The sequence below is a fragment of the Arvicola amphibius genome, chromosome 4 (assembly GCF_903992535.2).
Source record: "Arvicola amphibius chromosome 4, mArvAmp1.2, whole genome shotgun sequence".
NCBI lineage: Eukaryota > Metazoa > Chordata > Mammalia > Rodentia > Cricetidae > Arvicola > Arvicola amphibius.
The window spans coordinates 16,890,793-16,959,672 of NC_052050.1; the positions used below are offsets into that span (position 1 = coordinate 16,890,793).

The window sequence follows — 68,880 nt, forward strand, 5'->3', positions numbered from 1 at the left end:
AATAGATAAGCGCACTCTGATATACCTATATATCACTCTTCTCTTGGCATTTCCTGCAAGAACTATAACTTTCAGAATAAACAATGAAAATCCACAAGCTGACATGAACGACACATGGAGTAGGGGCTGGAGAGATGGACCAGTGGTTAAGAGCACTTGCTCTTGTGGATGACCTAAGACCAATTCCCAGGACCCAAGAAGGATCACAGCCACTTGTAATTCCAGTTCTAGGGGATCCAATGCCCTCTTCAGACACCAGCTGTGCATGTAGGGCACACACAGACATGTAAGCAAGCAGTCATACACATAAAATAAAAATAAATATCTTTAAAAGATGCCTAGAGGATGTTATGAAGTGACAACGATCCCACCATGGGAGGTCCTGTTTGAGAAATAACAATAATTGTACAGAGGACGTATATATGGGGGAACTCTAGGATAACTGTCAACAGTGGTATCTCAACTGAACCTACAAGTAACCTGTATTGTCTGCATTATTGCATTTCTGCGCTGTTCATTTATTTCATTTCGTGCAGCTGCACACACCATGTATGTGGAAGCACAGATGTCAGGTGTCCTGTTCTGTCACTCTCCACCTTTTACAGGGACTCTGGAGATTCAAACTCAGATCTTTGTGCTGTCAAGTAAATGGTCTTACCCACTGGGCCATCTCCGGTCCCTGAACTGCCTATTTTCACAAGCTGAATCGCTTTTATTATCTAAAGGCAAAGTAGGGCTAATTTTCAATGTCCTTAGTTCTGCCTCCTTTTCCATGTTTGTATTCATTAATGTAGGTTCCCCAGAGCCTGGTGGGCTTCTACAAACTACATCTTCCACATCCCAAAGCCAGTCATGGACACAACAATAAGCTTTGTCAGATACAATGAGAAGGAGAATGCTGGCCCAGATTACAAAATGGAAGAAAGATCAAGAGATCTATATACAACACGGTGACTACAGTTACCAATTATATATCTTCTACTTGAAAATTTCTTTCTTAATAAAGCAGTTTAGCTGGGTTAGTGTTGCATACCTTGAACCCCAGCACTGGGGAAGCAGAGGCAGGCAGATCTCAGTGAGTTCGAGGCCAGCCTGGTCTACAGAGGGAGTTCCAGGACAGTCAGAGCTACACAGAGAAACCCTGTCTCAAAAAGTAAAAGAAAGTAAAGTAAGTAGACACGCAGAAAAAAGTGAGCTAACACATGTGCTATGCAGGTTGGTTTAGCCATTTCCCAATGTGTGCATTTTAAAATATGTTATACATCATATATAGAAGTATTTGTTGATTAGAAGAGAATGAGGAAAAGTGATCTTTGACCAGTCTCTCTCCATGGGCTTCTGGAGCTGCTCAGGGCAGTGTGCTCCATTCTCAAGAGTGGAGTGCCTATGAGTGAGAGTCAGCCCTCTCTGGTCTCAGACAAGACGCTCAAACACAGTCCTCACAAACAGTTCCAGCAAGGGCTTATTCTTGGAGAGTTATCTATGACACCAAGGTTTGGAACCATCTGAGAGCTCACAGATCAGATTCCCTTCCTCTAAGAATTTTAGCCACAAAGAGCATAGACTACAGGGACCTATAAAGTGGCTACTGAGCGTGCCTTTTGTCAACATTCTGGAACTCTCTTCGAGAGCCATATTTCAAGCCTGATTCTAACCTCGGGACTTGTTGCTTCCCAAAGAATCTTCCCGTGGAGATCCCAAATCTCTAAGGAGGAACGTCTCCAGTAAGAAATGAGAGAGCGAGACCAGAACAAAAGAAAATCTGTCTGCCTCTTCACCCACTCCACAGCTTCTGAGATACCAGGACGAAGCCCCACAGATAAGACAACCTGTTCAGCCATCCAAACGGACATAAAAGCCTACAGAGCTGTAACATGATGTAATTCCTAACTGCGGGTTCACTGCTCTTTCTTAGGAATTTTTTTTCTACAGAAATGTAGTGGCATGTAGCACACATGTAAGTACAGGGAAGCTCATCTGCACACAGGCGATAATTTCATACATGCAGGAAATGTCTGAACAGAATAGACCACCTGCCTGCCTATGGATGCTGAAGAGGGGTCAAACTGGGACACCAGCAACTGCAACATCAGGCTTTCTATAACGACTAACGTGAAGCTTACCTCACTCTTCCTCCCTGACCTGCCGGGAAAAGGAACAGCAGGGATGACAGCAGTCTTCTGTAGAAATGTGACCTCTCAGGAGTTGCTGGGTTTGCTTTTCAAAGCTGTTACCAAACACATGCTCAGTAGAATGGCTCCAAGTGTATTAACCAGCCCTTTGGCCTGAAGAACTGTGACATAGGGGCACAGTGGGTTATAAAAAAGGAGAGAGAGAGAGAGAGAGAGAGAGAGAGAGAGAGAGGAGAGAGAGACAGAGAGAGACAGAGAGAGAGAGAGGGGAGGAGGAGGAGGAGGAGGAGGAGGAGGAGGAGGAGGAGGAGTTAGATGGGGTGATGGACCTGGGAGGAGTTGGAGAAAGGAATGAGAGGGAAAGGATCATAACACATTGTGTGAAAATATTTATAAAAACTAATAAAAATATATGTGAAAATATCTGCTGCTTTTAGTCCCAAGCAAAATAAAAGTAAAAATGGGAGACTGATGTGAAATCCTCAGGTCTTTATCTGGCCTTTGAAACCGCCGGTGACTGAAGCACGGTGGTGTATGTCTCTCCGTTTGAACACTGACGGTACCTCCATGGTTTAGCGGTGATAGCCTCGCCGCTCTCAAGGTAATATCTCACTGCAGGAGGATGGGATGGCCCCAGGGAGCTCTTGGAATTCCTGATACAAGCAACACATTGAGTGAACTATAGTACATTGCAAGTAGAAGAAGCCAGACTTAAAAGTCTACACACCATGGTTTTAGCTCACTGAAATTCTGTAAAACAGATCTATGGGGACAGGAGACAGATTAGTGGTTGCCAGGGACCGGAAGTGGGAAGAGAAGATTCACGAAGAAGCTGGAGGGAACTTCTCTGAAAATACTCTCCATCTTCATGATGGTAGTGATTATTTGACTGTATGGCTTCACCAAGAGTACACAGAATTGCACAGTGAGGATGCTGAACTCCATGGCACAGTAAGTTATACTTCAGTGATACTCATTTTTAAAGACTTCTTTATTTTCATCTCCCCCCCTCTCTGTGTGTGTGTGTGTGTGTGTGTGTGTGTGTGTGTGTGTGTGTACCTACACGAGTTTATGTGCAGCACATCCATGCAAGGGCTGGAGTTACAGGTGGTTGGAAGCTGTCTCATGTGGGTGTTGAAAACTGAACCCAGGTCCTCTGGAGGAGTATTACATGCTCTTAACCACTGAGCCATCTCTCTAGCCCAATCCTCCTTTTTTAAGATGTATATATTTTTATTTTATGTGTATGAGTACTGTACCTGCATGTATGTATGTGCACCATGTGTTCAGTGCCCAGGGAGATCAGAAGAGAATGTCAGGTCCCCTGAAATTGAAGTTATAGGCAGTTGTGAGCCACCTACATAGGTTCTTAGAACTAAATTCAGGTCCTCTGCTAGATCGGCAAGCACTCTTAATCACCCCGAACTCTAGCCCTTTAAAGGGGTGGAAGTTCTCTGGGGACACCGTGTGCCTGGAGAGAAAGGTAAGAGTTTATCATTTTGCGGTAGAGTCTCAAGTTCCAATAAATTCTGTCAATTCCCAAAGAGAAGAAGCCTTGAGCAGCATAATTTCCAGCTCCTAGGTTCATATCCACTGGTGACCTGAGTAGCAGTAGGAACAGGACTCTTCCACTTGGGGAGAAGGCAGAGGAGGGGATGGTGAGTTCTAGCAGGCCAGCCTGTGGGCAGCAAGGAGGTTAGGGGTAAACCATGCAGTTTGTCCCCGAAGCTGCTCAGTCACACACATACCCCTTGCCCGGTTAATTATCTGTCTGCTGATTCATGACTTGCGGTTCCTATGGGCATACTTCCTGGATGTTCCTGCCAACAAGGGCAGGATTCTTGCAGCTGGGAGGAGATGATAAACAGAGACTCGGGGAGTGCAGGGAGTTGCAAAGGGAGAATTGCTATCAGGAAATCCTAGAGTCACATTTGGTTCCCTTCCTCACACCACTGCCTCCTCGTCCTATCTTATGCTATTCCCAGGAAACACATGTCACCTTCGCCATCACGCTCGTGAACCAGAGGGGAAGAACAGAAAAGATTGTTCTAGTGACTCCTCCAAAAGACAGGACAAAGGGGAGACACTTCAGAGGATCCCTGTATTTTCATCCTTCTCTGGTCGGAAGATGGCAAAAGCCCCAGACAGCCAAAGGGCTGGGGGTGTGGTTTAGCAGTAGAGCACATTCAGCAAGCACAAAACCCTGGGTTCCATTCTCAGCAACACACACACACCTGAGTATTCAGGTAAGAACACTTGAGGTTATAAATGTATAAATATTGGATTTCTTCAAATTAAGAGACATTGCCTCTAGATGTCTTTTGTTTGTTTTGTTTTATTTTCTTGTTGTTTTTGAGACAGGGTTTTTTTTTGTGTGTGTAGTCCTGGCTGTCCTGGAACTCACTCTGTAGACCAGACTGGCCTCAAACACACAGAGATCCGCCTGCTTCTGCCTCCTAAGTACTGGAATTAAAAGCATGCACCACCACCTCCCGGCTTAGATATCTTTTTATACCATTCCCTACATAGTTCTTTTGTTGCCTGTGTGCCAAGCACCGGGCACAGTGTTGAACAAAACAGACACTGCTCTCTTTGTGGAGGCTGAAGTCCTACGTTTTGGGTTTTACCACCTTCATCTTACAAAGTTGAGATTCATAGGGGGAAAAGTGAATGTGTGGGCCTCTCTCCTCCTGGGCCTTCTCTGTAGATTCTTACAGGACCAGAGGGGCTGAAATGTCCCAAGCCACCAAAGAGAAATGGGCAGAATTAAGAGAATGTGAGAAATGAATTCTCAATTGGGAGCCTGGATTGCATTGATGCGTGAAGTAGCAACAGATACGGCTTACAGTCCATAGTACAGACCAGTGATTGATAGGAAAAGTAACAACAACAGGAACCACCATTTATAGAACACTCAATTTGTGCCTTTGTCTCATTTAGTCTGTGCAGTAAAGGCACTGCTTTCCCCCACTTTACAGGTGAGGAAACACAACTAAAACAGCAAGATCACATGATCAATCAGGTGCAAAGTCAAGCATCAAACCTACATCCTGATGGTTTAAACCCCATCAGTCCCTTTCCCCTTTACCTTGTCTCTCCAAGCCCTGAGGATTCTGAAAGAGGGCTTCCGTTGGAGAAATTCCAGAATATAAACTCTAGAAGAAATACAAGCACTCCATCTCTGACCTGCTTAGGCTAGACTAAGCACTAAATAGGAGGAAGCCACACAACCCAGTATTCAGATGAAAATAAATGATTATCTTTGTAGATAAAAACCGAAACTCACAACAACTCTTGTCGCCTCACAGCAGACTCTCCTACTCCGGACAGCCTCTCTGTGCCACCTCACTCCCACGCTGGTCCTTCTGTGTCCCTTCAACACTGCGTGTCCCCAAACAGCTGTCCTGTCATCCCAGGACACCTGCTTCCCTGGGGACCTAATGATACTTGCAGTTCTGCCACAAGTATGACAAACACTTCTTTCACAGGGTGCTCTGGAGTCCTCTGATCCTCGACAGGACTCCACCTGCTCCTCAGAGGGAGTCTGAGGCTAGCTCAGCACAAGCTGTCACATCTCTGGGGTATTTCCATCACAGCATATCTGTGAACAGATAGCCTAGCGGTATTGTGGCTTTCGTCTGTTTGTTTTGGTGCGTGTGTGCACCTATCCATGCATGTTCATTTACAATCACTCCTGGGCAGAGACCAGAAGACAACCTTGGGTATCATCGCTTGGAAACACCACCTTTTTTTGGAGACAGGATCTCTTTCTATCCTGGAGCTCCCCAAGAAGGCCAGACTGGTTCGCCAGTGAGCCCCAGGGAGCTGTCTGCCTCTGTCTCCTCCCCAGTACTGGAATTACAAGTACACCACTACACCAAGTTTTTTAAATAGGTTCTGGGGACAGAATCCAGGTCCCCCTACTTTCTCAGTCTAATCTTCCCACCTTCCCTGTCCCCTTTAAAGGATCTTTAGACCCAGACTTAGCTATACCCGAGCAGTGGGATCCTGTATGGATCATTGCAACTGTGTGAACCAAACCAACAAGTAATACGTGGGTTCAGGAAAGGTGCGAGAGAGTGAGGGACCAAAGTAGCAGATATACTTCATCCTCACTAGAGCTGAATCAAGCACCCTGCTATCTAGGCACCATCTGTGAACTCAGGACTCCCTTCTCAAATTACAGATGATGATAACGGCAATGATGATGATGACACCCAGAAATTAATTTGAAAGCTATCGCTAGAAACAAACCACAAAGTGTTTGAAATACATCTCAAAAAAATAGCGGAGAAGAGCTGGAAGTTATCAGACACAACAAAGAACACTAGATCCTTGGTTTGCTCATTGCACAGGGTACTTGTATATGCATTTCCACACTTTACATAGGCACACCCTGTCATCATATGTCAATTGAAAATTCAGAAGTGGTGAATGTTTTTAAGGCTTTACGTTCAAAGAAGTTAACCTGTCTATCAGTAAGAAACATCATGTTTTCTGGTAAGTTTCCCCATTCCCAGTCAATGGCAAGAAGCAGCTACCAGAGGCTCAAACATCTCCAGGGCACAATGCTGGAGATCCTGCTTTCTTTCTGTGGTCACAAGGCTCGTCCAATGTAGGGTAAAGATCACAGTTTTCATCTGTCCTTGGGAAGCTTCAGCAACAATAGGCAACCGAAAGTTTTCCTGAAATATCCTTCCCGGCACATGGCGGTTTATCTGTATCATCACAGAAGGGTCTTGAAGGTGACCACTAAATTTTTTTTGAACACTTAGCCTCAAAATCAACTTAATAAAATTTTACCCTAAAAAAATTTAGCCCATCTGGGTCTGGAGATATAGTTCAATTAATAAAGTGCACTTGGTATGAGGAGACCCTGGCTTCAACTCCCAGCAGTGCATAAACCCTGGGCAGTGGTGCCCATCTGTAATCCTAGCACTCATTAGTGAAGGCACACGAGGGTCTGAAGTTCAAGGTTACCCTCGACTACACAGTGTGAAGCATCCTGAAATACGTGAGACCCTATCACACACACACACACACACACACACACACACACACACACACACACAAACATCTGCAGGGTTTAACTTGCTCCAGCTGACCCAGAACCTGTTTCTCCACCTCCAGCAACATCACCTCCAGCTCCCCTCCAGCTCTGCTGACTGGACCACTCCCCATCCGGCACCACCAATGAGACCAAAAGCTGACTGCCCAGGCAGTTGATGGTGTGAGCTGGACACAGAAGAGACAAAGCCAGCCCCAAGGATGTCCGTGCTGACTCCCAGCACAGAGTTCAGGGCGTGTTGGTTGCGAGATCTGTCCCAGAAGGACTCGAGCTCAAATGCTCCTCCTTAAAGAGTGGAGCAGCCAGATGAACAAACTCGAGGGGAGAGACGTGCCTTACTCGGAGAAAGGGGCAACCCCGCGTGTATGCTCTCACCCAAGCAGGTGAGCCGCATCCCTCTGCCGGGGCACTGGGGCCGCCCCGCGGAGCCCCACCTTGCCTCTGCCACCCGCGACGCGCCCTCGAGGCCAGCGGAGGAAGGACCCGCCCACCAGCTCCTCAGTTTCCCAGCCCGAGCTCCGGGATCCCACGGTCCCATGGCAATTGGCACACTCGCCTCCCTCACCTCCAACGACAACGCCCGCCAGTGTCCCCAGCGCCAGCAGTGCTGCCCAGAGCCACCCCGGCCGCCGCGCTCGCATCCTGTCCGCTGCCCTTCACACACCGCGTGCCACGGCGAGCCTGGCGCCCACGGCTGCTTTTCCCGCGGCGGGAGGGGAGGGAAGAGGAGGGGACGCAGTGGGTGGGACGCGCGGGGCGGGCCAAGGGCGTGCGCTCCCTCCCCTCGGGCGCCGCTCTGGACCCTGCCTGAGGCTGCGAGCGCGCTCTGGGGAAATTGGTGCGCCTCTCTTTAGAACCCTCCCCGGCCCTTCCTTCTCCACGAGGATCCACCTGAGAACGCACTAGTGGGAACCGAGCTCCACAGGGTCGTGTGCGCGTCTGGGTCCTAGGGGTTCGCGCCTGGGTGCTTGGTTTAAAAAAAAAAAAAAAAAAAAAAAAAAAAAAAAAAAAAAAAAAAAAAAAAAAAAAAAAGAAGGAAGAAAAGAAAGTAGCTATAGGGCCACTTCCTGGACTCTTCTAGTCCCACCTCCGCAGAGACATCAACACACTGATACTTCACTTCGCCTGGCTCACTTTGATTTCTTCCAGTCTCATTCATTCTCTCTGTCACTCGTCTACAGGCAGCTGTCAAATGCTTTCCCTGCAGCCTCTTGGCAATTTCCACGTCTCCAACTTGTGTTAGAGAAGATGGATCTGTGAAGAGCCTCTGTCTAGGAATGTTTGCTCGCACTTAGCACGTGTCTTGTGACCGTGTCAGGGCAGTCACTGTACTGCCTCCAAACTCAACTTCGCTATTTTTGTTAGTTCCCCCCCCCCCCCCCCCCCGCCGCAGAGATCACTTGCCTGCTATTCCTATCCCCTACGCTAGTTTCCTTGGGTCTTCCCTTAGATAGGAAACCTCTAGAAGCTCAAAAGTTGCAAAATACTGAAGCTGAGGCCACAGGAAGCGGCTGGGGCTGTGTATCCTGGTGCGAGAACGGTAATGGTGTGGAAACGAGAGTAGGGCTGGCTATGCAGCGTAATTGGTAGGGCCCTTACTTGCTTGCACTGGGTTCCATTCCCAGCACTACAAAAGCGAGGATGTGATGGTGTATGCCTGTAATTCCAGCGCTAAGGAGGCAGGAGGACCAGAAGTTCCAGGTAGTTCTTGAGTACATAGGGCAATATAAGCCAGCCTGAGCTACAGGAAACCTTGGGGGAGGGGCGTGGCAAGAAGAGACCTGACATGAGGCCATGACCAATCCATCACTTGCTCTTCCCCCAGGAGATTCTTGTCATTCCGAAATGTCCCATGCCTTTCCATCTGACTGACCTCCCTTCCTCTTTCCATTTGGAAAATTCCACTTATTTTTTCAAAGCATCTCAAAAGTCATCTCTTCCATGCCATCTTGTCTGACGCTCCTCATCCTCCGGCTTCATCCTAGGCAGAGATGAGAACTTCTCCCTCAGACCTCTCCAATACCAGGATGTTATAGCATTTTGTGTAACAGGTAAGGACTTTTTAACTGTACAAATTAGTTCACACAATTGCATTTATTTATTTATTATTATTATTCTCCTCCTCCTCCTCCTTCGTTTTTTAAGACAGTGTTTCTTTATATAGCCCTGGCTGTCCTAGAACTCACTTTGTAGACCAGGTTGACCTAAGACTCACTGAGATCCTCCTGCCTCTGCTTCCTAAGTGCTGGGATTAAAGGTGTGCGCCACCACTGCCCCACCACAATTGCATTTTTTATGCTATTACAACCTAGAGTCTTATTACTATACATAGTGAGTGAGCCACAGCAGAGCATGGCTATACACGTCTCAGTCCCAGCACTTGAGGGTAAGGCAGGAGGATGGCCATTCGAGCACAGCCTAGGCTGCATAGCAAAACCCCATCTCAAGCAAAATAATAATACTAGTGAGGCTGGGAGATGTCTGAGTGGGTAAGAGTGCTTGCTGGACCAACATGAGAACCTGGGTTCAAATCCCCAGCACCCGTATCCAAGCACAGACATACGCTGGCCTGTGAGCCCAGTGCCTTGGGAAGGAGCGCAGAGACGGAAGCTAGCCTAGCTCCAGGTCCAGTGAGAAACTTCAGCTTAAAACAATAAGGCAGAATGTAACAGAGCAGAACCCCCCCATGCTCTGAGCGCCCCATCCACGCATGGGTACCTGCGACTACACACGTGTGTACCTGTCCCACACACACTCATATACACATACAAAAAAACAGTAATTTTTACAATGTCATTTTTAATTTTAAACAGTTATTTAATCCCTTAAATAAGGAGACCAGATTCATCCACATAATTGCTGTTTCTGTTACTCTTCACACCATTGTATAGTTCTGAGTTTCTATCTAGAAACACTTCCCTTCATCCTGGAAAGCATCTGAAGTTTAGCAACTCCTTGGGCTGGAGAGATGGCTCAGTGGTTAAGAGCACTGGCTGCTCTTCCAGAGGACCTGGGTTCGGTTCCCAGCACCCACATGGCAACAACTCAGAATAGTCTGTAACTGTGGTGATCCAACAACCTTACTCAGACATACATGAAGGCTAAACACCAATGCACATAAAATAAAGATAAGTTAATTATTTTTTAACTAGCAACACTTACAACTCTCCTTAAACAAATATGCCTAATCTCCAGTTACTTCACTCTGGTTTTAATGATATTTCTTAGAAATAGCTTTATAGCTTGTCAGAGGTCCCCCCCCATCTTATTACATCCTCAAGTTAATTGCACTGTGTGTGTATGTGTGTATCTATGTGTGTGTATGGGTGTGTGTCTGTGTGTGTGTGTGTGTGTGTGTGTGTGTGTGAGTATGTGGTGTATGCAGGTACATGCATGCCATTGTACATGTTGAGGTCAGAGGACAACATGGAATCCAGGGACGGAAACTTGGGTCAGTCATCCGGTTTGCTCAACCAGCACTTCCACCCAGTGTGCCATCTCTCTGGCCCTCCCCTTAGTACTCCCAGTATTATATTACTTTTCTCAACATACCTGACAGACACAATTTAAAGGAAGGAATCTTCATTTTGGCTTCAAGTTTGAGGAACTCTCAGTCCATCGTGGCAGGGAAGACCGGGTAACAGGAGTCGCTTAGTCCCTGATGAAAGGGATCTGAGTCTGCTGGTCACCCTATGACAGCAGACCTGGAAGCAGGGAGGCTTAGATGAAACCCAGAACTGAGCTATTGCCTTCAAAGGTTCCCTTCTACCAGTCAGGACTTACCTTTTAAACAGTCCACAAAACTCAAATCTGCATCACCAACTGGGGACCTCAAAATGAGCCTGTGAGGGCCATTTTATATTCAAGCCGTAACAAAGAGGTCCCACCGTGTGTTGACCCCACTGTCTCCGCTGAAGTTTATCTTTTCTATTCTCTTCCCTATCTTCTTGTTCTAGCTGGTCCCCCACACCCTAACTTTTCATTTTGAAATTAGTATGTTTATCTTGTCGTAACAAAGCACTAAGGAAAGTCCCCTTCTGTCCTTCACCCAGCTTCCCCTAACGTCCACATCATAATTACCAAACAAAGACAAAGCTTGTTAATTCAGAGTTGTGAACTAATCCTGTAACACAATTTGAGCTGTTCTGCTCTTCCCGCTGTCCTGTTCTGACCCAGGGTCGCAATTGTATTACTCGTTGTATCTCCCAACTCTCCTTCAGTCTTTGACATTTGCATAGTCTTTCTTTCTTAAACACCATCCCTGACTGGAAAACTAAAAGGATGGTTTCTAACAGGTTAACTGCTCCCGAGAAGATGAGTACATGGCACAGTTGGCAGAGATGCAGGCATTGCCTGGGTCGATGGCCTACCCTCTTTCTCTAACTGCTTCCTCGCCCCACCCTCTAAAGCCTAAGGGAACAAGGCAGTTCCTGGTGACCATATTTCAGCCGGTGGCATGCTTTGTGGATACAGATGAATAGACTTGCTCAAACAGACTCAAGGTGGAGAATAACCATTGGGATTTAAGGCCAGGAAGAATGTCCAGGAAGGTGCAGAGTGCCACTTTTTCTTTCTTTCTCATCACTTAGATGTTTCTGAAAAGTCATCAATTTTGTTTGTAGTTTGTCCCTCGGGTTGAGTTTGTCTTCTGTTTTCTCATGATTGCCTCATTTTGGACAAGAATGCCACAAAAATGACCAGCATGATTGTCTTTGAAGATAACATCAGGAGCACGTAATGTTAGTATGTCTTACCACTGAGAAGGTTGACTTTGATGACAGAGTTATGATAGTATCTTCCCAGGTTTGCTCGCTATAAAGCCACCATTTTCCTCTTCGTTACTGATGCGTATTTCATTAATTAATTAATGCATATTTCACAAGAAAGTTACTTTATTTCTGTGTCTGAAGACCTGAGTCTCATCCCTAAACCCCACATGGAAGAGAGAACTGACTCCAACAAGATCGCTTCTGAATGCCACCCAAGCCACTGTGGACGGAGGGCTGGGGGCAGAAGGGCGGGGATGAGACACACACACACATACACACACACACACACACACACACACACACACACACGTAAGTAAACGAAATGTAATTTTAAAAATGAAAGAAGCCGGGCGGTGGTGGCGCACGCCTTTAATCCCAGCACTCGGGAGGCAGAGGCAGGCGGATCTCTGTGAGTTCGAGGCCAGCCTGGTCTACAAGACCTAGGTCCAGGACAGGCTCTAAAAAAGCTGCAGAGAAACCCTGTCTTGAAAAACCAAAAAAAAAAAAAAAATGAAAGAACAAGTGATAAAGGCTGGATGGCAAAATTAGTGGGTTGCCGGGCCTGCCAGCGAGTGCTTCTCATTGAAGTGTCTCCCTTATTTTTTAATTTCCCATCAATGTTTCATATCTGCAACATTTGCCGCTACGTGTTTAACATGGCTTTCCTACTTCCTTCGAGGGCTATTAATTAGTGTTCTACACAAGGAAGAGCTGTCCTGCTTCCGTTTCTAAAATTAATGGGCTCATAGCACTAGAGCCCATGGATACCTATTCCATGTGTTATTATCATCTAATGCTATCATTATGTTGTTGTTGAGTTTGTCCCAGTTTTTCTCCTGACTCTACCTTTACATTTTTTCTTTGTCTTTGATTTTTTTAAAGCCACTTCACTCTATGGTAACTTTGTATTATCTGTTTGGGTTCTGGGAGAGAAACTTTGTGTGTGTGTGTGTGTGTGTGTGTGTGTGTGTGTGTGTGTGTGTTGTCTTCACTGTATATATTAGAAACCTTTAGCCATTATTTCTTCAAATATTTTCTCTCTTTACATGTTTTAGACTAAATGCTGCCTTGCACACTGCTGAGGCTTAGGTTTGGTTCTGTTGGGATGGGCTCTAAGATCTCACAAATCCTAGATGCCTGGTCTGTCACCGAGCACACCCTGGATGTTGTTTATCAATCCATCTATTGCTGATTGCTTGTCGTGTGCAACAATCTACTGAGCTCTTTTCATAATCTCCAATCCTTTCTTCTGCCTCTCCTAATTCTGCTGAGCTTATTGGGAAAGGATTGTTACTTCAGACATTGCTTTTTCAAAAAAAAAAAAATCTGCTTTTCAAACTGCAGTGTTTTCTTTTGGTTTCCTTTTTGCTTTCAATTTCTCTGTTGAGATTCCTCATCTCTTCAACTGTCAGTCAGGTCCCTGTTCTTCTTTAAGTTTTTTAAGTCTGTTTACAATAGTTGTTTAAAATTCTAGCGGATGGCCGGGCGGTGGTGGCGCACGCCTTTAATCCCAGCACTCGGGAGGCAGAGGCAGGTGGATCTCTGTGAGTTTGAGGCCAGCCTGGTCTACAGAGTGAGTTCAGGGACACCATGAAACCCTGTCTCAAAAAACAAACAAAATTCTAGTCAGCTGGCCCTGGGGAGATGGCTCAGTAAGTAAAGCTTCTGCCCCAAAGCACAGAGACCTGCGCTAGACCCCTAACACCCACAGTTTATAAATAAAAAAGAGAAAGGAGAGAGAGAAAAAGGTGTGGCAGTCAAGATGAGAAGCTCTCTAAGGTTCACTAGCCAGCTATTCTTCCCAAAAGGTGAACTCTAGGTCAGCTAGAGACCCTATGACAACAAAGAAACAAAAGACATCTAATGTCAACCTCTAGACCCAACATACGTGTGCTCATACACAGCCGCGCACAAAATTCTTATTAGCTAATTCTGTTTCACCTAAGGGTCTGTTCCTCTTGGGTTTTGTTGGGATGTTATATAAGTACTAATTTATGGATTGTAAAAAGTATATAATTATAATATAATTATTAATTATATAATATTGACTCAATTCCCAGTGTCTCCAAATTCAATCTTTTTATTAGTGTTTCATTTTATTTATTATTGTTGAGGAAGGGACATGTGTGTGCCACTGCACACATGTGGAGGTCAAGAAAACGCTCGGGGGTCGGTTTTCTCCCTCCAGGGATCTAAGGAGCAAACTCATATGTCTCTAAGCTTCCTCAGACATCTGGATAGTCTTTTGTTCTATGTTTGGTTTGGTTTGGTTTCTGTTGCAGCGTCTCTCTATACCATGCAGGCTGACCCTAGACTCGTAGTCCTCCTGCCACAGCCTCCTTGTACTGAGGTTATGAGAATACACTACCCACCTTCCTTGTTTGCTAGTGCCTTTTCCTTCATATGCATAGTGTAACCATCCATGTGCAGGTATTGATAGTGGATAGAAGTGTTCTGGATTGGGGCCATAGCAACCTGTCATCCAACCCTACTTGTTTTGATTTGCATCTCCAGGATTGTGATTCATGTGAAGCATCTCTTCCTGCGCATGTTTGCCATCAGTAGCCCTTCGGGAGCTGATTGTTCACTCTAGAGCATGGTCCTTATTCCTGGGGCATGAGCTTTCTGGGGAGTCACTTAAGTGAGAATTCATCACTCTGGTTGGACTGACTGCCCCACCCCCAACATCTCCAAGAGGTGGCAGCAGCCTGTAAGCAGAGACTGCTCTTTTGTTTCCTGGCTGCTCAGACCCAAATAGTCACACAGAAACTATATTAATTACAATACTGTTTGGCCAATGACTCAGGTATTTCTGGTTAGCTTTTATATCTTGAATTAACCCATTTCTATTATTCTGTGTATCACCACAAGGCTGTACACAGAACTGGGTAAAGTTCTGGCATCTGTCTCCTTCGGCTACTACAAGGCATCTCTCTGACTCTGCTTATTTTCTCTTGCTCAGTCTCTGTCCTGATTTCCTACTCTGCTAAGCCATTGGCCAAAACAGCTTCTTTATTATCCAATGGTAATAAAACATATTCACAGCCTACAGAGGAGAATCCCATATCAGCAGCCCCCAGTGTCCAGCTCTCTGTTGAACTACTGCAAAGGCCATAGTGAGCCTCCTGCACGTGCGAGTGTGCATCCCGCCACCCAACCCCGAGTCATGTTGTTGATCTTCTGTTTTCCACACTTTTCCCCTAGTGTCTACCGATCTCCCCACACACCTGACCCCAAGTCACACTCCAGGCTACTCAGTTCTGTGAGAGCAGAATTAGGAAAACCCCTAACTGGTACACTGCAGAGAATTGTGTTCTCGGTGCCATTATTTGTGGAAAGACTGCAGAGCTCTTGGTGAAAATCCACTCCTCTGGTTAAGAAGACAAAGTGTGATGTAGCTTCTTGGCTCAAAGGCTTCTCCTCCTGCATGCTTGGCAGAGGATCTCCTTCTGTCCATTGAAATGACCCAGCTGGTCCTTGGCTCACAGAAGAATGAGCTTTACTGAGTTCACACTGATTTAAAAAAAAATAAAAAGTTTCACTGTTTCTGGAAGCTGTCTTAGAAAGTACCCTTGGAAGGGATCAAGGAAACTGGGAGGAATGAACTCGGCCCTATCAGTCACTCGCCCACATTGGGAAAAGTTTGTCATGTGCCTGACGGCTCCCAGGAAGCTAAAGATGCAATGACCAAGGGCCCTGGGAAATCTACTCCAGGCTCAGAGGGAAACTGTGTCTTCATGGAGCCAGCCCTGCCTCTGCTGAGAAAAAAGTGAGAGCCCTTCAACTTCCCATCCCAGCTCCACATATATGTGACAGTCTCATCATATGGACTGAAACACTGTGCCCACAAGGACATCACATGACAACCATGCCATGTCCTCAAAGCAATTCATAAACCTTCCCCAGCTAATCCTCGAGACAAAAGACGCCTCCTTCTGATATGGGCTACTTCTTGGCTTCAAATTTGCCCTGGCCACAAATTCTTGTTCTGGTGCCTAAGTCCCTAGTCCCCCAGCCCAACCCCAAGGGTTCAGCTCTAGTAAGAACAGATCTGCTACCCAGCTCCCAATATGCATTTTAGATGTCTCAGTGTCCTTATTCACCTGCCTAAGAGACAACTTGGTTAAATGGCTCTGTAAATGACCTTGGGACTAAACCTGACCACGTTAGATCCCTGAGGCTTACATGGAGGATTTGACCTTTACACCTAAGCAGCCACACATGCACACAACCACATGCACATACAAGTAAATAAAGTAATTTTTAATTTAAAAAGGAGAATGTTGAAAATAGCCAGAATTTTTTTAATTGATTTTTATTGAGCTCTATATTTTTCTCTGCTCCCCTCCCTGCCTCTCCCTTCTCCTTCAACCCTCTCCCAAGGTCCCCATGCTCCCAATTTACTCAGGAGATCTTGTCTTTTTCTACTTCCCATGTAGATTAGATCCATATATGTCTCTCTTAGAGTCCTCATTGTTGTCTAGGTTCTCTGGGATTGTAATTTGTAGGCTGGTTTTCTTTGCTTTATGTTTAAAAACCACCTATGAGTGAGTACATGTGATAATTGTCTTTCTGGTCCTGGGTTACCCCACTCAATATGATGTTTCCTAGCTCCATCCATTTGCCTGCAAAATTCAAGAAGTCATTATTTTTTTCTGCTGTGTAGTACTCCATTGTGTAAATATACCACATTTTCCTTATCCATTCTTTGGTCGAGGGGCATTTAGGTTGTTTCCAGGTTCTGGCTGAAAATAGCCAGAATTTTCATCTCAGCTTCACAGTTTACCTTGGGAAGTCATTTAACTGTCCGAAACTTCTGTCCCCTGCCCTGTGAAATGGACTGCAGTGACATTCATTTAGCTTGTTAGCTGGAGTGTAATAATGGCTCAGGAATGTGAGCCTGCAGCTCCCTTTAGGACCAGTCCTCTTGTGCTTACTGTTTAGATGTGGTCTGACTCTATCCCACCAAAGGTTTCTGTTCACTGGGAGGCAGAGCGAGCCTTGAGATGGAGCCTAACGGGAGGTCTAAGCCACTGGAGGCATGAGATGGCCAACTCAGCAGGTCCCTAAGACCCTTTGGCGTTTCTTCCTAAGAATGCTATTATAAAAAGAACAGGTTAGGTGCTTCTTCCAGTCGAAGATGTACTGCTCCCCCAACACACACTTCCCCTTTGCCCTCTGCCACTTGCCATAGGGTCCCCTAGAACTAAGCTAACTCAGGCACCTTGCCTTTGAACCTCTATAGCTATGAGACTACAGAGATGAAGTGACAGCAGATATGGGTCTGGGTTCTCAGTCTAGTCCCAACCTCTGCCTACAAGTCAGGAAACCAATGGCTTTGCTGCTGCTGGCTGTCAGGAGCTGTCCCCTCTCACCAGTGCTGGCTTGTAGAAGGAACGGCAGGGCTGTGTCCCGCCACGCGGCTAGCTTTACCCAAAATAATTACACGGAAACTGTATTCTTTTAAACACTGCCGGCCCATTAGTTTCAGCCTCTTATTGGTTAATTCTCACATCTTCCTTTAACCCATATTTAGTAATCCGTGTAGCACCTCGAGGGGTGGCTTACCAGGAGAGATCTTAACCTGCGTCCATCTCGGAGAGGAGAAGCATAGCGACTGCATATGGCAACTGCCTGAAGCATCTCCCCCTCTTTCCCAGAATTCTGTTCTGTCTACTCCGCCTACCTAATTTTCTGTCTCTTAAAGGGCCAAAGCAGTTTCTTTATTAATAATGAAAGTAACACATAGACACTCCTCCATCATTTCCCCTTTTTCTGTTTAAACAAAAAAGAAAGGCTTTAACTTTAACATAGTAAAATTACATGTAACAAAACAGTTATCAAGCAAGAATTACAATTACAATATTTAGATCTATTTTATCTTTTATCATAACTAAGGAAAGCTATAACTATCTATTTATTCTTCAACTCCATCAAAGACTCCAGAAGGATATAATACTACCTAAGTAAACAAGAAATATGCAGCTTTCAAACTCTAGAAATGACAGAGACAACTCGCTGCCTGGACAGTCACCCAAAGTTCCTCTGTATTGTTGGGGCATCCATCTTCGGCCTCCAGGGCTTATAGTATCCAGCAGACATTTCCATGAAGCAGGAAATTCCAAAGACAGTTCAGTCACTTTCTGCTGTGTCCTGTAGAATGTCTCTTAGACTCTTTCATGAATCAGGAACCCTGAAAGACCATCTCACCTTTAGGCAAGTTCAGCAGTCCTCTCTCTGCAGGTTCTTTGTGTCCAGTTTATGCAACAGTCCAGGCAAGTGCAGTTTCTTGCCCAAATGGCTATCAAAGTCCATAAGGAGCCTCTTCGATGCCCATCCTCCTCTTGAAGTATATTGGTGCTGCCAGGAGCAGACGTGTCTCATTGTCATGAAAAACCCTAAGTTATTAAAACATTAAATGCTATATTCTGCAGTCTTTGAAAGATATGAAGAATGTCTATCTAACTGAAATATATCTCTATATATAATTTAGAAAATCTAACTAACATGACTACAAGCTTGACTATATTGATGATTATCCATTAACCTATATTTCCTAATTATACATTACATTTTTAAAAATGAACTACACAATCACAATAGCTTAATCAAGATCAGAAATACATATACATATAACAAAATTGACCTTAAAATCCATACCAATAAAGATTGTTCATACCTATATCATATCCCCCTTTAAATGTAAAAGAACATTTATAAACAATATTTGGGAATATGGGCGCAGTTATTTTCTCTCCAAACTGCTTCCTGCTGAGTGGGGGCGCTGTTAATCAGATCTTTCATGGTGTAACCTGTGTGCCAGGTTCATCTCAGTCAGCAGTTGAGTGAAGTAATTTTTTGAGGGTGTTCACAGCAACCTTCAGGAGGGCGTGGTTTATCATACCATATTGGGATAGAAGCAATCTACAGAGTCTCATCCTCTGTGAAAACAAAAGAAGAAACTCTTTTCCAAAGCATGATATCCTTAGATCCAAATTCTGAAGTCATACCGTTAAGATGTCCATTCTGGTCTAGCCTGGCAGCCCATATAATGAAATGTCTCTCTGTACTTAGCTCCTTTACAGTCAAAAAAATCAAAGAAAACACAACGAAATACATAATCCAGACTCTCTGTGAATTTTCCATTTTCACGTGGCTTATTTTTACTCTATCACTTTACTTCTTTTAATCTATAACTATCTGTACTCTGGCTCTTTAAAGACTTTACCCTTTTTTAAGGCATTAACTTTATTTTTTTATATTTTTTCTTCTCTCTCTCTCAAGCCTACGTACATTCATATGTCTGAATCTGTCCTATTGTGAATCTGTAATTTTTTTACTATCCAGGAGCACTTTTGTTTTGTGCTTTTAAATCGCTATGCACTTAAGAATCTAAGCTGTGACATTCCTAGGTCAAAAACAGGTACTGTGAGCTTGCCACGCCCAGTCCAACATGGCGGAGCCGCTTGTGACTGAATCAGTTGCAACCCTGCGGCAAGAGGGTACGGTAAGTTAAGGCACTGTCGGTGCTGAAGATCCGGTCTGGTCTTCTGCCCCTGTGTTTCACCTTGGGAGGAGCCAGTGGCTATTCCCTAGCTCTTAAGCAGTGCTGCTAAGACAAGCCCCCTCCTCCCAAGCACTGGTGAACTTGCTTCTTCTGCTGCCAGGGAGATGTTCTTCACCAAAGAGTTTTGGGAGCTTTGTGGACCCTCTCTAGTAGGCAGACGCTTGTGTGCTGTCTCTATTTCCAAGAAGGAAAACAGATTTTACCTTTCACCAGCTTCTAAATGGGTCTGCAACCTCAAGGGTTAAGAACAGAGGGGGAATCCTGGAGTCTAGAGCCCTAGGGTACTGGAAGGCCTCACGCTAGCCACAGTCCACAGCTTAACCACTATTTCTGCCACCCTGCCAGCCTCTCTGTAGAAGCAGGACCTAGTCAGTGGCTCCCAGTCCCCTGACACTTCCCTCCAAGAGTCACCTCCAAGGCTAGGGCTCTAGCTCACTTCCCTGAGCATATGCAGGACCCAGGGTTTGGTCCCCAACACCACAAAAAAGGGGGGTGAGAGGAGTTAGCTCCACAGGTCTCCAGGCAAAGGAATGGCCTCCTTCCTTCATGCTAGGCTACTTTCCTTTACCATGATGGCTCCTGAGCCAGGCCCACCCTCCAGAGTTTCTCCTAAGGGTAGGAACTAGAAACCAAGAGCACCCACCATATTTAGCATTAAATGCTGGTCATTTCCTGTTCTCATGGTTTTGGTTTTTTGTTTGTTTGTTTTGTTGTTGTTGGTTTGGTTTGGTTTGGTTTTGGTTTGGTTTGGTTTTTCAAGACAGGGTTTTCTCTATGTAAATGACTATCCTGGAACTTGCTCTGTAGACCAGGCTGGCCTCAAACTCACAGAGATCCACCTGCCTCTACCTCTTGAAGGCTGGGATTAAAGGTGTGCACCACCACAACACAGCTATAATAGCCCATCTTACAGAGATGGAAACTGAGCCTTGGAGGTATGAAAATATATTTATTATATTGTTCATTATTATTCTATTACTCGTCATTTATTTTTGCAGTATTAGTTGCTAAAAAAGCTATGTTAAACATTTTTTCCATTATACTTCTTATTTTCAGTGAACACAAAATAGACATAAGAATTCTAATTTTACATGAGCAAAAAACAGGACCTCAGAGAGACGGGGTAATTAGCTTAAGAGCGCCCAAGTAGTTAAGAGCGCCCTGGCAAAGATGGGATTAAAAACAGATCCATCTGACTCGACGCTGACTCTATAATCCAGTTTCCCTCGCTGTAAATAAGGCACCAGGTGCCAGACACCCTCCTTGACTGTTTCATTGTGGACTGACGGGAAAGCTCCCATCTTTTGACTAAAACACGCTTGAATATCTGTTTTCTGAAATAAAACTGAGGAGCCCGTAGAGAAGTGATCTCTAGGGCCATACAGCCCAAACCAAGCCCAGGAATTCTGTGCCTCTGGCCCCAGAAGGCACCTAGAGCCAGTCGGTCGCACCCTCCCACCCCCACCGCCTGCTCTATTTCTAGGTCTTGACCACTTCCTGTCTTGACTATTACAAAGAGTCACCAGCTCTGCCTGACTGAATCCTGATACAGCACCGGAAAAAGCCTGGCATTACACCAAGGCCTCAGTGAAACACAGCACCCCCACCCCACCCCTCCCGGGATTCGGCTTTTCCCTGGAAGGATGACGAATTGTAGGGTGACTGGGAGACTGTGAGCAGAATCTCCTGCAGCAGAGGGCTTCACTTCCCTGTGCCCCTGGTTGTTTCCAACCCGGAAAGACCCGAGTCCTCAGCCCTGGTCTGACAACCATGATGAAGTCCCCAGGAAGGAGCAGAGGGAAGCCATGAAGAAGTCCCCAAGAAGGAACTGTTAGGTATAATCTTAAAAGAAGCCTCTCAGCGAACGCAAAATAACTCCAATCAGACCAGATTAGACCAAATCAAAGATGCCCTCGTTTAATGAATGCAGCGCTCCCAGGAGGTAGGGAGCATAGGGGGAGGGGTGAAGACAGAGAGGGAGAGGCCATGCAAAACCTGCAACTACATGTTCCCCCACACACACACACACACACCAACCTAAATAGCCTATGGGAGGGGTCAGCGTTTGGTGGGCTTTCCCGGAGGTGAAGTCCGGACCAAGGCAACTCCCAAGGGAAGGGGCTTAGGATGGATGCCAGGGACTGGGGTGATGCTTCCAATCATCCCAGACTCCTTGGATATAGGGGTGTTAGAGGGAAAAAGCCACTCGTGCCTTCTTTTCCAGGCAGGACACCCCCGCCTCACCACCTTCCTTTCTCCATCCCTTCTCTCTTCTCTTGGACCCCATTCATCGGACTCGGACACTCAGGGGCTCACACTCCTGATAACAACCCTGGGGCTGTCTTCATCTGCCCTCCTCACCCTGCTTCTTAAAGGATTCTTCCTTTGGACCTTTGGGTCTCTAACCAGACCCTCACACCCATCCCCCTCAGTGGTCAGAGGATGCTGCGTGGTAAACCTTCAGACCCGGACTATCCTAAGTCAATGAGCATCCAGTTTTCTAAGCTTTCCTTTGTGGAGATCATAAAATGAGCTCGCACAGTCTACCTTTTCTGAATTACTGAGCGCTGAATAAGTTGTATGCTGATGGAGAGAGCAGCAACCCATTCGCAACTGCCCACACTGAGGGCTCCTTTATACGCCCAGCGTTGTGCTGTCTGCCTCCACAGGATCCCACGCTCTTGGACTGTGGATCACAACCCCATATGGAATTACAAACTGAGCCGGGCGGTGGTGGCGCACGCCTTTAATCCCAACACTCGGGAGGCAGAGGCAGGCGGATCTCTGAGTTCGAGGCCAGCCTGGTCTACAAGAGCTAGTTCCAGGACAGGCTCTAGAAACTACAGGGAAACCCTGTCTCGAAAAACAAAAAAAAAAAAAAAAAAAAAAAAAAGGAATTACAAACTGAATGTGGGGGTCCCAGAAAACCTGGAGACAGTATGAGATTTTTTTTTAATGTGATATGACCAAAACTTTATTCAAAATCAAACACATTACGAATCTGAGCTATTTCTGGCAGGTCCCACGCATGCTGCATTACATGATTTACGGCAGCTTTGGTTCTGAAAATACAACATGCTCGTTTTTGCGATTCACATACCATCACACCAGGCTTCGATAAATGTTGCCCGAAACACCTTAGCTCAGATTAGAGACATATGCTACTTTTACATTTGTATTATATTTATTTGTTTATTTCTTTATTGGGGGCTGCATGCACGGAGGTCAGGAGACAACTTGGAGGACTCAGCGCTCCCCCTCCACCACACGGATTCTGGGATTGAAGTCAGTCATCGGGCTTGGCAACAGGCACCATGAGCCTCTGAGCCATCTCGGCAGCCCAAGACATATGCTATTAATTACAGAGTTTCTCCTGTGCATACCAAGTTTTCCATTTTTATAAAAACATAATAGCCCTTGGGAAACAAAGACTTCGCATGTTTCCCTACCATCAGACTCAGTATGTATCCAGTTAGTATGCCTTTGGACTGGGCGGCATCAGAATGCTTGATTTAAAAATTGCTGTTTGCAGTTTTTTGCCTTGCCTTTTATTTAATAACCATTAAGGGAAGGTTAAGGATGTAGCTCAGTTAAGGCGTGCTTGCCTGACATGGACAAGGCCCTGGGTGTGGTGACACACACTTCCTTCTCAGCACTTGGGATGTGGAGGCAGGAGGGTCATGGTCGAAGGTCAGCTTTGGCGATGTGCGATGAGTTCAAAGGACCCCGTCTCAAAATTGGTTGTTTGATAACTGCTGGTCGAGAGTCAGTTTTCCTCAGGGATGTGGTCCCTGAGAGGCTGCCCGTGGCCCAGGAGATGGACCTACATCCATGCACCCACCAGCACCACTAAGTGAACTTGGAGGGTTTGCAAAAGGAGAGCATGTGAAGTTGGAAGGGAATAGCGAGACGGGAAGAACGGGAAGAGGAGGAAGTAGGAAGCGGGTTTGATCAAGACATTATACACATGTATGAAATTCTCAAACAATAAAAAACTATTTAGTTGATGAATCTGTGGTTGAGATTGGAGCAAATTTCCAGCAATTTCTGAAATGGTCTTGAATATATTTCTGCCATTGTGTACTATGTCTTGGTATAAAGTGTATTCTAAATTTCGACAATTATAAAATCAAAATATCAACCAATTCTGAAAAACACTAAAGATGATCTACATTTTTTCTTAATTAAATGCTTAGACATGATATAGTTATCCATCTAAAAGTAAACAAGTTCGTCTATCTCATTTACATGCAAATTGGCTTTTATCTTTAGGAAATGGTAAAATGGTACGAATGCCGAAGAATTGTCTTAAAATACCTTTCTTAACGATCCCATGTGGGTGCTGAAAGTCAAAGCAGGATCATCTGCAAGAGCAGCAACCACTGAGCCAGCTTGCCAGTCCATCCCAACTTCCTTTCTCAGTGCATCCCTCAGTACATCTGTCTTCTCCTTGTGCCTTTTACACGCATGGTGCACCATACATGACTCTGCTTCCACGCCAGACTTAGCATTCCTTTAGGGCAATAATTTGATGTTATTCAAGTTTATAAAAACCCCAAAGTCCAGGCAAAATATCAGTCACCATCGTACGAAACGAGACACTAACACATATCAAAAAGGCTAAATTCTAATTCAAGAGCTAGTAGGGAAGGCTGGGCGTGATAGTGCACACCTTTAATCCCAGCAGAGGCAAGTGGATCTCTCTGAGTTCTGATCTACAGAAAAAGTTCCAAGACAGCTAAGGCTACGCAAAGAACCCCTGTTGTGAGAAACAAAACAAACAAACAACAACAACAAAAAAGAATTAGGAGGGAGAGTGGCACAACAAGGCTTTGGGGTTCCAGTTCCAGGAGAGGAAGAGAAGAGGAGTGAGAATTAATTCTAATTCAAACAATATCAGCAACATCAGCAATAAAATGCATCAAATAAATAGCATGAACTCTAGCTACACTCCAGCTAATGACTGCAGTTTTAAGCTAGTTCTTTGACCCTTCTTTTCCTCTCTCTCTCTCTCTCTCTCTCTTGGTTTTGGTTTTTTGAGACAGGGTTTCTCTGTAGCTTTGGAGCCTCTTCTGGAACTCGCTCTGTAGACCAAGATGGCCTTGAACTCAGATCTTTCTGCCTTTGTCTACCAAGTACTGGGATTAAGAGTGTGCACCACTACTGCCCGGCGACCCTTCTTTTCTTAACACCTGAAGCACATAGAGGCTGAGTTGAGGGCTGGTGTGGGTGGGAATATAATGGAAGAAGGGGCGGGATCAAGGAGGCCATTGAATCTCCTCTGTTGCCCCAAGTCTGAGAAGGTGAAATCAGACCAGACCCAGACTGCTGGCTCATATTTTCCAATGCCAAAGTCTCCCAAGGAAATCTGAGACACTCTAAGTCCTGGTCCCTGCATCAGCTAAGTTACAATGTGACTCTTCTGCTCCAGCAACTCATACCATAGATGATGTATGTAAATGCATGTAAATGCAAAGTGATTAAGATTTCTTGCAAGTAGAGACTAGAGAGATGGCTTAGAGACTAGGGGTGTGTACAGCTGTTAATAAGGACTAGAGTTCAATTCCCAGCACCCAGACTGGATGGCTCACAATCGCCTATTATTCCAGCTCCAAGGGATCCAGCGCCTTTGGCCTCCCGCAGGCATCTCCACTCACATGCACAAAACCACACACAGACACACTCATACACATCATTAAAAAATAAATCTTTGAAGGTGCATATGCTCTCCTGTGTATGACCAAATGTTTGTGAGATGGGTGTTATTCTTGTTTGACAGTGGACGCCACCCTAAAGAAAAGTTAAACTGGTAGGAGAAGGCGCATGTGCACGCTGAGCGTCAAGACAAGGGGGAGGGAGCACAGGTGTCTGAAGGGGGAAGCCCAGGTGAGAGACACGTGCCCTATACAGATCCAGAAGGTTCTGAAAAGAGGCTTACTGGGCATGTATAATCCCAAGCAGTCAGGAAGCAGAAGCAAGATGGCCGCAGGTTCCTGAGCAAGCAGGCTCTGTGGTGAGACTGCCTCAGAACAGGCAGAGGGGTTCGGTGAGAAGGCCCTGCTGCCAAAAGAGGGACCACAGGAGAAAGAACTGTGAACACCCCTCTAAACCAAAGCGAGCCCCCAAGGAATGGCGAGGGGCAGGGCAGAACTTAGGGGGGAGGGGCAGAAATGAAGCCAGTTCTGAGCTGCTGTCAAGTTCATGATGGCCTGGGAGGAAGACTGGCCTGGCCAGATGCAATGTCAAAACATCCAGCAAGATAAACAGAATCCCACAAAGACTCTAAACGGCACTTCTTGACCTTTTATGGATCCCTGAACCCCTGGAAACTATGATAGCAAAGCCCAAAACCTCTTCTTGGAAAAGGAGCACACACGCTCCTGCGAGAGAGTTTTTTATGGTTAAGGATCCCTGTTGCTACCACAAAAGGAATGAACTTGCTCTGCTCTGCAGGGAAATTCTAACAATGCAATTTGCAAACAATTAGGCAAGGAAGCAGGTGCCATAGAGGCTGACAGGGCTGAGGGAAGAGAGTCCTGCAACACTCTTTCACACAACACCAGGAAGGGCCAGCTAAGTGATCCTTGCAGACTTAAACTTACGGCAAGGAGCAGAAAGCTAAAATGTAGTAAACCTAAGTTCAAAATGAGATTTAAATACAGTATCAAAGACTAGGGAGATAGCTCAGTCAGTCAAGTGCCGACCATGCAGGTGTAAGGACCAAAGTCTGGATCCTCAGGACCCACATAAAAATTGGCATAAGATGGCCGGCGCCTGTAACCCCAGTTCTAGGGTGGGAAAGGGGAGCAGACACAAAACAAGCAGATTCTTGAAGCTCATCGGGCAGCCAGCCTAGCCGAATCAATGAGTCTTCCCATTCAGTGAAGGTATGTGCACGTGAGTGCAGGTGTTTGCCAGAGCAGAAGGGTTTATTTGTCTGACACTTCTACATCATAATCCATCATTGGAGAAAGCCAGGACAGGAACTCAAACAGGGAAGGACCTGGAGGCAGGAGCTGATGCAGAGGCCATGGAGGGGTGCTGCTTACTAGTTTGCTCCTCATGACTTGTTCACTTTGCTTTCTTATAGAGCCTAGGATCACCAGCCTAAGGGCGGCACCACCCACATTGTGCTGGGTCCCGCCCCCATCCATCACTGATTAAGAAAAACCCTATAGGTTTGTCTACAAACCAATCAAATGAAGGCATTTTCTCAACTGAGGCGCCTATCTCTCTGATGACTCTAGCTTGTGTCACCTGGACATATAACTAGACAACCCAATACTCTGTAGTGCCTGCACTAGGGAGGAGAGACGGGGATTCCTGGAGCTCACTCTCCAGGTGATCTTGCCAAATCAGTGAGCTCCAGGTTCAGGGAGAGATCTAGCCTCCCAAAAATAAGGTAGAGGGAAGGCCATGGCTCATCAGTTAAGAGTGCTTGCTGCTCTTCCACAGGACCTGAGTTTGGTTCCCTGCACCCATGTAATTCCAGGTCCTGTGGATCTGACATCTTCTTGCTTCCATAGATGCACACGTGCGTGCACACACACACACACACACACACACACACATGCACACACACACACACACTGAATTAAGTGTAACAAAAAGAGAATCCAGTATACCCTCTTATCTTACAAGCTATGGGACTAAAAGAAAGTGGGTACATGCTTTAGCAGTCAAATTGGGTCATTCCGGGAATCCATATTTTCACAACAATGACTTCTCCGTGACCCTCACTGCAAAACCCTGTAATGAAGCTCGCAGGCTAACTAATTGCTGTGCTTCTTTTAAAATAAACAAGATCTCCATTTGTCCAAAGGCCCAAAAATGAGCTAAACGACTTCCAAAATTTCTTCCAACCCAGGCTATGAACTTCAGGCCACACTTGGGGCTCTGGTGGAGGCACACTGTTGCAATTCCGCCATCTAGTGGTGAGAACTAGACATGGCACCTCCAGCCATTACTAATACAACTTACCTTAAATGCCCCAATAACCAGTTTTTGCAGGATGCCAAACACACGGTGGCACTGTGCTACACACTGCCTTCAGGTGGTTATGTGACACTGGAAATCTAAAGGCCTCTAGTTCTGACATCTTCAGCTCTCGACCTTGTGACTCTGTTGAGAAGAATAAGCTTGGACCTCGGGTTAAGCCGAGCTTAATCTATGACAGTAGGGGAGAGCAACAGTGAAGGGCCCAGCCTGGTTCGGATCTTGAAGAGTCGTTGCTATTCTACTGACCAGCCAGGAAAGCCAGGCCCCCTCCACAACAGCGGCAAGTCTGAGACCTGCTCCACGAGTGGAATTCACGCCTGACGCTGTAAATAGCCCGAAGTCCATGACTAGGGAAAGCACAGGCCCTAGTGAGGATGCTTCAGCTGTTTTTCTGCTAAGTAGCTGTGATGCGCCTGTCAAGTTATCTTCTACCGGATTTCTACACTGTTATACAATCCCCGATTCTCTACCTAGGGAATGGTGCCCCCCACAGTGGGTGGGTCAGCCCGCCTCTCTCAATATAATCAAGATAATCCAGACAAGCCCACGGGCCAACGTAATCTGGACAATTAATTCCTCACTGAGACTACCTTCCTTTGTGGTTCTAGATTGGTTCAAATTGACAATTAACATCAACCGCCGCCTCACCAACACAAAAGTATTTGGGTATTTCTGTTTCTTTCTTTCTTTTTTTTTTTTTTTTTTTTTGATTTTTCGAGACAGGGTTTCTCTGTGGTTTTGGAGCCTGTCCTGGAGGGTATTTCTGTTTCTGTTGTTATTGATGGGAATTGAACCACAGACACTAGCCAAGAGCTCACCACTGAGCTATATTCCCAGCCCTTACTATGACTGTTACATTTTAATGTTCTTGAATGGGGACGGTAACTCCCACCTCCTGGGGTTCTGGGAATGGCTGTGATCTGCTCAGCACAGGGACAGGCACCAGTGTAGGTGTTCAGGACACTGACGGTGTTTTATATTCTCTCAAGTTTGCCTTTGTCCTTAAAGGACCCTGCTCCACAATCACATCATCTCTAAGGTCCACTTTCCTCAATCCTCCCGACAGGGAGTAGAGACTGTGGGCTGGATCAGAAGTTCAGTGCAGAATTGGGAAGAAGTGGGGGAAGGGGCGGGGACAGGGACGGGTACTGCCTCCCGCTCATTCCCTCTGCTAAGGGGACTTTCCACCAAGCTGCCCTTCCTCTCTGATGGAGAGCATTCCGCTCCATGAAAACCTGAGCTGAGAACTTTGTTTACCGTCTTAGGTCCTGGGTGGCAGAGAGCTCGGCCACACTCAGCCGTTCTTCCTTCCCCACAGCAGCTGCCCTGTGGCCCATCACTTCCCATCAATCCATAGGGTAGGCCCCGCGGCCAGAGCCTTCCTTATGTCTCCCCATTGGAGTTAAAGGACAGGAGTTTCTTCTGTCTTTACATGGCTAGACCCCCCAACACCACCAAGGGCATGTATTAGTCATGCCAGTTCCTAAAGACATCAACAGGGTAGGAAATGCTCCTGAACGCTCCTCAGTGGACAAGATGGCCGAGAACCGGCAGCCATCTTAGATCATCAGGACAGCTCACACGTGAGGAGACAGCATAAAAGCGGCTTGAGTTCCTGTGGGTTTGAGCAGAATACCAACGTCAGCGTCCTGGACCTCACTGGGACAGAGAAGAATGAATGCACACCCATCTGTTGTTGGGGTTGTGGTGGTTGTTGTTGTTTCTAAAGGTTTTAAGGATTTATTTCCTTTTTCCCTTTTGTGGGTAGGGCATGGTTTGGTTTTGGGGGTTTTGTTTTGTTTTGTTTTGTTTTTGAAGCAGGGTCTCTCTATGAAGCCCTGGTTGTCCTAGCATTCACTATGTAGGCCAGGCTAGCCCCACTCACAAAGATCTCTGTCTCTCTGTGTCCCTGTCTGTCTCTCTCTATGTCTCTCTCTTTCTCTTTGTCTCTCTCTATCTCTGTCTCTCTGTCTGTGTGTGTGTGTGTGTGTGTGTGTGTGTGTGTGTGTGTGTGTGTATCCTCAGAGGTCAGAAGATGGCATTGGATCCCCTGGAGCTGGAGTTACAAGTGGTTGTGAACATCTGGATATGGGTGCCAGGAATTAAACCTGGAGTCCTCGGGATGAGCAGCAAACACTCTTGACCACTGAGTCATCTCTCCAGGCCCACAGTGCAAAGGTTCTTAACATTGCTGCAGTCATTCGCATGTAATTAGCTCCCAAAAGCCTACTGGGAGTGGCACCTACTGTTAGGAGTTGTGGTCTTATTGGAGGAAGTGTGTCATTGTGGAGGCCTTTGAGGTTTCATATATGTTCAAGGCATAACCAGTGAGACAGACCACTTCCTGTTGCCTGAGAGTCAGATGCAGGACTCTCAGTTCCAGCATCATGTCTGCCTGCTTGCTGCCATGTTCCACCTTGATGATGATGCACTAGACCCCTGAAACTGTAAGCCACCCCATTAAATGTTTTCCTTTATAAGAGCTGCTGTGGTCATGGTCTCTACAGCAATAGACAACCTTATTAAGACAACAACTGAATTGATTTAAAAATGGCTATCCTGCTAAAGTCTGTATTCTAGATGTTTAATCACATTTTTTAAAGGGGATCTAATGTAATTACACATACTAAGCAAGTGTTGAGCTAACACTTTTTTTTTTTTAAAAAAGCAGGCTGTATGTAGCCCATGGCTAAATGTAGCCCAGACTGGCCTCAAACTCACCATGTAACTCAACATGATCTGATCCTCCTGCCTCTGCCTCTCTACCATGGTGACCACAGGTGTGTGTTTCCATGTTTGATATGATTTAAAGGAGAAGAAGAAGCAAAGACTCTGTAAGGGATCCTGACAGCCCCAGGTGTCCCTTTTCCCACCTTCGACTTAAGGGTGACAAAACAGAGAAGGAGCTTTGGAGGTGGGTGAGACCCCTGGATCCTCAAGCTGCAGGCCCCTCAAGGGCCTCTTGCTCCCATGTCTGATGCTATTTCTAGATCCTTGATCTTTCGTCCTCGTCTCCCTGCTCCCAAATCCAACCCATTTCTCAAGAACACGAGGCCTCGGGTGACATTAATCACACACGCACACACAAATGAACTCCATCAATGGATTTTAAAGAGCAGTCGAGGGATTGGTGAGACTCGGTGATAGGCTGTTTATTCACAGGGAAGGCCGTAGGTCTGAGAGGTTGTGGAGCTGTGATGTGGCGTGAGTCCTAGACTCTGTGACAGCCATCGCGGGTCTCTCGCTCGCTCACCCGGGACCAAGCACCTGAAAAACAAACGTGCTAGGTGAAGAGAGATTGTCACCCTGCGCATCCCATGGCCTTGCACAGCCCCACATCATGGGGAGGGTCCTACACCAAGGGACTGAAGTAAAGGACATAAGTCACTTGGGGTGTCACACCCCGAGAACCTGTGCTGGACCCAGGCCTGAGAGACCTAGGGAGAGGCAAGGGGGCAGAACAGCAAAGGTCCAAATAGGGCATGTCCTGGTTGGGTTTTTTGTTTGGGGTTTTGCGTTGTTGTTTTGCCTGCATGAGTTGTCTGAGAAAAAGAACCTCAGTCGAGAAAATGCCTCTATCAAAGTGCCTGTAGGCGAGTTTGTAGGGGTTTTGTTGTTGTTGTTTGTTTGTTTGTTTGACTAATGATTGTTGTGGGAAGTTCCAGTCCACTAGGGAAAGCGCCACTCTGGACACCCCTGGACACCCCTGGACACCCCTAAACTATGTAAGAAAGCAGGATGAGCAAGCCATGAGGAGCAAGCCAGTAAGCAGCGTTCCTCCACGGCCTCTGCTTCACAGTTCCTGCCTCCAGGTTCCTGCCCATCAAGTTCCTGCCCTGGCTCCCTCAGTGATGGAGTGTGACCTGAAAGTTGTAAGCTGAATAAACCCTTTCCTCCCCAAGTTGCATCTGGTCATGGTGTTTAGTTAGAAATAGAAACGCTAACTAAGACAAGGCAAAATACAAGGGGCAGGGGGTTGGACAGGAGAGGAATGAGGGCTAGACCCAGCACCAAGCTGGTAGCCCCAGCTGCCCTCCTATCTTGGCTCCACAGACCTGGCACAAAAGACTTCGGGGCATGTGCCATAGAAAGGACCTTGAGGAAGAGGCAGAACTCACCTTGAGAAATCTGCTCTATCCAGACATGATGTGCTTGACAAAGGCTAGGAAAGAAATCGAGAATCAGCCATACAAAGTGTCCCTCGGAGCTCCGCCCTCCTCTCCGCTGCTTCCTGCCCCCCACACTTCCATCATTGCCATGCCCTTTCTGCAGGTAGTAATGCTCTTACTGGGGGGTCAGTGGAGAGGACAGAAGAGGGAAAAGACCTAAACTCTGCTAGGTGTCCCCTCTGTGCTGACATTAGATAGATAACATGAACGACATCATCACCATAGAGTCCCACAACTTACAAAATGGGTCAGCATGCCCCCCCCCCAATTTGAGGCGCAGAGACGACAAGTGACTTGATCAAAGTCACACACATGGTTTATCACAAGGTCCTGGGCCAATAAGATGGATCGGAGGGTACAAGTGCTTGTCACAGAAGCCTGATGACCTGAGTCCAGTCCCTCAGAACCAACGGCAGGAGGAAGTATTGATTCCTGAAAATTATCTTCTGACCTCTGAACACACATGTGTGCCCACACCAACATTCATATCAAACATATATACATGCACAACAATAATATATATAATATATATATAATATAAATGCCCCTTCTGTTATATCAGATATTCACTCCCAAGATGGAAAAAAAAAAGCCCAAATGAGAATTTGCCACAGCCCATCTAAGACTCACATCCTGCAGCTTCTAGGCTGGCCAATCCCATCCCACACCCCTCTCTTACCCTGGGCACCCTGGGAAGCCAAAAAGGACCATACCTTCATAATTGATGCAGCCATTGGCATCCTCCTGCCCAGACAACAGCTGCTCCACCTCTGCCTCGCTCATCTTCTCCCCTGGCGGTGTGGGGATGGGGTTGTAATGACAAGGGGCAGAGAAGGAGAGGAAAAAACAGAAACACTCAAAAGGCTTAGAGTGCCCCCCTGGATCTGAGAAATGGCTAATGCCAAGCCTCGGCAAAGGCTCAGGAAGGTAAGGCTCAAGTCTCTCAGGGCCCAGCACCAGTGGTGAAGGAAAGGGAAGAAGGCCCGAGCCCATGACAGGCCTCAGGAGTAACCCCTGCTCTGCCAACTGTTCTCTCCCACCCCTGCTGCTTGCTGGGCAAACCCAGTTCCTGGAGTAGATGGGGAGGGGGTTCCCATAGAGGCCAGGGAAAAAGACCCTCAATTAGAATTTGCCAGTTACAGGGACCCTTAGATAAGCCCCATCCTATGCCACTTGGCCCCTCTTATTCTTCAGCCGCTTTCATGCGGTTTTAATCTCTGCCCAGCTGACGTACCCAGAGTAGCAAGGACGTGCCGGAGCTCCGCCCCCATCACAGTGCCGTTGCTTTCCTTGTCAAAGACCCGCAGGCCCTCCACGAAGTCCTCATAGGTGCCCTGCTCCTTGTTGCGGGAGATGTGCTGCAGGATGGGCAGGAACGTCTCGAAATCCAGGGTTTTGGAACTCATCTCTGCACGGGCAGACAGAGAACACCACTCAAGTAGATGCTCGGGGGAGGAGAGGGCCAAGAGGCCTTCCCAGCCCTGACATCACTCAGGGCTTAGGGTGAGACACGTCATCGATGACAGACAGAGTCACGGAGATAAGCCAACAGAATTGGAGGGGGAAAAAAGTATCCATGTAACTCTGCACTGGTTCAGTTATTAGACCATTCTGTATGGGCGCTGGAATATTTAGACATTACTCCCACACTAACCTTCAGGCTTGGGTTTGCCCAAAAGACGCAGCACCTCTGCGTTGGTGGGGTTCTGGCCCAGGGCCCGCAGCACGTCCCCACACTGCCCATAGGTGATCTTCATCTCTCCAGTTGGAGTCCGGTCAAACAACGAAAAGGCCTCTTTGAACTCTGTAGAGAGACATGCAGCTACAGCCTCCTGCCCCCAAGAGAAGGCAGTGGCTTGCTCACTGGAGTAAAGAAGGTAGCAATTCCCTTGAGCCACTGTTCCAGGCTGTCCTTGAAACTGCTTTTTTTTTTTTTTTTTTTTTTTTTTTGGTTTTCGAGACAGGGTTTCTCTGCAGCTTTTTTAGAGCCTATCCTGGAGCTAGCTCTTGTAGACCAGGCTGGTCTCGAACTCACAGAGATCCGCCTGCCTCTGCCTCCTGAGTGCTGGGATTAAAGGCGTGCGCCACCACCACCCGGCTCTTAAAACTGCTTTTACCCCATCTTCTGGACAAGCAAAGTCACCTGGGGACCCCATGACCTATCCAAGCACTGGTCTCTGGCTCCCTTCTCCCCATCAGTTAGAGAATTGGCTAGTTCCCTGCTTCTCCACACCCCACATCCTTCCCTGGTAGAGGCAAGTCTCTTATCCCCACCAGGAATGAGGTTTCTCTGATTTTCAGTTTGGCTCTGTCTAGAAGAGTAGGAAAGCCAGGCCGGTCTCGGTTCCCTCCTGCTCCGCCCACTATCCCTGTCACTGTGAGTGTCCTGGGAGGTGGCAGGACACGGAGACCTCAGCTATTATCAGTACTGCTTGTTCCCAACTGCAAGAGTCAGTCAAGGTGACATTTGGGCCACAATCAGATCACACCAGGCCTGCCGCTGATCCACGGGTGGGTTTTGGTAAAATGCCATTTCTGTGGGTCCTCTGGCTCTTAGCTGTAAGAGAGGACACAGTGTTCACCTGCATGTATAGCTGGTGGGATCACAAAGTGATCCAAGTGTGTGACTAATGGGTAGAGAACAGACCAAGGTGGTTCCCAAGTCTCCTGCCTCTGGCACTAACAAAAGAGACCTGACACACTGAACAGGTATCTAAGTGGAAAGGCCAAATTAAGACACCCCTGGGCCCTTTGTAAATAGCCTTACTTCTTCATCAGCTTGTTTTTGTGTTTTTGAGACAAGGTCTCATGTAGCCCAGTCTGACCCCAAATGTGCTAGGTAGCAGAGGATAACCTGGTACCTCTGATCCTCCTGCCTCCGCCTCCCAATGTGGCACTGTGTCTGGCTAATGCTCCATCAATCTGGATTCGATTACTTTATTAGAATAATGTGAACTGGTAGTGACCCTGAAGTCACCTCGGGCCATCGACAAAGACGTGGACAACCACAGGTGACAGCGCACTGTGGTAGCTAACAGGGCAGCAAAGCGTCCCATGGAAGAAGCCCTGCTCTAGGAGAATATGCAAAGGTGGCAGGGGAAATAGAGCAGAGTCAACAGCTGGAAGCTGATTCCTGTGGGGGGTAAAGCAGCTCAACAGCGAGTTACTGTAGAGGGACGGGGTGGCTACCCTTAATCCTTTCCAGGTACTTTAGAACTGCTTGCTTCCTTAAAGGCTGCATATGAATTACTTACAAATTATTCCACCGTCAAAGCAGAGTATCTCAGGCTTACTTACCACTCTTCCTGCTGGGGATCCCAGTGACCACATGAAAACATCTGTGCTTGGAATTACTACTAGGAATAACAGAGCCATTGGTGCAGGAACAACCCTATCAAGGGACAGCGCGCAGCAGTAATGAGGTAGCTGCCCCCTGAGACAAGAAGCCCCATGGTGGAAGCCCTGTTCTAGAAGGTTGTGCAAATCTGGCAAGGGATCAGAGAAGAAGTCAACACTTGGAAGCTGGTTTCTATGCGGGAGGGGGTATAAGGAAATTGGAGCCATATTTCTGCACCCAGAAAATGCAAAGCTTAGAAGAATGTGGGAACTACCTCCAGAGAGATGGAGGATGAACACAGACAAGATGCTGAATTGTCACAAGATTTCTGAACTGGACAGAACCAAATAGCCTCACTTTGAATAAAAGAAAATTAGGTTTTATAGAAGCGACGCCTGGCTAGAGAGATGGCTCAGTGGTTAAGAGTGCTTAATGCTCTATCAGACAAGATTTAAAACCCAACACCCACATGGGGCAGCTCACAAAAGCCTGTAAATCCAGCTCCAGGAGATCTGACGCCTGCTTCTGACCTCCATGAGGGCATATGTAAGCACACATAAATAAAACGAACCAGGAAGACGAGGCGGGGGAGGGCAAACATCTTATGGCTCATCGTGGAAGAACTGGCCACAATAAAGCAGTCTCCTGATTCCCCAAGAATGCGCTTTTCATTATAACACAGTTAAACCATCAGCTGGAGCTTGGCGATGTGGCTCAGGCAGGAGAGAACCTGCCTGGCAGGGTCGAAGTCCTGGGTTCAATCCCAGCACCACATAAACCAGGTGTGGTCATACACACTTAGAACCCTAGCACTTGGGAGGTGGAGGCAGGAGAATCAGAAGTGCGGAGGTATTGTCAGTTAAAAGGGAATTTGCAGCCAGGCTGAGTTAATTAAGACCCTAACGAGAGAGAAGGGGGGGAGGGAAAGAAAGGAAAAGGAAGGAAGACAGGAAGGAAGAAAACCACTCCCTAGTTACAGCTTCACCAAAAAAGCAAATGAAGAGACAACAGGGATGAAACTTAAAGAAGAAACCTTTGTGACCCCCGGGAAGAGAAGGGGCTTCAGGGTGAGAGTGTTTAAATTTACAGAGAGCTACCCCAGCCTGGAAACCTTGCAGGAGAGTAGAACTCAAGCAGCTGTCTTGGCGAGCTTCCACCACGATTCCCGTGGAAACGAGACACTAATTATTGAGTGAGTTTCCAGTCCTCGCTGGTGCCGTGGGGTTGAAGTAGCTGCAGATGAGTGCATTTGACTAGAAAGCACTAAGAATTCCATGGCATCTACAAAATTATCGCCTGACAGTGAGTCTCCATGCCTACGACAGAAACAGATTCCTGTCACCAGCCTCGAAACACATGTGCCGGTTCTCATGTCCTGTGTGTGAGTAACTGATACGGCTTTCTTAGAGGGAAACTACGAGAGCTGTCATTAACCTTACAACTCAGAGGCAGACATCTTTCACCCAGTGCTAGGGAGACCACTGAAGAAAAGATGCTAATGCCCCCTACATGGAGACAGCCTGAAGGGCTCTCTGATGATTCAAGTACATCCATGTGTGAGAAATCCCAAGATTTCTCTCTCTCTCTCTCTCTCTCTCTCTCTCTCTCTCTCTCTCTCTCTCTCTCTCTCTCTCTCTCTTTTTAAAGGTTATCTTTTTTAATTGCGAGGGTATGGGGGTCCATGTGGGTGCAGGTGCTGAAGTTACAGGTGGTTGTAAACTGCTCTGGGAAATGAACTCAGGGCCTCTGCAAGAACAGGACACACTTCTAACCACTGAGCCATCTCTCCAGCCCCTTGACTTTTATCCTAAAGTTGCATTGACTGATGACTTATATAAGATTGGGAAAATTTCAACTGTCTATGTTGAAAAATGAAAGAGTTGGTGACAGAGACCACAGATGGACCAAGTACCTACAAGTCACTCCTGGCCCTGCCACCAGGGAGGGTAGACATGTTGCAGACTTTCTTCATGATGAAGGAGGGAGAGCCCATTAGCTAAGAAGTGTTTCCAGTATCAAGAACAGAGAGAAGGGCTTCCAGATATCCTCACAGATTGGGGTGGGGGGATGGAGGGGGTGGGGTAAAGGCAGCAGCATCAACTGTATCTCAACCACTCTGAAAGGACAGCTAAAATCAAAGGTCTAGAGTAAGATTCCCAGATTCACATCCTGGACCCACCACTGCTGGCCCCGTGAGAATGGACAAGACACCCAAAGTCTCTGAGCCTCATTCTTACCACCTGTGAAACAGCGGCAGTGGTAGCTACTATACCTCACAGGATCGTTTGAAGAATGGAGTGACTTGATCCATTTAAAGGGCCTAGGACTGGGCCTAGCGGGCCTGCTGGGGTGACAAGAATGTTGCCACAAGGACCCCTACTCCTTTTCTGGAAAGTGCAAGAGAACGTGGAGTTGTTGACACTCACCTTCGATCTGGTCGGCACTGAAGTCTATCTGTAGAGAAAGAAACATAGGAGTGAGGGCAGGGACTGCTGATGGCTTCCAAAGGGGAGTCTGGTCACCTCCAGCAGGTCACTGCTGAAGAGGGAAGGACACTGGACTGAGTGTAAGTCAGTCTCCTGATGGATGGGCCAAAGCTGGAAATCTATGACATAGCGCAGCCTTTAGGGCTCTCTCAGAACCGAGAAGGGAAGGGAGAAGGAGTGGAGCTGGCGAAATGGTTCCACAATTAAATTCACTCCTCCATTGCTGCCCTTGGAGGGGAGCCAAGTTCAGTTGCTAGCACCACGTGGTGGCTCACACCATCTGAAACTCCAGTTCCAGGGTTCCAATGCTCTCTTCGGGACTCCATGGGCAATAGACACGCACGTGGTACACAAACATTCATGTGGACAAGAGAGTCATACACATAAATGAATCTTAACAAGAAATCACCGTCAAGAGGAAATGAAAGAGAAGTTAGCTACCTACACAGTCCCAGAGCCTACAGTGACCCATGTTACAGTTCCTCTGGGTCTACAATGACTTCCTTCTCACCCTAGACAGCATGGACAAGCCGTTCTCCCTGTCACCCCCAGGATCCCCCTAGTTCACAACGTCCTGACTAGATGTGCCTCCTCTGGATTTGGGTGCTCACTACTGCTCATTCAGGGACACCTCCACACACACCTCACTGACTGAAGCCTTCCCTTCCCCCATCCCACAGCACCTTCCTCCCAGGTGCTCTAGTAAGACCCAGGTGCCTGGGTTCTTTTCACTACCTCTCTGTGCCTGTTTCATTAAAACCAGGTCCCTGTCCTCCTCCTCCCCGGGGGTGTAGAGACTTTTATTATCACTGAAGTGTTTGGTATATAGTAGGTACTCAAAAATAGCGTGTTGAATGAAGAAATGGATTTGGGGCGCCCAACCTCCAGCACACATGGTCGTGCCCAGGTGGGAAGTTCTGGAAAATGAACTGAGATGACCGAGCAGGAGTCATGGTTTTAACAATTTTGGATGTCAGTTCAATGTCTTTTCCCACTCTGCTCTACCCTGGCCTTCCATTCCCTAGTGGTGCTGGGTGCCACCCCTGAGGCATTTCATGTGCCACCAGGCCATGCCTCACCTCTTCTTCCAGAACTGACACCTCAGGGGCTCAGCTGGGAGACTATAGTGGTTTTGCCAAGTGTGGAGGTAAATGAGGCAAAGCAAGGTCTACACTAACCCTCCAGGGGAGAGGCAGCTCGCCTTGCTGTACGATGCTTTCTGTCCCAGGACTAGACAGACAGACAGACAGACAGACAGACACACACACACACACACACACACACACACACACACACGCAGACGCACTCAGCCTGACCATGTGGTCACCATGACACAATGGGCTCAGGTTTATCTCTGTTCCCATTGCCGTCAAGGGATCTTATAAACAAAGGAACTGGGCAATAAGTGAGTGAGCGGGGAATGGCTCCCTGATTGGAGGGGAGTGACAGCTGAAAGGGGAGAGAGCTCATTTGATGCCACTGGGAAGCTGTCCAGACAACAGGTACCAAATATGGAGTTTCATCTGACAAATCAGAAATAAAGGCAAAGGGGACTCCTGGGGGCACGGATGCTCAGCTTTAGGGAAGACAGATGATGTGGGAAGCCCCCAGGTACTAATGGGGGGCCTCTGCTACTCTCAGTTTCCCCACAAGGAGCCTCACAACCAAGTCTAGGCATGGAGCAACTTCCTGAAGTTGACAAGTCAATCCCGCTAAGCCACTGGGAGGGCTAACGGGGTCTTGACTCCCTCGATACAGTACTGTCTGAAGTCTCCAATGTGAGCTTGATCCTGAGAAGACTATAGAGGCCCACACAGCTAGAGCCTGGGGTTCAGGGTCTCTGCCTGTGTGTCACAGAACCTTGTCCCGTTCTTCTCATCTCCCCCCAGCCTTGTCCTGTGAGATCCCCTGGGGGGCCCACCACCCCAGACCTGATATGAATAACTCTTCATTCCAGGAGCCACTTGATGGCTCCCAACCTGGTGCCAAGTCTTCAAACTGCTCCTCTTTAGAAGCTTCAGATCCCCAGGCCCAACCTTCAGCAGCTGGGACAGATTCCTAGGAGGCCTAAAATGACGGTCAACAGGGGCTCATACCAGTTCCGGGAGGGGCGGGGGGCGTTACCAGCCAGATGAAGGGAGCAAGACGAAGCAGGGCATAAAACTGAAAGACTAAAGAAAGCAGGCCCAACTTCCTGCCCAGGTTATAGAGAAGTCTCAGCCAGGAGTGAGCGTCAGCCTGTGGCCACAAAAGAGTGGCCCACCAGTGTAAGGGAAAGCAAAAGGGAAGGCCCCAGGCTGCTCCTGTCTTCTCTGCCTCTCTTTCCAACAGTGTATTTATGGTGAAGGTTTCCACACCCCAGCACACAAGAGGACCCCACTGGCTGCTCACACCCCACTCCCAGTTATACCACTAGTTCCTATTATGTGTCTATTTTTCATAAACATATTCCACCTCTCAGGGCTAGAAGAAGAATTTAATGGTTAAGAGCACTAGCTATTTTTCCAAAGGATCAAGCTTTGGTCCTCACCACCCACATGGCGTCTCACAATCTGTAACTCCAGTTCTGAAGGACCCAACGCCCTCTTCTGGCCGTAGGCACTGCGTACGTGTGTTACACAGACATACATGTGGGTAAAACACTCACACAGAGAGAATAAAATAATAGATTGTAAAAGATATATTCATCTTCCACTTTACAGGCTGATTTTTGCTTCACTATGGTTTCCCCACACGAGGTTTTACAAAAGCTAGCTGGTTGCATCTACCACCATCTTGGATTCTGCTCCGCTAATCAGGAATGGCCTGACACCTGTGCACAGAGCAACACCCTGTTGTTCAAACAGAAAGCCTCTGAGTCTAGTTCTGGTTCTACTGGCCCTCGGAGCTATGACATAGGGCACGGATGCCAGGGTCCTCACGTCTGTCTGGCCTGAGAGAAACAGATCCCTCAGCAACAGAGAGAATAGGAGCCCGTGCTCTCTACCCATACCCGATGGGCTGAGATTCACTCACCTTCACACTCTTGGGGTCAAAGGCAGAGTCCTTGAGGGGCTCAGGAGCTGGGGCAGGGGTTGGAGCAGCGGTGGCAGCTGCGGCTGGCTTGGCAGCCTCCTTCTTAGGTTCAGGTTTCTTGGGAGGCATGTTGTCTTGGGAGCTCCAGTGGAGGTGGGACCTAAAAAGGAAGCAAAAGAGGAGAGGTAGCCCCTGAGAGAGAAGAGGGAAGACTGGAAGGCCTCCCTCTGCTTTTATCCTGGGCAGGAGCCCCCACAGAGGGGCTGGGTGAGAGCGAGGGCAACGGCTGCTGGCTATAAAAGGAAGAAACTACAGCAGGGCGCAGCTGACATCTCAATATTGTCACCAGTTTGGGGCCACCAGTTCCCTCTCCACCCCTACCCTCCCCCTGCCCCATACACACACCTCACTCCTCACAGCCTGCACCTCTGGAGCAGATGGATTCTTTCCTGCCAATTGGTGGAAACCAGGGAGGGGGCAGGAAAACAGACCCTCTTCTAAGCGCCAGAGTGGTCAGAGAGAGATGAGCTGACCTGAGCCGTTGATAACCCTCACACACAGTCCAGGGTGGCTGAGGCTTTTTTTAGCCCCTCCTGAGCAGAGGCAGCCCACTACACATTCCTTTGAAGCCAAGAGCTTTTAAGCTGAGAGCCCCGGTCTCTGCCCTAGAGGCTCAACTGGCCAGGCATGGAGCCCTGAGGCAACAGCTGGTCCAGCCAGCCCTGCTGTCCCCACTCTCCCAACCCACAGGGCCAAGCCCTGCATTGTCCAGGGCAGGCATCCGGGAACTCCACAGACTTCAACTCCCTAGATCCACCCTCCACCCGCACTCGTTCATTTAGCAAGTATTGCATATTTGTGCCCCAGGGGGATCCGGGTAAGAAACAGAGATACGGCAAAGTCCAGAGGCTAGAGATCAGAAACCTCAAGATCTAGTGTTTGCTCTGTCTCTAACTCATTATGCGCCACTGGAGGGTGTGTGTGTGTGTGTGTGTGTGTGTGTGTGTGTGTGTGTGTGTGTGTGTTGCTTACTATGCACCAGGTACTACTGGATTCTATTCCTATACTATCTCATTAAATCTTCCACAGTCCTAAAAGGCAGATACTATTAATACTCGGGACACACACACTATGGTTAAAATAACTTGGCCAAGGTCACTCAAATGATTAACTATGAGCTGGGATTGGAGGAAAGGTATATCTGATTCTAATGTGTATGGTTGAATAATTTATATTACAGTCTCATTTATATGAAAAAGAAACATGGGAGAGGGGTAGGCATCAGGAAGGGCAGGATGGAAAGAGGGCAGAGTGATGCCCACCTGGCATCCTGACTCTCGGGAGACGGGAACACAGGGACCATGAGTTTGAGGCCATCTGGGTTATATAGCCAGATCATAGTTCAAAAAACAGAGAGAACGGAAGAAAGGGAATGGGAGGTGAGAACCAACCGTTCAAGGAGAAAACCCCTGGGGATCCAGAGGGAGGGAGAGGAGGATGGCAGCAGTGCCTCGTTTGCTTTTTTCCACTTCCTAAAAATGGAAATTTTTGTAACAATTGTGATGTTTTGAAAAGAAAAAAAAAATGAAAGTCAACAATATTCAGAAAACAACCCCCAAAAGTTTGTCTACCACACACCTGTGTTGAGCTGGATCTTTAGACTATGCAGAGTTCACAAGATAAAAAAACCAAGGAAGGCAGAACAGTACTCTGACTTTCTAAGCCATTTCTCCACCTATAAAACAAGATGGTATGAATTGAGAACATAGCACAATTGGTAGCATGCTTACCAGTGCACAAAACCCTAGGTTTGATTCCCAACGCCACATAAAACCAAACACTATGGTGACATTTGCTTATAATCCCAGCACTCAGGAAGGGGAGGCAGGAAATTCAGAAACAGGAAGTCTTCCTCGGCTTTGTAGTGAGTCTAAAGCTAGCCTGGGTTACATAAATAACGTAAAATAATAAAATAAAATAAAGATTGGTAGTTGAAAGAAGTAGAACATATCTGTAATCCCATCAAAAGGTTGACATAGGAAGATGGAGATTTCTGACCTGGGCCAATAAAAAGATTCTGTCTCAAACAACAAGAAGTCAAAATTGGTAGAATAGTCCCAGTTGAGCTCTGAAGCCTCCAGTTCCAGGTACCCTGGAGCCAAACATCTGCCCCATCCCCAGTTCCCTAAACACAGTCCAGACCACTGCTATGAACGCCTATAGTGTACCCTGGGGCTAAGATCACCTAGTGCCACACAGCCTTCCTGCAGAAGAATCTAAGACCCAGAGGGACTTTGAGATGCTCAGATGCTGTCTGCACTGGGTTGGCTAAATCAACTCCCAGTGTGTGTGCTGTCTTATACCACACTGTCCCTTCCCACGGCCTGCCGGCACCTATGCTAATCACTGCTGGGCAAAGAAACCTTCAAGGAAACTGAGGCCGGAAAAGGTACCAGAAGTTGCCCCCCAAACCAAAGAAAGACTGAAGCTCAGTCCAGGTCCGTCTCTCTTTTCAAGGTGCCTCTTCCTCTCACCTCTGCCTCACTTCCCTTTCTTCTCATCTATTAGATCTGCCACCTGAAGGCCATGGAGATGGTGCTCTAGGAAGATACCCCTGCTATCAAAGCTGTCAGCTTGAATTCTGTCCTCGAGTCCGCCAGGCAGGAGGGAGAACTGACTTCCTCAAGCTGTCCTCTGACCTCCGCTCCCACAAACACAAAGTAATTAGTCAAGCCAGGCAGTGGTGGCGCACGGATCTCTGTGAGTTCGAGGCCAGCCTGGTCTACAAGAACTAGTTCCAGGATAGGCTCCAAAGCTATAGAGGAAACCCTGCCTCAATAATCCAAACAAACAAACAAACAAAACAAAGAAATTAGTTAATTAATCTTTTTTCAAATCCAACCCCTTGCCAACTCAAGATTTGCATCCTTTTGTGTGCCCTGCGAGTCCCCTCCCAGACCCCTTTCACTTGGGCTGAAGTTAGGTGACTGGGGATGAGGAAAGAAAAGAAGAAACACAGCCCCCCTCAGTCTCTGCTGCCCCTCCCCCTTGCCCCACTTCCAGCCTCTTTCCTGAACAAGCATCCCGGAGTGTTTGTACGGAGAAAGACCTATAGACTTCCCTGGGAGGCATGTAAAACATCGCAGCTGGACGTTAACTCACCAGCCACGGAATCTCTGTGGGCCACAGCCAGCTGGCCTCCTACATGAAAGAACTTTCAAAACACATTCAACAGAATCCTAAGGCCAGGACTTTCCCCTGGTACCAAGGGGTGGAGAAACCAGGTCTGGGGGCTTCCCTCTACTACCAGCTGTTTAAGCAGCAGCCTTTCCTGTTGGCTTGAGCTTGGTTTTTTACAGTTATTTATTTATTTTGGTTGGGGAAAGGCAAGCCACGGGCATGTGGAGGTCAGAGGACAACGTGCAGGGGTTGGTCCTCTCCTTTACACAGCGTGGATTCCAAGGATCAAACTCAGGTCACTGGGCTTGCAGCAGATTACTTTGTCTACTGAACCATCCTCCTGGCCTTTGTGTATTTAATTTGGTTTGATTCTTTAATTTTTATTAAATGAATTTTATTTTCATTTTAAACTTTTTAAAGATTTTATTCTAAAATTGTGTGTGTATGTGTTTATGTTATGTGCACGTTTGTAGATGGATTTTTCTATGGGCCACCAGCTCATAAGAAATGACACAGAGACTTATTACTAATTATAAAAGTTTGGCCTATAGCTTAGGCTTGTCCTACTAGCTCTTATAACTTAAATGAACCCATATCTTTTCTTCTGCACTCTTTTACACGGCTCAGTTACCTTTACTCTGTGCTGGCCATAGCGCTTCCTCTCCATCTGGCTGACAACTCCACCTTTCTTCTTCCCAGAGCTCTCTCTGTCCAGAAGTCCCTGCTGTACTTCCTGCCGAGCTATTGGCCATTTAGCTCTTTATTAAACCAATCACAGTGACACATCTTCACACAGTGTACAGGAATATTCAACAACACATGTTTACAGGTAACTATGAGCTGCCTACAATGCCTGCTAGGAACTGGTCTCAGGTCAATTGTAAGAGCAGTGTATGCTCTTAACTACAGAGCCATCTCTCAGGACTCATTGGGTTATTTTTGTTTTTGTTTTTCTGAGACAGAGTCTCACTATGTAGGATAGGCTGACCTAAAACTCATAATGGAACCCACGCTGGCCTCAGACTTATGACAATCCTCCTGTCTCAGCCTTTAAAGTACGGAGATTACAGGCACAAACCACTATTCTAGGCTTCCTTGTGTGTGTTTATTTATTCACTTGTGTGTGTATGTGTCTGTGTGTATGTTTGTGTGTGAGTTTGTGTATGTGTGTCTGTGCATGTGTCTGTGTGTATCTGTGCTGGTATTTGTCTGTGTGTCTTGTGTTTGTGTGTGTCTCTGTGTGTGCATATGCCCAATTTCCACCGTATCTCACGAGACAGAGTCTGTCACTGAACCTGGAGCCCACTGATTGGCTAGATGGGCTGGCCATGAAACTCAGGAGATCCGACTGTCTCCAAACCACACACACCCAGGACTGGGGTTTCAAGTATGGTACAAGTGGCAGGTGAAGATCCAAATTCAGATTCTTGCTCTTGCCCTGTGTCTTAGTCACTATCACTGTGAAGAAACACTGTGACCACTGCAACTCCTATAAAAAAAAGTATTTAATTAGGGGCTTGCTTACAGTTTCAGAGGCTTAGTCCATTGTCATCATGTCAGGGAGTATGGTGGCATGCATCGTGCGGGAGCAGTAGCTGAGACCTATATATCCTGATTCACAGGCCAAGAGGTGAGGGGTGAGTCTAACAGGGGCTTCTGAAAGTTCAAAGTCCACCCCAAGTGACACACTTCCTCCAACAAGACCACACCTTCTAATCCTTCTAATCCTTTCAAATAGTGCCACTCCCTGGTGACTACACATATGAGCCTGTGGGGGCAACCCTCATCCAGACCACCACCCCTGCAAGCGCTTCACCCACTGAGCATCTCCTTCCTGTGTGTTTCACACACTCAGCTTCTCACAAACATTTTCAAAGAAATAGTTTGACTGTTTTAAATTTTTACATAACCAATGAACAAAACACTCTCACCTGCTGACCATTTTAAACACCAACCATTTTTGTCATTTGAGAAAGAAATGGACTCACGTGATCCTCAAAAGGCAGGGCTAGGAGGCTGTTTTGCTTTTCTTGCTTTTTGGGGTGTCGTTTTGTGTTTTGTTTTGTTTTGTTTTTTTGATCTGGGCAGGGAGGTGGATCAGAGGTAGATCATCTGTCCATCATTTATGAAACCCTAAGTTCAGTCCCTAGGACCATAACAAAAAAAGAGTGGGGTGGGAGAAGGTGGGAGGGGTGGGAGGATGGGAGGGAGAGGGAACTAGGATTGTTTATATATATATCCAGAATGGTCTGTTTATGTGCAATAAAATTTGGTTTTTTTAATTATCTAGAGGGGCTGGAGAGATGTCTCTGTGTAGTGGGGAGCAGTGGGCCGTGTTCCCACCGCCCCACTCCCGGCCGCCTGGCTAGCTTATGCCCTGAAATAATTATACAGAAACTGTATTCTTTTAAACGCTGCCTGGCCCATTAGTTCCAGCCTCTTACTCACATCTTGATTAACCCATATCTAATAATCTGTGTAACACCACGAGTGGTGTCTTACCAGGAAAGATTCAGCACGTCTGACCTGGTGGCTGGCTTTATGGCAACTGTCTCACTGAGGAGAGGCATGGCGATTGCCTAACTTCCCTTTTTCCCAGCATTCTATTCTGTCTACTCCGCCCACCTAAGGGCTGGCCAATCAAATGAGCCAGGCAGTTTCTTTATTAACCAATAAAATCAACTCAAACAGAAGACCCTCCCACATCATCTCTGCAGTTCACAGAAGTTGTTGCTCTTCCAGAGGACCCGAGTTTGGTTCTAAACACCCACATCAAGGGGCTCACGGCTGTTTTTAACTCCAGCTCCAGGGGACTCCATGCCGATACCTCCTAGGATTAAGTGCACATAATCCAAGCAGACACACATACCTACACATTTAAAACCATCAAAATAGATATTTAAAAAAGAAATCTGGAGTGATAGAACATCATGTCTGCAGGGCTCTCTCAAGCATGCTGTGGTATATCTGAAGCCTTTTCTGCCATTTCCAGTACAGGGTCATAACCTTTAACATCACAAGCTACTGTGAGATTTGTGAGAAATAGCATCCCAGCAAGAGATTTGAATTCCCCATGAGTTCTCCAGGCAGAGGATGCCGGGCTTCTCAGGTTTCCCCAGAAACAGAGCCCTCCAGGAGACAGCGAGGTTCAGAGGAAGGAGGGACAGCTCGTGGTGATGGTGGCTAAAAGGGTCGTGATGTGTGTGTTTAGAAATGAGGAAGGACGAGTCAGAAAGGGATAGGATAGGGACAGGGTAGCAGCTTAGAAAACGGCCTGTGAAATACTGCCTCGCAGAAAGCATGAGTTCCTAGGACCAGGCAGCCTGCTTCCTTCGAAGAAAAGCCAGATCGCCTGAAATCTGTGACTATGGGGCACCCCAACGTGGGGCAGGGATGAGGTCGGAGCATATTATATGTTTCTTCTGACTCTCAACAACCCCAGGAGAAAGGAGCCTGGCACTCTTGAAGCAATGGAGGAGCGCTATGGTTTCTGGGAAGGAGCCATGTATGTGGTCAAGAGTCCCAACCAGACTCTTATCACCTGAACTCACTGTCTCAAGAGATTCCAGAAGCTGGAGCCAGAGGTCCCACCTTCTGATCCTCCTCATTCTGTTTCCCGGTGGCTGATGTTGAATTTTCACCCATCAGCAGGGACCTGCCCCTCAGCATGCGTCGGCCAATATAAGAAGAGAGGCCCTGGAGAGTGAAGAGCTATCCCGTGGGCACTGGCAGCCTACATGCAACCTCTACGGGAGTGGCTAGCAGCACCTGAGCCGGAGTTCCTCCATCACCCAAGCTCCTACTAGACGGACTTCAAATGCAGTTGATTGAAAATGTATGTGATAGGATTTCCTGCCAGCCGGTGTTTGTGAGGGGTCGGCTCCAGCGGGTGTTTGTGAGGGGTCGGCTCCAGCGGGTGTTTGTGAGGGGTCGGCTCCAGCGGGTGTTTGTGAGGGGTCGGCTCAGAGACATGCACATGCGCACTGAGAACTGCCAGCACGCCTCATCTGGACTGCGCTCATCAGCACCCTCTTCTTTCTGCCTGTCACCTCTGACCACACTGTGTCTGTCCTGCCCTGAAAGAGATAGACTCTCCTTCCTGGGATTGAATGCTGCTGACGACAGTGCTGGCTGTTAATACTCTGTCACTGTCACCCACCCTCCTCCCTTCTTATCGGTGTCTCATAAGCCTGGATATCACAGGGCACTGCCACAGTCAACAGCGCCTTAATCCACGTCCATAAAGGAGCTGGCAGGAGCGGTCGAGGCCCACTAGGGAGCCAGACTGTTTGGGTGGACGCCCTGACCCAACACTATGGGCTCGCCAGTTAACTTCTTTGTGCCCGGGATTTCTCGACTGGAAAATGGAGCTGATAACTTCATAGGAGAGTTGTGATTAAATGGCATGCTCTCACGAGCTGTTTGTGGCTTTTCCATGTGTGTGTGTGTGTGTGTGTGTGTGTGTGTGTGTGTGTGTATAGAGGCCAGAGGTTGACATCAAGTGTCTTCCTCGATTGCTCTCCACCTTATTTTACCCATTTTTATTTATGTATGTGTGTACGTGTGTGTGCACGTGTGCACATGCACATACATGCGCTTGCCTGAGCTCCTATGTACCACAGAAGTGCTGGTGCCCAACGAGGCCAGAAGAGAAAGTTAGATCACCTGTAACTACCATTGCAGTCAGTTGTGGGTACCTGAAGTGGGTGCTGGGAACTGAACTTGAGTCCTTTACAAGGATGGCTAAGCCAACTCTCTAGCCCCATCTCCACTTTCTTTTTCTTATTGGTGTTTGTTAGTTTTCTAGTTAGTTAGTTAGTCAGTCAGTCAGTTAGTTAGTATCTTAGTTAGGGCTTCTATTGCTGAGAAGAGACAACATAACCACAGCAATTCTTATGAAGGAAAACATTTAATGAGGAGGCTTACAGTTCACAGGTTTAGTCCATTATCATCATGGCGGGACATGGTAGCATGTAGGCAGACAGGGTGCTGGAGCTGAGAGTCCTACATCTTGATCAGCAAGCAACAGGAAGTGAACTGAGACACTGGGTGTGGCTTGAGCCAATATGGGACCTCAAAGTCTGTCTCTACAGTGACCCACTTTCTCCATCAAAGCCATACCTACTCTAAGAAAGCCATACCCCAGCAGTGCCATTCGCTATGTGCTTATGGGGCCAATTACATCCAAACTACTACAGATAGATAGATGATAGATAGATAGATAGATAGATAGATAGATAGATAGATAGGTGATAGATAGATAGATAGATAGATAGATAGATAGATAGATAGATAGATAGATTGATAGTTTTGAGACAGGGTCTCTACATAGCCCTGGCTATCCTAGAACTCACTATGTAGACCAGGCTAGCTTCAAACTCAAAGAGATCCATCTGCCTCCAATTCCCCGGGGGCTGAGATTAAAGACCTGTACCACCACACCTGGCTCCATTTTCTTTTTTGAGACAGGATCTCACTCCAAACCTGGAGCTTACCATTTTGGCTAAACTGGAGGTCCAGTAAGCCACCAGAATCCTCTGGTTTCTGCCCCCCACTCCAGCACTGAGTTTATAAGCACGTGTCACCACACCTGTTTTTTTGTTTGTTTGTTTGTTTGTTTTGTTTTTTTGGTTTTTGAGACAGGGTTCCTCTGTATCTTTGGAGCCTGTCCTGGAACTAGCTCTTGTAGACCAGACTGGTCTCGAACTTACAGTGCTGGGATTAAAGGCATGCACCACCACCACACGGCCATCACACCTGGTTTTTACATGAGAGCTGAGGAGCAAACTCAGATCTTCACACTCCACTGGGAAAGCCATTTCTGTGCACCCCAGACAGAGCAGGCAAAGATGGGGGAAGGAAAGAACTGAGACCCCAAAGCTGTCTTCTGACCCCCAAACACACACCCTAAAAAGGTAGTATGATCTTTGCTCCAGCAGTTATAAAATACAGACCAAGAAACGGAAGATCTCTCAACAATCTGTTAGCCCTCTAGTGAAAGATCTGCCATTCCTGACCAAATACTTTACAAAAGACTAGAAAGAAGTCCACTTCGAGGCCAGCCTGGTCTACAAGAGCTAGTTCCAGGACAGGCTCTAAAAAAGCTGCAGAGAAACCCTGTCTCGAAAAACCAAAAAGAAAAAAAGAAAAAAAAAAGAAAGAAGTCCACAAATTGTGTGAAGAGAAAGTACTGTCTGTGGAGACTGAAAAATTATAAAAGCATCTGGAAGCTGTAGGAAAATGGAAGTGGAGAGATGAGCTGGAAGTCTTTGGTCTAACAGAGAAACATGAGTTACTTAATGTCGTCTAACGAACCACTTCAAGTCTAAAGAAACGAGGAAGGCATTGTTGTCAGAAAGCTTCTGACTGCGTTCCTCAGGAATCTGGTAATGGTGACAACTAAATTGGTGCTTGAACCAGGAGGTTCTGAAGTATCTTTAGCACGTGAAACAGAGCAATGGAAAGGCAGGGCGGGGCACGTGCTTGTGATCCCAATGTTGGGAGGTGGAGACAGGCGAAGCTGGGATCACGGACCACACGGACCAGCCAGCCAAGTCTACATATGGTGAGTTCCAGGCCAGTGGGGAAAAAGTTGGGCAGTGCCTGAGGAATGAGAGTGTCCTCTGCTCTCTACAAATGTGCGTCCCCACACCAACCCCAAATGCACATACGTACAAGTCCTTATGCACGCGCACCCAAGCACACACACACACACACACTCACACACATCTATTTCATGTTTTAATTGCATCAAAAACTAATAAAGCAGGTCAGGGGTTCAGAAGAAAACTGATGTGGTGCCCTGAGGAATTATAAAATTATGAAAGTTTTGGATGATGCTTTCTATAAAAACATTTTAGACAGGGTCAGCAGGAATGCATTTCTGGTGTTGATAGCAGGGTTTCGGTGAGCTGGGTTCTAAGTAGTACACGTGAGGCTGGTGCCGTTGCTGCAGCCATGTTCTTGGTGGTCACATGGACAGAAAATGATCCTTAGGTCATTGCTTTTTCAGATGAATTAGTACCACGTCCTGTGACTAGGTGCGACCTTAAGGCAGGCTTTAACAGTCATGAGTCAAATCCCAGCCAGCAGGTGGAACTGATTGCTCCCTCCAATGATCTGAGCTCAGAGAACAAACACAGCTGCTCGTGTGTCCATCATGACCACTGGTGAGAAGTTTGCTGGAGAAGTGTGACCTGCGGTTGTTCTCGGGGAGACTGAAAGAAAACAGATGTTCCAACCGACTAGTTTGAGGGATAGCATGGATGTCTTCACCGTTTCTGACCCAGATGATATAGGCATGTTGGGCATGTATGACTTTGATACTGGAACTCTTGGTGTAATGTGGAATTTCACATCACGTGTGATGTTTCCATAACATCTGCATGACCTAGGAAGTCCACAGCTATCAGTGATCTCACCGAAGACACACAGCAACTTCCCAGCTCACCGTGATCCAGTGAGAGATGGTGGTCCATGTGCATAATGAAAACAGAGGAAGAAGGCAGAGGAGGGGGTCCAAAGTCATGTGCACGGAACTAGCTCCTGAGAAGGAATGCTTCCTATGCCTAGCAGACAGCGTCTTCCTAGTGGACGCTGTAAAACAGGCAAGAGTTTGCTCTGGTGGCTGCGATGCCTGTGCTTGAAAGAGGCGAGATCCAAAAGCAGTGGTAATCCCACGTCATCCAAAAGCAGTGGTAATCCCACGTCACGCCACCCATCCAAGCAGCGGTAATATTTGTTTAAATATTTCCATTGGAAAAGACATTTTTTTAAATGTCCATAACCCCAAATGCACCAGACACATGATCTTCACGGAATATGAAACTCACACATAAACATTCACTCACATTAAGAGGGCTAAAAAATAAAACATTTTAGCTGGGCAGTGGTAGCACATGCCTTTAATCCCAGAATTTGGGAGGCAGAAACAGGCCGATATCTGTGAGTTCGAGGTCAGCCTTGTGTACAAGAGCTAGTTCCAGGATAGGTTCCAAAGCTGCATAGAAACCCTGTCTCAAAAAATCAATTTTTTTTTGAGAAAAAAAAAGAAATTATTGTTGAATTTTACAAATACCTTTCAGAGTTTTCCCAATATCACACAAACAACATTTCTCTTTTGTTATTTTTGTTTTGTTTTGTTTTGTTCTTTAATTGTTGCTGTTGTGATTTGGCTAGTTTGGGTTTTTTTGTTGTTGTTGTTGTTTGTTTTTTGTTTTTGTTTTTTTTTTGTTTTTTTTTTTTGAGAGGGTTTCTCTTGGTAACCCTGGCTGTCCTGAAACTCACTCTGTAGACCAGGCTGGCCTCAAACTCAGAGATCGCCTGCCTCGGCCTTCCGAGTGCTGATATCAAAGGTGTGCACCACTGAGTAACGTGTTTTTTATTTGATCAAAAAGATACTTTGCTTCTGGCGTTTTATTTGTACTTATAGAGTTTTCTCTTACAGCCAAAATGTGATGGAAGCTCCCAAGAGATCTAAGTCTGTCTTCAGTGAGACGTTTTGTTCTCTAGCTTTGTATTCTACAGCCATGACTCAGGACGGGACGATGGTGACTTCTTTTCTATGTAGGGACACAGCCTCCTATAGTCACACTGTCTTTTCTCATACTCAGAACTGGCAATAACTTAAAAGGTTTTAAGCATTCATAACCCAACCCTAATCTTGAAAGTATAGTAGTTAAAAGTCTCAATTGTTAAAAAATGAATTCGTGTCTATAATCTCATTGCATGCCGGGCGGTGGTAGCGCACGCCTTTAATCCCAGCACTCGGGAGGCAGAGGCAGGCGGATCTCTGTGAGTTCGAGGCCAGCCTGGTCTACAAGAGCTAGCTCCAGGACAGGCCCTAAAGCTGCAGAGAAACCCTGTCTCAAAAAACCAAAAAAATAAATAAATAAATAAATAAATAAATAAATAAAATAAATAATAATCTCATTGCATATGGATAAGCTAAAACAGAAACTCCAAGGAAAGACAGCAGTTATCTGAAACTTAGAATAAAAAAAGAAAACTTGACACTAACACCGCCTGGCATGTTGGCACACTCCTTTAACCCTAGTACTCGGGAGATTTCTATGAGTTCCAGAACATAGAGAGTTCCAGAGTAGCCAAGACTGCATAGTAAGACCCCATGCAGAAATAAATAAATAAATAAAAGTTTTATTGCTGAGATTGAAACCTTTCATAATGAAAACAAATGTGTTTTCTTAAACAAATGTGTAAGTTTTCAGCACTGTGCACATGAGCCACAACAACAACAAAAACTCTTTGAGGGATGTTGGGCTGAACTGATGAATCCCGAGACGCTTTTCCGTTCATAAGACGCTGCTCTCAATTTCATGTTAATACTGAGTTGACAGAAGAGTTGGTTAATTTACTTAACTTGGACAGAGATGGCCTTTGTTTGTGTGATTGGTTTGGCCTAATTTAGTTTTTTGAGAGAGAGTTTTACTACATAACCCGGGCTGGCCTTGAACTCTGGGTATAGTTTTGAAAGTGATGTACTTCAAATAAGACTCAGTCTTTCCAAAACAAATGGATCTGTCAATTTGCATGCACATTTTAGCACTTGATTGAGTTATTATAAGACCTAAGTGTTCCTGGGAGAATTTGGGCGAGTGGGCCTACAATTCCATCCATGACCTGTTGTGGAATATTACTTTAACTGGCAACGATAGGTTACATTTGTTTGTATTACAGAGTATTTCTTTAACTATGTTCTACTGCTTTTGTTAGGACGGAAAGATGTGTTACATTTGTTTATGCTACATTTTTTTTAAATTATGTAAAGATGTTTTGCTGTTTCACCTTCCCTGACTAAGGCACCTGATTGTTCTAATAAAACGCTGAATAGCAGCTAGCTAGACAGAAGAGGGATAGGCGGGGCTGGCAGGCGAGCAAAGAGAATACATAGGAGAGAAAGAAGAGATGGGGGGGGGGGGCGGTCACGCCTGGGTCCAGAAGCCAGGCAGCTGCCAGACACAAGCAGTGAATGTAAGATGTACAGAAGGAAAAATAAAAAGCCCCGAGGCAAAATGAGCAGGTTAAGTTATAAGAGCTAGTGGGACAAGCTTAAGATAAGCCCGAGCATCCATGATTAATAAGTCTCTGTGTTGTGATTTGGGAGCTGGTTGGTGACCTAAGAGAAAGCCTGCTATGATGAATTTCATTAAATCTAAACACAGATTAAATACTGACAAAAGTTTAGAACCTAGACTGAAAATCGGCATAAGAGTAAAATACACAACCTGAGCTTGATTCCCAGAATCCATGGTGGGAGAAATGGACTCCTGAAAGTGGCTTTGACTTCCACTCGTGTTGTTGCATATGGATGGACACACACACACACACACACACACACACACACACACACACACACGAGCACGCACGCGCGCGCGCGCACACACACACACACACACATATTTGATAATTTTTAAGAATGGTAAAAACATTCAATGGTTGCCTATGTAGGTACGGTTAGGGAAGGTGAGTCTATAGGAAGGAGACTACAGAGATGGATGGCTCAGCAGCTAAGAGTACTTCCTGCTCTTGCAGAGGGCTGGAGTTCTGTTCCCAGTCCCCACTTCAGGTCCCTCACAATCACCTGTAACTCCAGCTCCAAAAGAGCCAAAGCCTCTGGCCTCTGAGGACACCCGCGTGCACACACACACCCTTAAAAATACAAAACCTTTGTTAAAAAGACCTGGGAGAGAGCCCTTGAACAAGAGAGGTCTGGCGGGCCACTGAAGGCTGTAAATCAGAACGACCAAGTCAACCCCTGAATATAAGATCTCTCTTCCAGGACAGGCTCCAAAAAAGCCACAGAGAAACTCTGTCTCGAAAAACAAAAAAAAAAAAAAAAAAGATCTCTCCCCACCAAAGAAGGAAGGAAAAATGTGCAGGCTCAGGGGTCCATAAGGCCCAGGCTCCAAAGGGGATGCCTGAAATCAAAGAATCAAAGGTCTTTACTTCTCTTCTGAAGGGCAGGGTCTCAAGTAGCTCAGGCTAACCTTGAACTCACTACATATGGAAGGATGAACTTGAACTTCTGGTCTTGTCACCTGTAGCTCCTGGGGTGCCAAGAGTATAGGCTTCCGCTGGCTTGCCCAGTTTATGTAGTGCTCGGAATTAACTCAGGGCTTCATGTATGCTGGGCAAGCACTCTATGGCGGGAGCTACACAAGCAGCTCCTAAAGTCACATTTCCCAGACCACAGTAGACTGGCTCTTGGAGCACTTTTCATTATCTCTCATTATCTCTCAGACTTCCTGAGGAGAGGGGTCTGCTTTGGCGCCTGGCCAGCTGGCATAATCCCTCAGTACTATGGCCTAGTAAAGTGTCTGTGAACTGCATCCTTTGAGGAGGCCCTGGGAGGCCAACAAACAGGTGGACAAGATTCTCCCACAGGAGTGAAGGTAGCGAACAGAGGGCAGGGCAGCTGGGGTTGGGTTGACTTGCCCAAGGTTACAATAGGATTGTAGCTACCAGAGACTAGAACAAGATACTACCCTAAGACAAAATGTAGAGTAGGCAGAGCTGAGGCCCCACAAAAGAAATGGTCCTGACGCCCACAGTTGGGTGTCAGGGAAAGGCAGGAGATGCCTGAGCAGCCATTCTTTTCTAGGTGGTCTGGGAATGGACTCAGTGCTAAAGATGTTTCCTCTTTGGCTTCCCGAGTTCCCACTTCCTCCCAAGCACATGGCCAGTGGCTTCCCTGGGGCTGGAGTCAGTGCTGTTGCCTCTGAGCCGTCTTCTGAGGCACTTGAAGAAACAAAGCTCTGCTGTTTGCCTTCTTGCCTTTATCTCCTATGTCCACTCTGCACGCATTTATCTGTTCAACCAGCAGGTACTGGATGCCCATAATGCACCAGGACTGTTGCTAAGGTGAATAAAGGGCCACAGCAGACTCACCATCCACACATAGCTTTAACATGCTGACAAATACAAAGATTGTATAAGATATTCCATAACAATATACATTAGTACTGTCTGAGGGAAAAAAAATCTATGTCTCAAAGGCCCAGCTTCTTTCCCAGACAGCTCAGGTTCTCTCCACATTTCTGGCTGACTTCTGGGCCTTTCTCAGTGGCAACACTCCAAATGCAGTTCAGTTGGTCCTGGGAATCTGTGGGATCTGATTGAATGGATCCAACCAACTACAGGAGGAAAATATTTGAAAATCTGGGTGTGGTGGTGCATGACTATAATCTGAGCACTCAGGAGGCTGAGGCGAGATGATTGTCAAAAGCTGAAGGCCAACCTAGGCTACGTAAGGAGACCCTTTCTTAAACGACAAAGACCAATTGTGTCTGAGCCTATACATACTCTTTCAATCACTGGATCCTGTCATATGTTCACACAGTATTTACATGTACTGAGTATGATGTGAAGAGCTGAGATGGTTTAGGGTAAAATGGAGTAAGGGCCTAGTTATCTATAAGACTATACTATTTACGCCATCTTGTACAAAAGACTTGGACATCTATGGGTGTTGGTTCCCACCCTGGGCCCTGGAACTTGTGAACCACTCCCACAAATATGGGAAGAAGATGGATGTTTTAAACCTAGCCCTTCCCTGATGACCCAAATTAGACTTGTGAAGGGTTTTTGTTCTATTTTGGTTTGACTATTTTATCTCCCCCCTCTTCTCCCCCCCCCCCTCGTGTGTGTGTGTGTGTGTGTGTGTGTGTGTGTGTTGCACGCACTTGAGCGTGCACGTGAGTACATGCAGGGACCAGAACAGGATGTCAGGTGTCTTCCTCTGTCACTCTGCCACATTGCCTTGAGTCAGGGTTTATCACTGAGCCAGAAGCTGGCCATTTTGGCTTGAGTGGCTGACCGGTGAATTCCCTCAGGATCTGCCTGTTTCGGCTGAATGATACCGTGGTAACAGGCATGCTCAGCCAAGCTCAGCTTCTTATGTGGGAGCTGGAAAGGTAAGTCAAGTCCTCATGCTTGCAGAGGTGTTCTTACTTACTAAGCCATCTTCCTAGCCCTGAATTTTGCTTTTTTTTAAGACAATGTGTAACAGAGAATAACCTTGAACCCCTGATTCTCCTGCCTCCACCTCCCCAAGTGCTGAGATTACAGGCTTTGTCCACTCATTGTGCCTGATGTTCAAATAGTGTATCTGCAAAATAAGAAAAATAACAAAGTCTCTTCAAGCCAACTATGGTAAATACTAAAGACTTGAATATGAGATGAGTGGAACGGCACACACTTGTAATCCTAATACTTGGAAGGTTGAAGCAGAAGGATCAGGAGTTCAAGACCAGCCTCAGTTACAAAAGTTGTTCAAGGCTATCCTTGGCTAAATGAGACTCTATCTAGAAGGAGGAAGAGAATACAATTGTGTCTGTGTTTAATCTATTGTTCTGTAATTATTAAGAATTAATTAAAAGTGTGCCTAGAACTTAGTCAAGAAAAAAAACAGCCGGGCGGTGGTGGCGCACGCCTTTAATCCCAGCACTCGGGAGGCAGAGGCAGGCGGATCTCTGAGTTCGAGGCCAGCCTGGTCTACAAGAGCTAGTTCCAGGACAGGCTCTAGAAACTACAGGGAAACCCTGTCTCGAAAAACCAAAAAAAAAAAAAGAAAAAAAAAAAAGAAAAAAACAAAGAACCTATTCAAGAACATGTCTCTCTCTCTCTCTCTCTCTCTCTCTCTCTCTCTCTCTCTCTCTCTGTGTGTGTGTGTGTGTGATCTAGTTATTTTTAAATTATTTTTAATCAGTTTACAAAACAGTAGGTTTCCATATGACATTTTTCACACATTCTTGGGACTTATTTTTAAGATTTATTTATTTAATTTATGTATATGAGTGCTCTACCTGCACATGTGCCTGCAGGCCAGAAGAGGGCACTAGATCTCACTACAGATGATTGTGAGCCACCATGTGGTTGCTGGGAATTGAACTCAGGACCTCCGGAAGAACAGCCAGTGCTCTTAACGTCTGAGCCATCTCTCCAGCCCACATTCTTAGTTTTTAACCCTCCCTCTGCTCCATCCTCTCTGCTGCTTCCCAACTCTCATCCCCTCTTAAGCCCTTTTACCCTCAATAACGCCTTCTCTACGTTTATATCACACATTTTCTACTGTTCCCTCCCATAAGCCCTGCCTATGGCTCCTTTCCAGTTTCCTGGCCTCTACAGGAACTCTAATTCAGACATTTAAATCCCAGCTTTTGAAGCTGGGTGCCTCGCCTGCCTTTCTAGGCCTGGGCTACCTGATTCAGTGTATCAGCTTCACAGTTCCATCCATTTTCCCGCAGACGCCATCATTTCATTTTTCTTTACAGATGAATAAAATTCCAATGTGTACCACATGTTCATTATCCATTCATCTGTGTGTACATGTACCACATGTTCATTATCCATTCATCTGTAGGCAGAGACTGCTCTTTCAATTCCCGGCCACCAAGCCCTGGATAATCACATAGAACCTATATTAATTACAACACTGTTCAGCCAATGACTCAGGCATATTCCTAGCTAGCTCTTACATCTTGAATTAACCCATTTCTATTAGACTATATATGGGCACAAGACTGTGGCTTACTGGTAAGGACCCACGTCTGTCTCCTTGGGCAGCTACATGGCGTCTCCTTGACTTCACCTACTCTCTATATATCTCTGTTCGGATTTCCAGCCTGGTTTTACTCTGCTAAGCCATTGGCCAAAGCAGCTTCTTTATTAACCAATGGTAATGAAACATATTCACAGCACACAAAGGAGAATTCCCCCATCATTCATCAGTTGATGGACAGCTAGGCTGATTCTATTTCCTAGCCACTGTGGGCAGAGCAGCACTGAATGTGAATGTGCAAATGATACAGATATTTTTGATCTAGTGATCAGGCAGGCATATGGATCCTATCTGAGGGGAAAAAAAGATGATAACTTTAGATATTTGCTTCTAAGTTTGTACACAGCAAGCAGCCTTCTAGTTAGCACCTGGATGCTTTCAGAATCTTTCTCAATACTTTTCATTAATATACATATATGTTATCATATTTACTATAACATATATATTCTCTTTAAATTAATAATGCACAATTGCTTCAATTCCCAATCTTTTTCCAGATTAAGCTGGCTAGTATGTTAGGAAAACGGAAATTTAGAATGGCCTAGACTCCCCCAACCTCTCTTTGTGACATTTCTAGCCACTGGGCTTTCTCGCTTCCAATTCACATAATCCTCAGCTGCTAGCATAATCTCCCTCGAATTCCCTTCTCCTGAGGTCATTTTCCAGATCAATCACCACCACCCTGAGTCTGTTTTATTAACTCTGAACTCATCAGCCTGGAACTTAAGCTTTCAACTCTCACCAACCCCATAATGTTAAGCAAACATACAAGGCCTCCACTTCAGGCAAGCAAATTAGCTTTCTTTTAGTTCCGGCCCTTCCTAAAGGGCTATTTATTTCTATTGTATGTGTATGGATGTCTTGCTTGCATAAACGTATTTCTATGCCACAGGTGTGCCTGGTGCTCCAGGAGGCCAAAATAGGGCATTGGATGGATACCCTGGAACTGGAGTTAAAGGCGGTTGAGTGGCCAAGTGCGTGCTTAGAGTCGAACTGAGGCCCTCTGTAAGAGCAGCAAATACTCTTTTTTTCCAGCACAAACGTTTATTAGGGAGGGGAGGGGGTATCAGTCCTTTCTGGCCACCACCTCTCTATGGCCGCCAGCACAGGCAGCAGCACCCTGAACTGTCGATCCAGCCCATAGCCCAGCCATCCTTCCTTTGTATTTTACCAGTGCATCTGGTGTGCGGGCCTTAGTGCAGGGAGCGCATATCGTACATAGCTCGCTTCACTCGAGATGCAGCTTTGGCCTATCTAACGTCTCAGACACCACCTTGAGTTTGTTTTTTAACTTTCTGTGATATTTATCCTCTTCTGAAAATTTTATACGGTCACTGGAGAAGAAGTCATTCCCGGATCTTTATCTCCGCCTTGCTTTTGTTTGTCTTTTTTTTTTTTTTTTTTGGTTTTTCGAGACAGGGTTTCTCTGTGGCTTTGGAGCCTGTCCTGGAACTAGCTCTTGTAGACCAGGCTGGTCTCGAACTCACAGAGATCCGCCTGCCTCTGCCTCCCGAGTGCTGGGATTAAAGGCGTGCGCCACCACCGCCCGGCTCTTGTTTGTCTTTTTGAGTCAGTGTCGTGCAGCTCCGGCTGGGGTTGATCTGACTGTGCAACAGAGGACGGTGTTGGAACCTGGTCCTTCCTCCTGCCTCGACCGCTCCAACTCCGGGGTTACAGGCGTGCATCACCACGCCTGGCCTTACTTCTCTATTTCTAGCACCACCACTGCCCCCTTTTAGCCTCCAACACTTCCTTCCCTGGGTGCTTACATTCTTTTCACTGTTTTCTTGAGAACCCTTGCTTTCCATGTAAGGCCATATCTTTCAAGCCTATGTCTGTCTGGCTCATTTTTTTCTATAACCCAGAGAATCATAAATCATGCCAAAGCCACCAAAATGAGTTCTGAGACTGTTTAAATGCAAAGATGACATCTGGTATGCTCATGTACATTTTGGCTCATTTTTCCTGAACTTCTGTGCTATGTCCTGGTCTTGGTGTCTTCTAGGGTAAAGGATATACTGTGTGTAAGACTGTGAATCTGTGTGTGCACGTGTATGAGCATGTGTATAGAGGCCAGAGGTCAACCTTGAGCCTCATTCATATTGGATTTTTTAATGTATTTTGTGTATATGGGTATTTTCCCTGCATGTACATCTGCACACCAGAAGAAGACATCAGATCCCATGTGACTATAATTATAGATGGTTGTAAAGCTGCCAAGTGGACACTGGGAATTGAACTCAGGACCACTGGAAGAGCAATGACTGCTCTTAACTGCTGAGCCATCTCTCTAGCCTCTCCCCTCCCCACACTGGATTTTTGAAAAAGGATCTTTAGTAGCCTGGAGCTTGCCATATGTAGGCTGGCTGGCTGGTAGGCCCAGAGAGCTGCATGTCTCTGCCTCCCCAGCACTGGGGTTACAGGCTCACACCACCCAACTCATGGCCTGCTACCATCAAGGCAACAGCGACTGACAATACCAACTGAGCTATCTCCCCACGCTCCCTAGGGTGAAGACTATGGAAGGTTCCTCTGTAAAGGAATCACCCGATTCCTCTGAAGCAGGTGGCTCGTCACGAACGTCCTGAGCTGTGTAATTCATTTGCTGCTCAAGAGGCAGCTGGTTCTCAAGCAGTTGGGGTGGAAAAACTGCTTTCAATCTAAATCCCTTCAGATCTTTTATTCTGGGGCGGGGGGAGTTCAAAATAGCATCCAGAATAAAAGAGAAGCCAGGCACAGTAGCCCATTCGTTTAATCCCAGCACTTGGGAGGCAGAAGCAGTTTGAGGCCAGCCTGGTTTAAATATTGAGTTGCAGGACAACCAGAGCTACACAGTGAGACCCTGTCTCAAAACAAAACAAACAAAGAGTAGAAGATATAAAATTAAGCATGTAAGTCATTTAGTCACCAGGTATTACAAAACTGTATGTTTTTGAGCTCTTGTCACTGTGCAAGGTGATGGGGTAAATCATTATGGGTTAAGGTTCCTGCCCTTGTGGAATTTTAAAAAAAGAAGAATACAATGACCATGCCTCTGTGAGAGAAGAGAGGGAGCTGCTGTGAGGGGGAGAGGGTGGAGCTGGTCATTTAGATGAGGCAGCACAGGAGCCCTCTGAGGATAGGGTACCTAGACCGAGGCTGAGAAGACAAATAGAACTCATCTGCTAAAAGATAAAGGTAGGGGCTGGAGAGATGGCCTGAGAGTTAAGAGCCCTGACTGCTCTTCTGGAGGACCAGGGTTCAATTCCCAGCACCCACATGGCAGCTCACACCTGTCTGTAACTCCAGTTCCAGGGGATCCAACACCCATGGGAAAAATGCCAGTGCACATAAAATAAAATATATAAAAAGAGAATAAAGGTAAAGCATTTTAGGAAAGAAAGATAACGTATATAAAGGATTCTGTTTTAATCACAATCAATAGCTTTAAGCATCTTCTTCTATAAAGTTGATGCTTTTCAAAGAGCAATATAGAGAATGAGCCGGCCCTCCCTACTGGAGACAAGACTTAAATAGGATAACCACAGCATCTGGCTGCTATAATAAAATGCCACAGACTATGTGGCAAGAGCAATAGAAATTTATGTTCTCACAGTTTTAGAAGCTAGACATCCATGGTCGAGGTGCCAGCAAGCACTTTCTGGCAACCTTCTTACAGTGCCCACATATGACCTTTCCTCCATGCATGGGGAGGAGGGAAAAAGAGGGGAGGGGAAGGAGGGGAGACCAGCCTTTGCTGCTTAAGACCCCAACTCAAACAACAGACAAATGAAGAGGGGGTGTCTGAGGAGAGAGACACAGAAGGCCTCTGAGGGAGAGGAACAGATAAAGATGTTCTGTGCAGCTGAAATGCTGGGTGGAAACTTGGGAGGGGTAGCCAGGGCTGACCCAGCAGGTGAGAGCAGACCTGGGAGGGCCTTGGGAAGGGCGGTAAAGAGTTTGGAAGGAAACTCTTAGGGTGGGTAGAGACGGGATTCTGAGACGATCAACCTTATTTTGGGAACAGGAAAGACTAGAAGCAGGAAGAAACGAGAAGTTATATTTGTAACTAGATGGAGGGGTTGTAGAGAATCAAATATGCTGCCTTGACACGCTGGTTATTTTTAGCTAAAGGCACTTGAAAAACAGCAGATGCAAGAGGGACGCTCTGACCTTCCTTTTGATTTTTTGTGGTACTGGGGATGGAACCCAGGCTCAAGTGCTCCACCACTGAGCTACACTCTTGAGCCCTGACCTTCCTTCACTCCTAAAAGCAGGCGATGAAACTCGCACATGAAAAGCACCCTCCCTATGCTGGGAGAAAGATATCCACCTTTCCTAGTTTGGCTTCTATTGCTGTGATATAGACCATGACCAAGGGGGCTGGAGAGATGAATGGCTCAGTGGTTGAAAGCACTGGCTGTTCTTCCAGAATTCCCCACATTCATACTGTGGCTCACAACTATCTTTAGCTCTAGTCCCAAGGGATCCAGTACCTCTTCTGCCCTATGTGGACACCAGGCATACATGTGATAATAGATACATAGACATTCATGCAGACAAATATTAAAATAAATAGTTAAAAAAAAGACTATGGCCCAAAAGCAACTTGGAGTGGGGAGCATTACTTGGCTTACAGGTTACAGCCCATCACTGAGGGAACTCAGGCAGGAACCTGGAGATAGCAACTGAACCAGAGACTACAAAGGAATGCTGCTTACTGGTTTGTCCCTCATAGCTCACTCAGTTTGCCTTTCTATACAACCCAGGATGGCCTGCCCCAAGGGTGGCACTCCCCACAATGGGTTGAGCCCTCTTGCATCAATCATGAATCAAGAAAGTGCCCCCCAGACTTGTCTACAAGCCAAACTGATGGAGACATTTTCTCAGTTGAAGTTCCTTCCTCCCAGATGACTCCAGACATGGTCGAGTTGACAAAAAAAAAAAAAAAAAAAAAACAAACAAAACCCAAGGATGGAGAAATGCACACAGACGTTGTCAAACTAACCCTTACCCTTATCTTCCTCATTGCTTTGCATTACTGACTCCCGAGGCCCACACTCTTGGTCTTGTTGCGTTTTCACAATTCCTTATTCTTTGCCCAATCTAATAATAGTGAATCTCGTCCTGCGGACACAGGGTTCCCATAAATTCGAGGCTGAGCTATTATTGAACCCCCACCCCCCAAATTCTTCTTTTGCTATGAAAATAAGTAGACCAACATGTTTCTCCTCCTCCCTCAGTTATAGAGTAGCTCCTTTCAGCAATGTAACTCCAAAAGCCCCCAGGTCATTTGCATGGCTGATGCTGAAATACTTAGACACACTGCTCTCCCAGTGCCCTCACGTGACCCTCCCAAAGTGCACATAGATTACAGATTCTCTCCCAGTCAATAAACTCCATGGCTTCCCATCACCAGGACCTGCTCTGAAATTCTTTTCTGCAGAGTTAACAAAGAATCCTGGCCGTAGTTGAGTAGAGGCCCCAAGCCACTGAGGGGGACTCTCAGGGTGCACCATCAGCCATGTTGAGCTGTGCCCGACCCCCCAGCAACATCAACAATGTGACTGAACAATGTAAAGGACAGTGCTATCTTCAATCAGGTTAGGAATCTTTTTGGGGGGGGGTGGGGGAAGCATCTCAAGTAGGGTGAATGGAGGACCCATCCTGAGCAAAGTGCCTGTGGAACATTCTAATAGAAACGTCTAATTGGCCAGCTATTTGAGCCGGGAGTTCTAATAAGAAGCTGGCCACAGATACCGTTTCTTCTAATGATTTGTAGATAAGAAGTGGAGGCCACAAGAGTCGGCAAGTTTGCCTAGGAAGAATGTGGAGGGTGAGGACTAGGCTGAAACAGGCCCCTTGAAGCCCTCTCATGTCACAGGGGCTGGTAGGGTCCTGCACAGGAGACTGAGAAAAAACAGAGCAGTGAGGGAGGGGAGGGTGATGGCAACAGGGGTCTGTGTTATCAAAGCCACAAAGGCTGAAGCGACTAAGAGGAAGGAGAAAGCATGGTGTGGTAGGAGAAGCCTTGAAGTCAAGTAAGATAAAGAGGGCATAAGGCCTTCCCAGGCAGGAGCAAGATGTCAGCGGCAGGCAGGCGGGAAGTGAGGAGACTCAGCAAAAGAATGCTCTTGCTGAGGGTGCTCGAAGCTGCTTCCTGAGGATCTGGCATCTGACAATACTACTGCCTCTGCCTTTCTTTGTTTGGTTGGTTTTTGTTGTTGTTGTTTCTTTCTTTCTTTATTTATTTATTTTGCTACAGGGTCTCGTGTAGCCCAGGCTGGCCTTTAACTGGCTGTGTAGCCAATGATGACTTTGAACTTCTGATTCTTATGTCTCCAGCTCTCAAGCATTGTGATCACAGGCACGTACCACCAAACCCAGCTATATGTAGTGCTAGGGACTGGTCCCAGGCATCAGTTTACTAACCAAGCTATATATCCCAGCTCCTATGACTGGCTTTCTGACAAAAGTTCAGATCTTCAAATATAGCTGAATGTTAAATATATTAAGATTCAGGCCAAGGAAAAGAAACAATGTGGGCTGTGGGTGTAGCTCTGTAGATAGAGTGTCTGCCTAGCATGCGTGACAGTCTGGGTTCTAGCCCAGCAGGGCATAAACTGGGTGTGTGGCAGACCCCTGTAACTGTGGCGCTCAAGGAGGCGCCAGCAGAAACTTCAAAAGTTCAAAGTCAATCTCAGCTATACAGTGAATGTGAGGCTAACCTGGGATACATGAGACTCTGTCTCCGAAAAGGGGGTGTAGGGAGCTTGATGAGGTGCCTCGGTAAGTAAGAGCTAGCTGTATATGCCTAAAAACCTTAGCTAAATTCCTGGAAGCCATATAAAAAGGCTGGTTGTGGTAGCTGGACTCTGTAATTTCGAAGGAAGCTAGTGTGGCCAGAACAGCAGGCGAGGCCCCGTGTCAGCAAGAACTGACTCTCTACAGTTGTCCTTTGACTTCTGTGTGCACCACGCAAGTACACACTCAACCATGAGCATATGCATGCATGCATGCACACACACACATGTACCCACATTAGTAATAAAGAAAGTAAGTTTAAATTTTAAAATAGGGCTAGAGAGATGGCTCAGTGGTTAAATAGCACTTGCTGCTCTTGTAGAGGTTCTCAAGTTCTGAGTTCAGTTCTCAGCATCGATGTCAGACAGCTTACAGTTAACTGCATTAAACTCCAGTTCCAGGAGATCTGATGCCCACTTTTAGCTTTTCAGGCCCACACAGACACACACACACACACACACACACACACACGTAGCATAAACTCATGCCAAAATATGCACATGTACACAAATCTTTAAAAAATAATAATAAATACTTTTAAAACAAATAATCTCCATTTGGCGGCTAATGCTTATTGAAATCTTACTCCAATTACTAGATACGCGTATTCCATATTAGATGACAGCAGGGTACCAAAGTAATGGCAAGATGGTAAGTTCAAGTAGGTCAATCAGTGTTCTAGTTTGGTTTCTGTTGCTGTGACAGACACCATGACCAAAAGCAACTTGGAAAGGAAACGGTTATTTCCTCTTATACTTCCAGGTAACCATCCATCACTGAGGGAGATCACAGCAGAAACCTCGAGGCAGGAACTGAAGCAGAAACCACAGAGAACACTGGATACTGGCTTGCTCCGCCCGGCCCAGTCAGCTATTTCTCTCAGAAAGCCAAGGCATACTTCCCTAGGGTTAGCACTGCCCACAATGGGCTGAGCCCCCCCTCGTCACTCATCAGTGAGCAATCAAGAATAAGCCCCACAGACCAGTCTGAGGGAGACAATGCCTCAACTGAGGTTCTCCCTTCCCAGGTAGGCACAGAAATAAGACAAATGCTCTAAAAGAACTCACTGGGGCAGAAGCAGGCAGATCTCTGTGAATTTGAGGCCAACCTGGTCTACAAGAGCTAGTTCCAAGACAGGCTCCAAAGCTACAGAAAAGCCCTGTCTTGAAAAAAACAAAAACAAACCAAAACAAAATAACTCATTGGATAGGCTGGAGTCAGCCATTTAAGGCTAGGCTCACCACCAAAAGGAGTCCATCAGAGTATTTCAAATAATGTGGACTTGCCATGGATCAGTAGAAAATCACATGACAGACTATTAACTGGGTGACCAATAGTCAGAAGAAAGGCTCTGTGTGTGTGTGTGTGTGTGTGTGTGTGTGTGTGTGGTGTGTGTGTATGTGTGTGTGTATACACATATATGTGGAGGTGCCCAGTGTCATTTCCAAGCACCATTCACCTTGGTGGGATTTTTTGGTTTGTAGTGTTGGGGGTTTGTTGGTTTGAGACAGGGTATCACTAAGTAGCACTGGCTCACCTGGGCTCTGTAGAAGAGGCTAACCTCAAACTCACAGAAATCTGTCTGTCTCTGCCTCCCTGGTGCTAGTATTAAAGGCGTGTACTGCCATGCCTGGCTCCCCCTTGGTTTTTGGCACAGGATTTCACATTGGCTTAGAGTTGGCCAAGTAGACTAAGCTGGTTGATCAATGAGTCCCAGCAATATGCCTGTCTTTGCTGCCCCGACTCTGGAGATCATAGTTGTGAGCCACTATGTATAGCTTTGGCCCATGAGACCCAGGGACTGAACTTGGCTCCTCATGCTTGAAAGGCAAGCCCTTGTTGATTGAGTTAGCTCTCTAGCCCTAGATGTTCTTTTGTTTTGTTTTGTTTGAGACAGGGTTTCTCTGTGTCCTGGAATTCACTTTGTAGACCAGGCTGGCTTCAAACTAACTCACTGAGATCCACCTGCCTCTGCCTCCCAAGTGCTGAGATTAAAGGCATGGGCCACCACTGCCCACTCTCAAAATGTTCTTTTTTATGGAACAGGAGTTTTGGAAAAATTACATTCTAAGCTAAAAATCCACCTCCCCTGTGGTAAACCTACATTTGGTTTACAGAACTCCAATGAACACGTCGAGACTTGAGCTGACACACCCTACGTGACAGAGCCGTTCAATGTATAAATTAACCCCAAATCCAGCATTAATCGTGCTGTGTGGTTGCTATAGCATGCAAACACAGCTTTAAATTGTTTTAACACAGCTTTGGGTTGTTTTAATAAAAGTTTCCAAATAATTAATAGCTGGCGATGGTTCGTCTCGATGTCAACAGGATAGGGTGTAGAGTGACCCAGCTGTGGAAGCGAGCCTCTGGGACTGTGACCCAGCTGTGGAAGCGAGCCTCTGGGACTGTGACCCAGCTGTGGACGCGAGCCCCTGGATCTGTCTGTGACCCAGCTGTGGAAGGGAGCCCCTGGATCTGTCTGTGACCCAGCTGTGGAAGGGAGCCCCTGGATCTGTCTGTGACCCAGCTGTGGAAGCGAGCCCCTGGATCTGTCTGTGACCCAGCTGTGGAAGCGAGCCCCTGGATCTGTCTGTGACCCAGCTGTGGAAGCGAGCCCCTGGATCTGTCTGTGACCCAGCTGTGGAAGCGAGCCCCTGGATCTGTCTGTGACCCAGCTGTGGAAGCGAGCCTCTGGATCTGTCTGTGACCCAGCTGTGGAAGCGAGCCTCTGGATCTGTCTGTGACCCAGCTGTGGAAGTGAGCCCCTGGGACTGTGACCCAGCTGTGGAAGCGAGCCTCTGGGACTGTGACCCAGCTGTGGAAGTGAGCCCCTGGATCTGTCTGTGACCCAGCTGTGGAAGCGAGCCTCTGGGACTGTCTGTGACCCAGCTGTGGAAGCGAGCCCCTGGATCTGTCTGTGACCCAGCTGTGGAAGGGAGCCCCTGGATCTGTCTGTGACCCAGCTGTGGAAGGGAGCCCCTGGATCTGTCTGTGACCCAGCTGTGGAAGGGAGCCCCTGGATCTGTCTGTGACCCAGCTGTGGAAGCGAGCCTCTGGATCTGTCTGTGACCCAGCTGTGGAAGCGAGCCCCTGGGACTGTCTGTGAGGAGTTTCTGGACAGACTTGTTGGGGTGAGAAGACCGTCCTAAGCATAGGCTGCAAGATTCTGTGGGGTGGGGTCCCAGACTGCATAAAAACAAGCAAGGGAGCTAGCCTTCCTCCCTCTCCCTCAGCTTCCTCACTGCAGATGCCATGTGACCAGTCACTGCAAGCTCCTCTTGCCATGCCTCCCTGTACTCTCAAACCATGAGCCAAAATAACCCCCTCTCTTTTTTTGAGACAGGGTACTTGGCTGTCCTGGGTCTCACTATGTAGTCCAGGCTGGCTTGGTCTACGAACACATGACTGTCACTTGTCTCTGTCTCCCAAATGCTGGGACTAAAGACATGTGACATGACCCTGGCAACCTTCTTTTGTCATCAGTTATTTGATCAGAGCCACAAGAAAAGTGACTGATACATAGTCCCTCAGCATTCAAAATTATCAGAATAAATCTACAGGGCTGCTGATCTTCTAGGTTCAAAGTTTAAGGTATTACCTCTTCCCATCCCTTGGTTTCCATCCCACTGACAGACTCTTTCATCTTATTTTATATTTATTTATTTATTATATATACAATATTCTGTCTGTGTGTATGCCTGCAGGCCAGAAGAGGGCACCAGACCCCATTACAGATGGTTGTGAGCCACCATGTGGTTGCTGGGAATTGAACTCAGGACCTTTGGAAGAGCAGGC

General features: G+C 46.7%; 2 protein-coding genes across 2 annotated transcripts in view; both read right to left on the reverse strand.

The window, feature by feature from the left end:
• Itgb3 (integrin subunit beta 3) overlaps positions 1-7,892 on the reverse strand; it is a 57,596-nt gene extending 49,704 nt beyond the window's left edge. Inside the window, exon 1 of the mRNA XM_038328626.1 lies at positions 7,766-7,892. Within this exon, the coding sequence (XP_038184554.1) occupies positions 7,766-7,841 (76 nt within the window). The 5' untranslated portion in view covers positions 7,842-7,892. The remainder of the gene's footprint in view (positions 1-7,765) is intronic.
• A 23,775-nt stretch (positions 7,893-31,667) lies between these two features.
• On the reverse strand, positions 31,668-40,670 carry Myl4 (myosin light chain 4). The gene is made up of 6 exons (XM_038328057.1): positions 40,542-40,670; positions 37,467-37,494; positions 33,358-33,507; positions 32,938-33,111; positions 32,417-32,494; positions 31,668-31,696 (listed from the first exon to the last, which is right to left on the reverse strand). The coding sequence occupies exons 1-6, from the start codon at positions 40,668-40,670 to the stop codon at positions 31,668-31,670; spliced, it is 588 nt and encodes a 195-aa protein (XP_038183985.1).
• Positions 40,671-68,880: the final 28,210 nt, after the last annotated feature.

Excerpts from the sequence above, each read along its gene's own strand:
- Myl4 (XM_038328057.1), bottom strand. The coding sequence starts at position 40,670 with ATGCCTCCCAAGAAACCTGAACCTAAGAAGGAGGCTGCCAAGCCAGCC. Across the intron at positions 33,508-37,466 it reads CAGTGCCGACCAGATCGAAG|AGTTCAAAGAGGCCTTTTCG; the intron begins GTGAGTGTCAAC and ends GTCTCTCTACAG. Across the intron at positions 32,495-32,937 it reads GCACGTCCTTGCTACTCTGG|GGGAGAAGATGAGCGAGGCA; the intron begins GTACGTCAGCTG and ends CCACACCGCCAG.